The sequence below is a fragment of the Macaca nemestrina genome, chromosome 15 (assembly GCF_043159975.1).
Source record: "Macaca nemestrina isolate mMacNem1 chromosome 15, mMacNem.hap1, whole genome shotgun sequence".
Classification (NCBI taxonomy): domain Eukaryota; kingdom Metazoa; phylum Chordata; class Mammalia; order Primates; family Cercopithecidae; genus Macaca; species Macaca nemestrina.
In genome coordinates, this window is record NC_092139.1 from 82,575,366 (window position 1) to 82,647,454 (window position 72,089).

Below are 72,089 nucleotides of genomic sequence, written 5' to 3' on the forward strand. Positions count from 1 at the left end.
ATTTAGGAATAGTAAAGGCAAACTTTTTACAATCTTGAGGTTGTAATAGAATAGAGAAAAAACAATTTTTGAGATCTATGACCATTAATTTTTAACTTTGTGGGATAAGGGCAGGATTAGGAAGACCAGGCTGTAAACTTCCCCTAGGTTGAATGTAAACATTTATAGTTTTAAGATTAGTTAATAAACGCCATTTTTCACTTTTTTTTTTTTTAACATGACAAAGACAGGGGAATTCCATGCAGAAGTACTTGGCTTTATATGCCCCTCGGCCAATTGTTTTTTGACTTACTCTTTTAAAGCCCTAAGTTTTTCTTTAGATAATGGCCACTGTTTCACCTAAACAGGAGCGGTAGTTTTCCACTTTAATTATAAAACTTGAGGCTGGTGAACAGTGGCTATGAGTTTAAAGGATCGTAGCCCATTTTGAACATCATATTTTTGGCAGCTGAGGAAATATGAAGAATGTTTAAAAAAGCACCAAATTGTTGTGAAAGATCTTGTCCCCAAAGATTAATATTGATAGGAACAATATAAAAAAACACTTGACCTTGTTGACCTTTAGGACCGACACAGGTTAAAGGTTCTACGTTTTGATAAACCACAGAAGCAGCACCCAAGCCAGTGAGTATAACTGAAACTTGTCTTTTTTCCCATTGTATAGGCCACTAATTTAAACAAAAGATAGACACATCCACCCCCGTATCAATTAACCCTTCAAAACCTATTCCATTAATGTGCAATGAACATAAGGGCTTTTGATTAGAAACTAAAGTTTCCCAAAAAACAGTTTTTCCTGTGCTACCCAACCCTCCCTGTCGAGATACCTCTCTAGATAGGAAGGGGAAAAAAGGCAATAAAAGTAATTGTGCAATATGCTCCCCTGCCTCTAGGCATATAAATTGTGAGACTTGCACCATAATAAGAATTTTATTAGTAACATCAGGATCAACGATTCCTGGAATCACCATTAACCCCTGTATAGCACTGTTGTTTTGACCTAACAAAAGTCCTACATGTCCTTTTGGCAAAGGGCCACACACTCTAATAGCTAATTTATATACTCCTCTATTAGGAGACAAGGTATAAGGCTGAGTAATAGCTAAGTCAGCAGCGGCGCTCTGCTTAGTTGCCTCATAAAGCTGAGAAACTGGGGTAAGGTGTGGAATCCTTAAGGAGGACTTGAATTCATTCCTTGATGTTGTAGGCCATTGCTCACTGGGTATTGTAGTAGACTTGTATTGTAATTGTTGGGGCCCCAAGCCTGTGGGCCCCGGCTCCCGTTTCCTGGGAGAGGAGACAGTAAATTTCCACTTTTATCAGTTTTGGAACGACATTCATTTGTCCAATGTCGACCTTTACTACAACGTTTGTACACCTCTGAAGGTAGCTTTCTGCCTTGAGGGATAAAAGTGTTCAATTTTTTAAGACATTCTTTCTGGAAATGTCCAGGTTTACCACACTGAAAGCAAACACCTTGTTTGTTATTTCCTTTTAAGGCTTTAGACAAAGCTCCAGCAAATAACTGAGCATTATAAATAGCCCCTCCAACACCAGCACAAGTTTTAATATATTCATCTAAATTGGCCCCACTGGCCTTTAACGGTCTCAAAAATTTTTGACAGTCAGCATTAGCATTTTCAAAGACAATGTTTGTAACAAAATTTTTTAAGCAGGGCCAACACCCACAATTTTCAAGACAGCATCCTGAAAATGGGCTATGAAATCTGGATATGGTTCATTTGTGCCCTGTAAAATCTTCACAAAGGAAAGGGAAGATTTTCCTGTTATCTCTACCTTATTCCAGGCCCTTAAAAACAAAGTCTTGATTTGAGTAAGGGTGACTTCATCTAGGCCAGCCTGAGCATTAAGAGTAGCATATTGGCCTGTGCCTGTGAGTTGTTCCTCAGTGGGTCCTGGGGGATCACACGTAGCATTTTTTCTAGCCTGTACATGCACCTTGTCCATCCACCAGCTGTGCAATTGTAACCACTGAGAACGATCAAGAAAAGCCTTTCCCAAAGTCTCCCAGTCTATAGGAATCATCAAATTTTCTGATGAAAAAGCATCAAGAAGACCAAGGATAAAAAGAGATTGAGGTCCATAGTTAGAAATGGCAGCTTTCATTTCTTTCAAAAATTTAAATTGTAAGGCATTAAATTGGACATTATTGCCACCATTTGGAAACTGAGCGTTAGGAGCAAAACAAGCATGAATAATGGGAAACAGAGGCAGCTCCTTAAATTTTCTTTTTTTTTTTTTTGATTTCTAGGTTCTTTTTTTTATTTTTTTATTTTTATTTTTTATTATTATTATACTTTAAGTTCTAAGGTACATGTGCATAACGTGCAGGTTTGTTACATATGTATATTTGTGCCATGTTGGTGTGCTGCACCGATCAACTCATCAGCACCTATCAACTCGTCATTTACATCAGGTATAACTCCCAATGCAATCCCTCCCAACTCTGCCCTCCCCCCATGATAGGCCCCAGTGTGTGATGTTCCCCTTCCCAAGTCAAAGTGATCTCATTGTTCAGTTCCCACATATGAGTGAGAACATGCAGTGTTTGGTTTTCTGTTCTTGTGATAGTTTGCTAAGAATGATGGTTTCCAGCTGCATCCATGTCCCTACAAAGGACACAAACTCATCCTTTTTTATGGCTGCATAGTATTCCATGGTGTATATGTGCCACATTTTCTTAATCCAGTCTGTCACTGATGGACATTTGGGTTGATTCCAAGTCTTTGCTATTGTGAATAGTGCCACAATAAACATACGTGTGCATGTGTCTTTAGAGCAGCATGATTTATAATCCTTTGGGTATATACCCAGTAATGGGATGGCTGGGTCATATGGTATATCTAGTTCTAGATCCTTGAGGAATCGCCATACTGTTTTCCATAATGGTTGAACGAGTTTACAGTCCCACCAACAGTGTAAAAGTGTTCCTATTTCTCCACATCCTCTCCAGCACCTGTTGTTTCCTGACTTTTTAATGATCGCCATTCTAACTGGTGTGAGATGGTATCTCATTGTGGTTTTGACTTGCATTTCTCTGATGGCCAGTGACGATGAACATTTTTTCATGTGTCTGTTGGCTGTATGAATGTCTTCTTTTGAGAAATGTCTGTTCATATCCTTTGCTCACTTTTTGATGGGGTTGTTTGTTTTTCTTCTTGTAAATTTGTTTGAGTTCTTTGTAGGTTCTGGATATTAGCCCTTTGTCAGATGAGTGGATTGCAAAAATTTTCTCCCATTCTGTAGGTTGCCTGTTCACTCTGATGGTAGTTTCTTTTGCTGTGCAGAAGCTCTTTAGTTTAATTAGATCACATTTGTCAATTTTGGCTTTTGCTGCCGTTTCTTTTGGTGTTTTAGACATGAAGTCTTTGCCCATGCCTATGTCCTGAATGGTACTACCTAGATTTTCCTCTAGGGTTTTTATGGTATTAGGTCTAACATTTAAGTCTCTAATCCATCTTGAATTAATTTTTGTATAAGGAGTAAGGAAAAGATCCAGTTTCAGCTTTCTACTTATGGCTAGCCAATTTTCCCAGCACCATTTATTAAATAGGGAATCCTTTCCCCATTTCTTGTTTCTCTCAGGTTTGTCAAAGATCAGATGGCTGTAGATGTGTGGTATTATTTCTGAGGACTCTGTTCTGTTCCATTGGTCTATATCTCTGTTTTGGTACCAGTACCATGCTGTTTTGGTAACTGTAGCCTTGTAGTATAGTTTGAAGTCAGGTAGCGTGATGCCTCCAGCTTTGTTCTTTTGACATAGGATTGTCTTGGAGATGCAGGCTCTTTTTTGGTTCCATATGAACTTTAAAGCAGTTTTTTTCCAATTCTGTGAAGAAACTCATTGGTAGCTTGATGGGGATGGCATTGAATCTATAAATAACCTTGGGCAGTATGGCCATTTTCACGATATTGATTCTTCCTATCCATGAGCATGGTATGTTCTTCCATTTGTTTGTGTCCTCTTTTATTTCACTGAGCAGTGGTTTGTAGTTCTCCTTGAAGAGGTCCTTTACATCCCTTGTAAGTTGGATTCCTGGATATTTTATTCTCTTTGAAGCAATTGTGAATGGAAGTTCATTCATGATTTGGCTCTCTGTTTGTCTGTTACTGGTGTATAAGAATGCTTATGATTTTTGCACATTAATTTTGTATCCTGAGACTTTGCTGAAGTTGCTTATCAGCTTAAGCAGATTTTGGGCTGAGACAATGGGGTTTTCTAAATATACAATCATGTCATCTGCAAAGAGGGACAATTTGACTTCTTCTTTTCCTAACTGAATACCCTTGATTTCTTTCTCTTGCCTGATTGCCCTAGCCAGAACGTCCAACACTATGTTGAATAGGAGCAGTGAGAGAGGGCATCCCTGTCTTGTGCCAGTTTTCAAAGGGAATTTTTGCAGTTTTTGCCCATTCAGTATGATATTGGCTGTGGGTTTGTCATAAATAGCTCTTATTATTTTGAGGTACATTCCATCAATACCGAATTTATTGAGCGTTTTTAGCATGAAAGGCTGTTGAATTTTGTCAAAAGCCTTTTCTGCATCTATTGAGATAATCATGTGGTTCTTGTCTTTGGTTCTGTTTATATGCTGGATTATGTTTATTGATTTGCGAATGTTGAACCAGCCTTGCATCCCAGGGATGAAGCCCACTTGATCATGGTGGATAAGCTTTTTGATGTGCTGCTGAATCCGGTTTGCCAGTATTTTATTGAGGATTTTTGCATCGATGTTCATCAGGGATATTGGTCTAAAATTCTCTTTTTTTGTTGTGTCTCTGCCAGGCTTTGGTATCAGGATGATATTGGCCTCATAAAATGAGTTAGGGAGGATTCCCTCTTTTTCTATTGATTGGAATAATTTCAGAAGGAATGGTACCAGCTCCTCCTTGTACCTCTGGTAGAATTCAGCTGTGAATCCATCTGGTCCTGGACTTTTTTTGATTGGCAGGCTCTTAATTATTGCCTCAATTTCAGAGCCTGCTATTGGTCTATTCAGGGATTCAACTTCTTCCTGGTTTAGTCTTGGAAGAGTGTAAGTGTCCAGGAAATTATCCATTTCTTCTAGATTTTCTAGTTTATTTGCATAGAGGTGTTTATAGTATTCTCTGATGGTAGTTTGTATTTCTGTGGGGTCAGTGGTGATATCCCCTTTATCATTTTTTATTGTGTCTATTTGATTCTTCTCTCTTTTCTTCTTTATTAGTCTTGCTAGCAGTCTGTCAATTTTGTTGATCTTTTCAAAAAATCAACTCCTGGATTCATTGATTTTTTGGAGAGTTTTTTGTGTCTCTATCTTCTTCAGTTCTGCTCTGATCTTAGTTATTTCTTGCCTTCTGCTAGCTTTTGAATGTGTTTGCTCTTGCTTCTCTAGTTCTTTTAATTGTGATGTTAGAGTGTCAATTTTAGATCTTTCCTGCTTTCTCTTGTGGGCATTTAGTGCTATAAATTTCCCTCTACACACTGCTTTATGTGTCCCAGAGATTCTGGTATGTTGTATCTTTGTTCTCATTGGTTTCAAAGAACATCTTTATTTCTGCCTTCATTTCGTTATGTACCCAGTAGTCATTCAGGAGCAGGTTGTTCAGTTTCCATGTAGTTGAGCGGTTTTGATTGAGTTTCTTAGTCCTGAGTTCTAGTTTGATTGCACTGTGGTCTGAGAAACAGTTTGTTATAATTTCTGTTCTTGTACATTTGCTGAGGAGTGCTTTACTTCCAACTATGTGGTCAATTTTGGAATAAGTGCGATGTGGTGCTGAGAAGGATGTATATTCTGTTGATTTGTGGTGGAGAGTTCTATAGATGTCTATTAGGTCTGCTTGCTGCAGAGATGAGTTCAATTCCTGGATATCCTTGTTAACTTTCTTTCTCGTTGATCTGTCTAATGTTGACAGTGGAGTGTTGAAGTCTCCCATTATTATTGTATGGGAGTCTAAGTCTCTTTGTAAGTCTCTAAGGACTTGCTTTATGAATCTGGGTGCTCCTGTATTGGGTGCATATATATTTAGGATAGTTAGCTCTTCCTGTTGAATTTATCCTTTTACCATTATGTAATGGCCTTCTTTGTCTCTTTTGATCTTTCATGGTTTAAAGTCTGTTTTATCAGAGGCTAGTATTGCAACCCCTGCTTTTTTTTGTTCTCCATTTGCTTGGTAAATCTTCCTCCATCCCTTTATTTTGAGCCTATGTATGTCTCTGCATGTGAGATGGGTCTCCTGAATACAGCAGACTGATGGGTCTTGACTCTTTATCCAGTTTGCCAGTCTGTGTCTTTTAATTGGAGAATTTAGTCCATTTACATTTAAGGTTAATATTGTTATGTGTGAACTTGATCCTGCCTTTATGATATTAACTGGTTATTTTGCTCGTTAGTTGATGCAGTTTCTTCCTAGCCTCGATGGTCTTTACATTTTGGCATGTTTTTGCAATGGCTGGTACCTGTTGTTCCTTTCCATGTTTCAGTGCTTCCTTCAGGGTCTCTTGTAAGACAGGCCTAGTGGTGACAAAATCTCTAAGCATTTGCTTATCTGTAAAGGATTTTATTTCTCCTTCACTTATGAAACTTAGTTTGGCTGGATATGAAATTCTGGGTTTAAAATTCTTTTCTTTAAGAATGTTGAATATTGGCCCCCACTCTCTTCTGGCTTGTAGAGTTTCTGCCAAGAGATCTGCTGTTAGTCTGATGGGCTTCCCTTTGTGGGTAACCCAAACTTTCTCTCTGGCTGCCCTTAGGATTTTTTCCTTCATTTCAACTTTGGTGAATCTGGCAATTATGTGTCTTGGAGTTGCTCTTCTCGAGGAGTATCTTTGTGGCGTTCTCTGTATTTCCTGGATTTGAATGTTGGCCTGCCCTACTAGGTTGGGGAAGTTCTCCTGGATGATATCCTGAAGAGTGTTTTCCAACTTGGTTCCATCTTCCCCCTCACTTTCAGGCACCCCAATCAGACGTAGATTTGGTCTTTTTACATAATCCCATACTTCTTGCAGGCTTTGTTCATTTCTTTTTCTTCTTTTTTCTTTTGGTTTCTCTTCTCGCTTCATTTCATTCATTTGATCCTCAATCGCTGATACTCTTTCTTCCAGTTGATCGAGTCGGTTACTGAAGCTTGTGCATTTGTCACGTATTTCTCGTGTCATGGCTTTCATCTCTTTCATTTCGTTTATGACCTTCTCTGCATTAATTACTCTAGCTATCAATTTTTCCACTTTTTTTTCAAGATTTTTAGTTTCTTTGCACTGGGTACGTAATTCCTCCTTTAGCTCTGAGAAGTGTGATGGACTGAAGCCTTCTTCTCTCATCTCATCAAAGTCATTCTCCATCCAGCTTTCATCCATTGCCTGCGATGAGCTGCGCTCCTTTGCCAGGGGAGATGCGCTCTTATTTTTTGAATTTCCAGCTTTTCTGCCCTGCTTTTTCCCCATCTGTGTGGTTTTATCTTCCTCTGGTCTTTGATGATGGTGACGTACTGATGGGGTTTTGGTGTAGGTGTCCTTCCTGTTTGATAGTTTTCCTTCTAACAGTCAGGACCCTCAGCTGTAGGTCTGTTGGAGATTGCTTGAGGTCTACTCCAGACCCTGTTTGCCTGGATATCAGCAGCAGAGGCTGCAGAAGATAGAATATTGCTGAACAGCAAGTGTACCTGTCTGATTCTTGCTTTAGAAGCTTCCTCTCAGGGGTGTACTCCACCCTGTGGGGTGTGGGGTGTCAGACTGCCCCTAGTGTGGGATGTCTCCCAGTTAGGCTACTCAGGGGTCAGGGACCCACTTGAGCAGGCAGTCTGTCCCTTCTTAGTTCTCAACCTCTGTGTTAGGAGATCCATTGCTCTCTTCAAAGCTGTCAGACAGAGTCGTTTGCATCTGCAGAGGTTTCGGCTGCTTTTGTTGTTGTTTAGCTGTGCCCTGTCCCAGAGGTGGAGTCTATAGAGACAGGCAGGTTTCCTTGAGCTGCTGTGAGCTCCACCCTGTTCGAGCTTCCCAGCGGCTTTGTTTACCTACTTAAGCCTCAGCAATGGTGGGCACCACTCCCCCAGCCTCGCTGCTGCCTTGCGGTTAGATTGCGGACTGCTGTGCTAGCAATGAGGGTGGCTCCGTGGGCGTGGGACCCTCCCGGCCAGGTGTGGGATATAATCTCCTGGTTGCCCGTTTGCTTAAAGTGCAGTATTGGGGTGGGAGTTACCCAATTTTCCAGGTGTTGTGTGTCTCAGTTCCCCTGGCTAGGAATAGGGATTCCCTTCCCCCTTGCTCTTCCCAGGTGAGGCGATGCCTCACCCTGCTTCAGCTCTTGCTGGTCGGGCTGCAGCAGCTGACCAGCACTGATTGTCCAGCACTCCCTAGTGAGATGAACCCAGTACCACAGTTGAAAATGCAGAAATCACCAGTCTTCTGTGTTGCTTGCCCTGGGAGTTGGAGACTGGAGCTGTTCCTATTCGGCCATCTTGCTCCACCCCCTAAATTTTCTTATCTTTTCCTTTTCTCCCTCCCCCAATGGCGGGAAAGGCAATGAGAAAACTTTGCCAGACAAAGGTAAGGAAGCTGGGTGGGGGGGGGGGGGTGGAGGCACTGGAAAATACTCTTCTAACAGGGCAGAAGGAAAAGAAACAGGGAAAGCTCATAAAGGTGAATTAGAAGAATGTATCTGTAATATCTGTTGAAGCATTCCCATAATATGCTGCATGTCAGAATTCCCCTTAGAAGAGGGAAGAGCTGGCTCTTCCTCTTCTCCCCCTTTTGCTACCCCCCCATCCTCTGTTACCCTGGCAGAAATGGGCTCCATTTCAGATTTATTTTTTCCCAAATCCTCAGATGCCTTTCCTCCTGTTGCTACATCACCACACTCTGAATCAGTCTCAAGTAACTCTAATGCCTGAGTGATAGAGTTACACAAGGTCCACAAATTTAGAGGCATAGTATCCCCTAACTGGTGAGCTCTAAGCAAAGCTTTTACTACCTGTAACCATTCTCTCTGATTCAGCTGCACTTTAGTCCGATACTGAAACCAGTAACAATGTTGTTCAACATGGGCAAACAATTACTTCAAAGTCTTTTTCTTTCAATTCTACTCCTATAGACAGCAACAGTCCTTGAAACAGCCATAAATATTCTGAGGCCAGAGAGGTGGAATTCCTTATAATTTTCCCGTGGGTCCCCCTTTTTTTATTTTGCTTACAAACCCGGGGTGCTCCCTCTCCGGTTCCTTGCTCTCTTGGAGCCACGGACCCTGCTCGCTGCGCCAGTTGTTGGGGTCCGCGTGTTTCCTAAACAAAGGAATGAACACATAAGACAACACAGGACAAGACATACATGGCGGCCGCGCTGAACAGCACACACTGCTTTATTTTATCCAGCCGTTTGTGGAATGTTGCCAAGTCACGGGGCATGTGTTGCTTCTCTGACCTTTCCTTGACTCACAAGATCAGTAAAACAATGACCAGTTCCCAGAGGCCACTGCTTACAGCTGGCTCCTTTATCCTTCTTGTTTGCAGAGAAGGAATGTCCTGCTTTGTTTGCAAGAGCAGGGCTTATCGGGAACTTCTTGTTTGTGAGCACACAGTCCTCTACCCTCAGGATACAAAATCAATGTGCAAAAATCACAAGCATTCCTATACACAATAGTAGACAAACAGAGAGCCAAATCATGAGTGAACTCCCATTCACAATTGCTACCAAGAGAATAAAATACCGAGGAATCCAACTTACAAGAGATGTGAAGGACCTCTTAAAGGGGAACTACAAACCACTGCTCAAGGAAATAACGGAAGACACAAACAAATGGAAAAACATTCCATGCTCATGGATAGGAAGAATCAATATTGTGAAAATGACTATACTGTCCAAAATAATTTGTAGATTCAATGCTATCCCAATCAGGCTACCATTGACTTTCTTCATAGAATTAGAGGAAACTACTTTAAATTTTATATGGAACCAAAAAGAGCCCGCATAGCCAAGACAATCCTAAACAAAAAGAATGAAGATGGAGGCATCATGCTACCTGTCTTCAAAACTATACAAAAGGCTACAGTAACCAAAACAGGATGGTACTGCTACCAAAACAGATATATTGACCAATGGCACAGAACAGAGGCCTCAGAAATAACATCACACATCTACAACCATCTGATCTTTGACAAACCTGACAAAAACAAGAAATGGGGAAAGGATTTCCTATATAACAAATGCTGTTGGGAAAACTAGCTAGCCATATGCAGAAAACTGAAACTGGACGTCTTCCTTATATGTTATACAAAAACTAACTCAAGATGGATTAAAGACTTAAATGTAAGACCTAAAACCATAAAAACCCTAGAAGAAAGCCAAGGCAATACCATTCGGGACATAGGCATGGGCAAAGACTTCGCGACTAAAACACAAAAAGTAACGGCAACAAAAGCAAAAATTGAAAAATGGGATCTAATTAAACTAAAGAGCTTCAGCAAAGCAAAATAAACTATCATCAGAGTTAACAGGCAACCTACACAATGGGAGAAATTTTCTGCAATCTATCCATCTGACAAAGGGCTAATATGCAGAATCTACAAAGAACTTAAACAAATTTACAAGAAAAAAAAAACCCATCAAAACCGGGCAAAGGATATTAACAGACCCTTCTCAAAAGAAGACATTTATGCAGCCAGTAAACATATGAAAAAAAGCTCATCATCACTGGTCATTAGAGAAATGCAAATCAAAACCAAAATGAGATGCCATCTCACACCAGTTAGAATGGCGATCATTAAAACGTCAGGAAACAACAAATGCTGGAGATCATGTGGAGAAATAGGAAAACTTTTACACTGTTGGTGAGAGTGTAAATTAAAGATATTGTCATATCTTTACCAGGAGGTAAAATATCTGTACAAGAAAAAACTACCAAACACTGCTGAAAAGAATCATAGATGACACAAACACATGGAAAAACATTCCATGCCCATGGATCGAAAGAACCAATATGTTAAAATGATCATACTGCTCAAAACAATGTACCCATTGAATGCTATTTCTATCAAACTACCAATGTTGTTCTTCAAATAATTAGAACAAATTATCCTAAAGTTCATATGGAGCTACAGAAACAGCCCTAATTGCCAAAGCAATTGGATAAGCAAACAGAAAGAAGCTGGGGGCTTTACATTACCTGACTTCAAAATATCAGGTACAGTAATCAAAAACAGCATGGAATTTGTAGAAAAATGGATAAATAAACCAATGGAATAAAATAGAGAATGCAGAAAAGAAGCTACCCATCTACAACCATCTGAATTTTGACAAAGTCAGTAAAATAAGTTATAGGGGATTGATTCCATAGTCAATAAGTGGTTCTGGAATAACTGGCTAGAAATATAAATAAAAATAAAGCAGACCCTTGCTTTTCACCACATTAAAAAGAATTAACTTGAGACGAATTAAAGACTTCAATGTGAGACCTCAAATTATATAAACCCTAGGGAAAAAAGACCTAGAAAACACCATTTGGACATTGGCCTTGGTAAACAATTTATGGCTATATCTTCAAAAGCAGTTGCAACAAAAACAAAAATTGACCTGCGTGACCTGGTTAAACTAAAGAGTTTCTACAGAGCAACAGAAGCTATCCAAGAGTTTAAACAACCCACAGAATGGGATAAAATATTCATAAACTAAGTGCATTTGAAAAAGGTCTAATATTCAGAATCTATAAGGAACTTATATAATTCAAACAGGATAAAACAATCCCATCAAAAAGTTGGCAAAGGACAAGAGCAGGTATTTTTCAAAAGAAGACAATGCAAGAATGGTGTAACATACAAAATTGTATAACATATACAAATTTGATGAATCAGGGTGATTAGTACTTAGTAACCCCTACAATGTTTCAGAAACTATTCTAAGTCATTTACACACACTATACTTAATAGCTAAGAGTCTAAAACATAGAATACAGAAATTTGTGAAAAATGACAAATTGAAATATTTACAATCATATTAAATAACATTAAGATCACCATAAATTAAATGTTTAACATACGGTAGCTAAATGAACACAAGGAATGATAACTTTATTAGAAAGTTTGTCTACCAGTGAGAGAGAAAAATTGGTAGAATTTTTCAGCTGTAAACAGAAGATACACACTGTATTCCAATAACAGAGGGGTAAATATAAATGGCAAAGTTTTAGGTCTGACAATATCGTTAATTTTATAAAAGCAAAAATTCAAGAGGTCATATATTTTAGGACACTAAAATGACAGTAGAAATTATAAATTTTAATCAACAAGTAATATTTACTCATATACAAATTGTATTTTAATTAATTTATAAAATAAATAAAAAATCCCACAAATTACTTTTATGAGGTAAGGGAAATACTAAAGGAAGCATAGTGACTCGAGTCAAAAGACTTGAATAAGATAAATCATTCTATCAACTTAATGTTATACAAAAACAGTGATTCTGTTTCTATCTAGGTCAGTTCTGTTCACTACAGTTAAGTATATGTGTTCAAAAATGCACATAAAACAAAATCCTAAGTATCAAAAGAACTACCGTTTACAAATGACGCTTACTACACATTTGAGACAGATGTTTTTTGTTGTTGTTGTTTTTTGTTTTTGTTTTTTTGTTGTTGTTGTTGGCAGAGCTAGCTGAGGTTTTATTTTGGATCGAAAAAAGAAGCAATTGAATTGTTTTATAGCTGGAGGCATGGGCAAGGGGGGTCCCCACGTAGTAAACTCCCCTGTGGGTGGGCTGAAGGCCCTCAGTTGGGTCTCCTGTTCCCAGTGGTACCCTACATAGCGGTCTCCCTCCCAGGCTCTGGGGCAGCACAGGAGGGGTAGGCTGGGAGGGGGTGCCGCAGCTGTTCATTTGGGCAGGACGTCAGAGGACTCGGACACCAGCTTCCCATCGCGTGTCTCGATCTTCTTCACAACCATGGCCCTGGAGGAGCTGGTGCGGCTGAAGGAGCTGGAGACCGCACCAGAGCCAAAGCTGCAGCCTAGGCCGTAGCTGAGGCCCGGGCTTGTGAAGCCCCCATAGGCCAAGCTCAGACCACATCCAGAGCCGCTGGTGGTCTTCGTATGAATACTCATGTTCTGCATCCCGGACTCCAGCCGGCTCTCCTCGCCCTCCAGCAGCTTCCTGTAGGTGGCGATCTCAATGTCTAGGGCCAGCTTGACGTTCATCAGCTCCTGGTACTCACGCAGCTGCCGCGCCATGTCTTGCTTGGCCCGCTGCAGGGCGGCCTCCAGCTCGGACAACTTGGCATTGGCATCCTTAATGTCCAGCTCTCCACGCTGCTCGGCATCTGCAATGGCGGCCTCCAGGGAAGCCCTCTGGCCTTTGAGGCCCTCAATCTCAGCCTGAAGCCGGCTGATGTTTCGGTTCATCTCGGAGATCTCAGTCTTGGTGCGCCGCAGGTCATCCCCGTGCTTCCCAGCCAGGCTCTGCAGCTCCTCATACTTGATCTGGTACATGCTCTCAGCCTCAGCCCGGCTGCGGTTGGCGATCTCCTCATACTGTGCCTTGACCTCAGAGATGATGCTGTCCATGTCCAGGGAGTGGCTGTTGTCCATGGACAGCACCACAGATGTGTCCGAGATCTGGGACTGCAACTCCCAGATCTCCTCTTCATACAGCTGCCTGAGGAAGTTGATCTCATCAGTCAGCCCTTCCAGGGAGACTCCAGCTCTACCTTGTTCATGTAAGCTTCATCCACATCCTTCTTGATGAGGACAAATTCATTCTCCATCTCTGTACGTTTATTGATCTCATCCTCATACTTGTTCTTGAAGTCCTCCACCAAGCCCCTGCATGTTGCCAAGCTCTGCCTCCAGCTTCAGCTTCTCCTGGCCCAGAGTCTCCAGCTGCCGCCTAAGGTTGTTGATGTAACTCTCGAACATGTTGTCCATGTTGCTCCGAGCCGTCTTCTGCTGCTGCAGGAGGCTCCACTTGGTCTCCAGCATCTTGTTCTACTGCTCCAGGAACCGTACCTTGTCTATGAAGGAGGCAAACTTGTTGTTGAGGGTCTTGATCTGCTCCTTCTCCTGGGTGCGCAAGGCCTGGATGTTGGGGTCCACCTCCAGGTTAAGGGCGCTCAGCAGGCTCTGGTTGACTGTGACTGTGGTGATGTCTTCCATGCCGCTGGCTCCACCATAGCCGCCGCCCAGGCCACCCCGAAAGCTGTTGCTTCCCACTCAGAAGAAGCTTGAGGAGCTGATGCCGGCACCGGGCCCACTCGTGTAGGAGCGGCTGCTGAAGGTCCGGGGGCCAGAGGTGGACACCTTGTAGGACTTCTGGGTCACCCTGATGGACATGGTGGAGGCAGGAGTGGAGGCAGGCGGGCCTAACCAGGAGGAGATCCTAGAAGGAGGGGAGATGAGAGAGATGTTTTGAATGAAAAAATAGAATATCTCATAGGATGATGTTGTATGCTGCTCAATGTCTATGAAATATTCTACTTGTGTACACTGTGGATATTTGTGCTTTCAAGAAAAAATGGCTACATATTTTTAAATATTTTAATGTAGACAACTAAAAACCCTCAAGGAGTTACAAGAACACTAAAAACATTGAATAGAGTTTAAAAATATATAAGGACTTGATGAGAGCAAAAGCAAATCAAGAGAATGAGCCAGAGAAGTAATCAAACTGGAAAAAAAGTGATCCCTTCAGATACTGATTGATAACAAGGATGTCAAATCTGCCTGTTGTCCGCCTTCCTCCAAGGAAAAATGGAATAAGCACAGAACACGACTACAGACATCTCAAATGTGATATTTCCCAAATATTGGAACCAAGTTAAAAACTGAAGAACACAAGCAATTAAAACCAAATCTCTGAAGAAAAACTATGCCACCACTTTCCATATTAAAATTATGTTTAAAATGTTAAAATACAACAAAAAATAGAAGAATATATTATTTTGGTGAAAAAAACAAGAGACTATAAAGTTTAAAAGCACATTTGAATAACAGCCCAGTAGAATGTAAATAATAATAAAATTAAGACAATGTATAGGTTAACCACTAAATTAAACAGAGATAAAAAGATTAGTAAACCTGAATATCGAGTAAAATGAATATAGCCAAATATAGTAAAGACAGGCAACATTTTATAAGATATAATTTTAACTAGATAGAGGTTGGAGAGAAGCTAACCATTTCTAATTATTTATTAGAACAAAAAGTATGAATGAGGCAGAGCAAATAAGGCCAGCCAGATCCAAGATTTGGGAAAAGAAAATCTTTCCCTCCAGGAAAGCAGCCTCAAGGGCACATTGCAGAGAGCCCGGATCAGACAGGAATGATAAATGGTTGTCATTCTTGCAATCAGTGTTATTATTTTTCTTGCAGCTCAGGTTTATATAACTGTTCTAAGTCATGTAAATTGTCTAAAGCTGCACAGCTACTAAGAGATTAGGATGGCAGTCCAGACCAACTCTGTTAAATGTTCATAATCTCCATAGACTACACTAACTTATGCAACTTCCCTGGATCTTAGAGGCTCTGGAGAGTGACAGTTCTGCAAGTAGAGGCAGAATGTATTTGAGATTTTTATCCATCTCTTATTACCCTTTACCATTAGGAATAATCTCCTCTGAAAAATGCTTCTGAACCATCTTGGAAGGTCTTTTAATAATTTAAGAAAATGGCTGAGGGCTGAGAAATCCAAGGTACCACATTATACTATTTATTTTACATCATAGGAAAAATTTGAAAACACATAGAATGCACTCCACATATAAATATGTATATTTGGTATTTGCAGGCTATTTATGTTTTCAACATAGATTAAATCAAATTACTGTGCCAGAGACAGTCTCTTCTCTAAAAGCAAGTAACATAAAAACAGATCCTCAAAGAGACATTTTCTCCTGCTGCAACTTAACTAAACAGCTGAGTATGTCTTCAAGTCGTACTTTGAGTTTAATAGAATAAATTCGTTTTCCAAGACCCCTAATCTGGCAGTACCAATGGGTCAAATCCCTGCAACAGACATGAAAATCACAAACAGCTAATGCATTCCTCATCCTGAACCGGTGCTTCTGAACCCTGGCAGCATATTAGAATCACCTGGGAAGGGGCTTTAAGCATTCTTCAAACCCAAGTTGCAGCACAGCAATAAAATCAAAATCTCTGGAATGAAACCCAGACAGCAATAGTGTTTAAAGTTCTTTGTTTGATTACAGTGTGTGGCCAAGCCCAAAAACCACTTCTTTAAACCAGGACCTTTTGGTGAACTAGTTACAAATTATCTTTCAAATGCATATAAAATATTTTCTACTGAGACGCTGAGTTAAAATTTCTGAGCAAATATAAAATATTTAATTGTTTATTGATGTGCAACATACATACAGAAATGCACACAGAAACATTCATGTAAGACTTGATGGATTATAACAGAGCATTAACTTTAACAACTGAGAAATTAAACTAGCTTTACTCATACCAAGAAGATAACTTACTCCCTCTCTCCCTTTTCAAAGGTAATCAAGTTAACATTACAGACAAATTTTGTCTATTTATGCAAGTTTTAACAAAAAAACTATTTTTAACATATAAAAATAAAATAGTATAGTAGATCTGTTATCCAGCTTCAACAACTACTAATCAGGTGTGGTGGCTCAACCTGTAATCCCAACACTTTGGGAGGCTAGGGCAAGTGAATCACAAAGTCAGGAGATCAAGACCATCCTGGCCAACATGGTGAAACCATGTCTCTACTAAAAATACACACACACAAAATTAGTTGGGGTTGGGGGTGGTGGCATGCACCTGTAGTTCCAGATACTCAGGAGGCTGAGGCAGGAGAATCTCTGGAACCCAGGAGGCAAGAGTTTCAGTGAACTGAGATCACACCACTGAGCTCCAGCCTGGCGACAGAGTGAGACTCCACCTCAAATAAATAAATAAACTCAAAATGAACTAATTTTTGGTTGTTATTAAAATGGAATTTTAAATTTTATTTTTCAGATAGTTTGCTATTAGCATACAGAAAGCTACTACTTTGTTGATTTTCTACAACTTTACTGAATTCGTTTAGTAGTTCTAATAGTTTTTGCTGTAGTGTTTAGAGTTTTTCACATATAAGATTATTTTGTCCAAAATCACAGACCATTTGACTTCCTCCTTTCCAATTAGTATAGCTTTTATTTCTTCCTCTTGCCTATTTTCCTTTGCTAGGACTTCCTACATTGAGTAAGAAGGATGAAAGTGGGGATGCTTTGTCTTGTTCCAGGTCTCAGAGAGAAAGCTTTCAGCTTTTCCTTACTCAGTATAATGTTAGCATTGCTTTGTCATAAATGGCCTTTATTGTGTTGAGGCACATACCTTCTATTCCTAACTTGTTGAGAGTTTTCATCATAATGTTGATTTTCATCCAATGCTTCTTCTGCATATACAAAAGCTACAAAAATTAAAATACCTAATGTAGTGGTTAATACTGGGTGTCAACTTGATTGGATTGGAGGATAGAAAGCATTGATCCTGGGTGTGTCTGTGTGGGTGTTGCCAAAGGAGATTAACATTTGAGTCAGTGGGCTGAGAAAGGGAGACTCACTCTTAATTGGGTGGGCACCGTCTAATGAGCTGCTAGTGAATAGAAAGCAGGCAGAAAAACATGAAAAGGAGAGACTGGCCTAGGCTCCCAGGCTACATCTTTCTCCCGTTCTGGACGCTTCCTGCCCTCAAACATCAGACTCCAAGTTTTTCAGCTTTGGGATGTGGACTGGCTCTCCTTTCTCCTCAAATTTGCAGACAGCCTATTGTGGCATCTTGTGATCTGTAAATTAAAACTTAATAAACTCCCATTTACATATGTGTGTATATATATATTCTCCTATTAGTTCTGTTACTCTAGGGAACCCTAATACACCTAGCAACAAACTTAACTAAAAAGGTAAAAGATCTCTACACTGAAAACTACAAAATGTGGATAAAAAGTATAAAATACAAATGAATAAATAAAAAAATATTTTGTTTATACACTGGAAGAATACTGTGAATACAGCTACACAGAGTGATCTACGGACTTAACATGATTTTTATCAAAATACCAATGACAATTTTTCACAGAAATAGAAAAAATATTCTATACTTATGTGGATCCACAAAAAACTGACTAGACAAAGGAACTTTCAGCAAAATAAGCAAAGTTGAAGGCATCACTTTATCAAACTTAAAAACTTGCTGTAAAGCTATAGTAACCAAAACAGCACTGTACTGGTATAAAAACAAACACGTAGACTAATGTGCCCAATAAGCCCAGAGTTGATTTATGCACCTAAAGCCAATTGATTTTCAACAAAAGTACCAAGAATACACTTTAAGGAAAAGCTAATCTCTTCAATAAATGTTACAGGGCCATTTAAATATTTATATGCAGAAAAATAATACTAGACCCTTGTGTCTTGCCATATATGAAGATCAACTAAAACTAAAGACTTAAATGTAATACCACAAATTATGAAACTCTTAGAGAAAAATGTAGAAAAAATGCTTGATAACATTGGACTGGGAAAGGATTATTAAAATGAGGCTTCAAAACATAGGCAACAAAATCAAGAATAAGCAAACAACATTATGTCAAACTTAAATACTTTTTCATATTAAAAAAACAACTAAAAGATTGAAGAGACAACTTAGGTGATGAAAGGAAATGTTTTCAGGCTATACATCTGACAAAAGGCTAATATTCAGAATATATAAGAAACTTTAAAATCTCAAAATAAAACACACATAATCTAATTAAAAATATGCAAAAAATCTTAATGATGTTTGTCAAAAAGAGACGCAAAAATGGCTAACTGCAACATAAAAAGAGGCTCTACGTTACTAATAATCAAGGAAATGTTAATCCACACCACAATGGGGTACCACCTCACTCCCATTAGAATGGGTGTAATAAAAACAAATAAATAAATAAATAAAACAAGTAGTAGTGAGGATATAAAAAAAGAGTGGACATATACATTGTTGGTGGAATTGTAAGTTAGTATGGCCATTATAGAAAACAATATGGAAGTTTCTGAAATAAATTAAAGATATATCTATTATATGATCCAGTAATTTTACTCTTGGGTGTATATCCAAAAGAAAGGATATCACTGTGTCAAAAAGGTATTTGCATTCCCATGTTTATTACAGAACTATTTATAGTAGCTGACATATGGAATCAATTGAAATGTGCAGCAACAGATAAATGGATAAAGAAAATGTGCTATATATATATACAGTGAATATTCAGCCATAAGAAAGGATAAAATTCTGTCAGTTAAAACAGCATGGATGAACCTTGAGGATATCATGTTAAGTAAAATAAGCCACATAGAGAAACACAAATACTTTATGATCTTATTATCTCACTCATTTGAGGAGTCTGAAAAAAAGGGTTGATATAAGCAAAGAATACAACAGGGGTTACTAGAGACTGAAGCAGAAGGATGGGGAAAGGCTGTTTAACAGGTATTGGGTTACAATTACATAGGAGAAATAAGTTTTTGTTTTCTATTACACAGTAGAGTAATAATAATTAATGAAAAGTGTTGCATATTACAAAATAGCTAAAAGGGACCAATTATGGTGGCACATTCCTGCAATTCATACCTTTTGGGAGACTGAGGTAGGAGAATCACTTGAAGGCAGAGGTTCAAGACCAGCCTGGACAACAAAGTGCAACCCCATCTCTATGAAAAATAAAAACATTACCCAGGCATGGTGGCAGGTTCCTGTAGTCTCAGTTAATTAGGGAGCTAAGGTTCAAAGATGGTTTGAGGTTACAGTGAGCTATGATTGCACCACTGCACTCCAGTCTGGGTATTAGAGCAAGATCCTGTTTCTAAAAAAAATTAACAAACAAAGATAAAATAAAATAGCAAGAGAAGAAGCTTTTGAATGTTCTCACCACAAAAATAACAAATGCATGAGGCAATAAATATACTAAGCACTCTGATTTTTATCATTATACAACATATATATATATAATTGTTTCCCCAAAATATGTACAATTGCATGTGTCAATTTTAGAAAATCAATGAAGACTATAATGTAAAACCTGTAGCTGTAAAATTCCTAGCACAATACAGAAGGGTGAAGCTTCATGACAATTGGTCTTGACAATAATTTGGGGGAGGTAATATCAATGGATCAGACAACAAAAGCAAGGGAATACACATGGTACTAAATCAGTGTGTCAAAAATATCCCAAACAGGCAAAGCAGAACATGGAATAGATATTTGCACATTTATGTACATTGTAGTATTACTCACAAACATACTACCTGGAAGCAAATGTGCCTTTAAGGATGAGTAGATTCAAAAAACAGTGCACTTATCTGCACTGGGATAGCATTCAGTCTTAAAAATAAGGAAATCTTGAAAAGTACTACACTAAGGACAAATCTTGAAAACATTCTTAACGTAAAATAAGACACTCAAAAAGGAAGACTGCATAATTACACTTATGTAAAATATTTAGTCAAACTCATAGAAACCACGTGTTGTAGTCTCAGCAGTGCACCAAGATGTCACAGTCTCTCATCTGAGATAATACCCAGAGTCCTTTGTTCTACCTCTAAGGAGATTAGGGAGCGTGAATACGAAGGTGAGGTTAGAGTGAAAGTTTAATAAGCAAGAAAAGAAAGTTCTTTGACAGCAGAGATAGATGTCTGAACGGGGTACCCTCTATAAGGCTGGGGTCCAGGGTTTTTAGGGACTGGGAAGGGAAGGGAAGGGAAAGTGCCTAGTTCACAGGCTGTCTTGAAAAACAAGTGGCTCAGCTTGGCCCAGGACTTTGGCCTGGGATCAATCAGGAGCTGAAGGGATGATTCATAGATTCTGCTTAGCTTGACCCAGGACTTATCAGAAGCTAAGGTGAAAACTTGGCCCAGGAGCTTGGCCCGGGAGCAATCAGGGGCTGAAGTTAATATTCACAGAGGTCAGACTTACAGTCCAAATAAAGGAGAGTGTTGACCGGAATGCTTCAGAGCCCACTGTGGCCATGCCCACAAAAGGAGAAGAAACTATTGCCTGGGAGCCCACTGACTGTACAAAGGACAAAGGCATTTCTTTTTTTCTTTTCTTTTCTTTTTTTTTTTTTGGGGGGGGGAAGTAGTTTTGTTCCTGTTGCCCAGGCTGGAGTGTAATGGTGTGATCTCAGCTCACAGAAACCTCCGCCTCATGGGTTCAAGCGATTCTCCTTCCTCAGCCTTCCAAGTAGCTGGGATTACAGGCATGCAGCATCATACCTGGCTAATTTTGTATTTTTGGTAGAGACAGGGTTTCCCCATGTTGGTCATGCTGGTCTCATACTCCTGACCTCAGGTGATCCACCCACCTCTGCCTCCAAAATTGCAGGGATTACAGGCATGAGCTGCTGTGCCTGCTCAAAGGCATTTCTATGCCAGGTTGATCTTGTTCCTTTATCTGAGTGAGCTGGAGGTTTGTGCAAGTTTTTAACCAAATGGGCCAGAGGTTTTTCTATCTGTGCAGCCGTGGGCATGACTTCAAGCACAACACCATGTGCTAGTTCCCTTGTTAGTGCCTGCAGCTTGATTTTTTCCAGGCTTTTTTTTTTTTTTTTAATGTTATGCAGGGATGAGGCACTGACCCAAGGGCCAGGGACTTTCCATGGACCCTTCTCTTGCTATGTATCTAAGGCAAGTTAACTAAGTTCCTTCAAAAGTAATGAGTATTCACTTTTACTTTAGTGAGACAAAAATTATCTGAAACCTATTGCAAAACAATAGAACTATACTTACCACTTCTAAACCATATACTTAAAATGTTAGACATGACAATGACATGTTTTTAACTACAATTAGAAATTTAAGACTACCTAAAATGCACAGTTACAAAATCTTTCAAACATCACCTTTAAATAACAAAAAGTTCTTCTCACATAATTATATAGATTTAAACTATAAGTAGATTGTGAATTTAAGATTATTTCCTGGACTACTCACTTAGACAGAATAACCACTAGAAACCAAGAAAAGAGGGAAATTTATAGCACTAATATCCACATCAAAAAGCTAGAAAGGGCTGGGCATGGTGGCTCATGGCTGTAATTATAGCACTTTGGGAGACTGGGGCAGGCAAATCACTCAAGGCCAGGTGTTCAAGACCAGCCTGGCCAACATAGCAAAACCCCATCTCTACAGGAAATACAACAATTAATTGGGTGTGGTGATGTACATCTGTAATCCCAGCTACTCGGGAGGCTGAGACAGCAGAAATCACTTAAAACCAAGAGGTGGAGGTTGCAGTGAGTTGAGATCATGCCATTGTACTCCAGCCTTGGTGACAGAGTGAGACTCTGACGAAAGGAAAAAAAAAAAAACTAGAAAGATCTAAAGTTAACAGCCTAACATCTCAATTAAAAGAACTAGAAAACGAAGAGAAAATGAACCTGAAAGCGAGCAGAAAACAAGAAATAACCAAGATCAGAGTTGAGTTGAAGGAGAGAGAGGGACTGAAAACTCTTCCAAAAAAAAAAAAAAAAGTCAACCAATCCAGTAGGTGGTTTTTTGAAAAATAAAATAAAATAAAATAGATGGAAAACTATCTAGGCAAACAAATAAGAAAAGAGAGAAGAATCAAACTCAATTAGAAATAATAAGGGAGATATCACTGATCCCACAGAAATATGAACAACCATCAGAGAATACTATAAACACCTCTATGCACATAAACTAGAAAATCTAGAAGACATAGACAGTTTCCTTGCAAAATAAATCCTCCCCAAGACTGAACCCTGAATAGATCATTAATGTGTTCTGAAATTGAGGCAGTAATAAATAGCCTACAACCAAAAAAAAAAAGCCCATGACTAGATGGATTTGCAGCTGAATTTGACCAGAGTTACAAAGAGGAGATGGTATCCTTTCTCCTAAAACTATCTAAAAAATATTGAAGACAAAGAAGTTCTCTCTAACTCATTCTATCAGGCCAGCGTCATCCTGATACCAAAACCTAGCACAGATACAACAACAACAATAGCAACAAAGCATCGTGCCTATATTCTTGATGAATACTGTGCAAAAATCCTCAATATAATACTGGCAAATCAACTATAGCAGCACATTAAAAAGTGCATCCACCACAATCGAGTTGGCTTTGTGCCCAGGATGCAAGGTAGGTGCAACACACGAAAATCAATAAATGTGATTTATCACATAAAGAGAACTAAATACAAAAACCACAAGATTATCTCAATAGATGCAGAAAAAGCATTCAATAAAATTCAACATTCCTTCAGGTTTAAAATTCTCAATAAACTAGGAACTGAAGAAACATACCTCAAAATAATAAGAGCCATATACAACAAACCCACAGCCAATATCATACTGAATATGCAAAAGCTGGAAGCGTTCCCCCTGAAAACTGGCAAAAGAAAAGGATGCCCTTTCTCACCACTCCTGTTCAAAATAGTATCAGATGCCTTGGCCAGGAAAATTAGGAAAAAGAAATAAAGAGTATTCAAATAGAAAGAGAGGAAGTCAAGTTATCTTTGTTTGCAGGTGACCTGATCCTATATTTAGAAAATTTCATTGTCTCAGCCCACAAGCTTCTTAAGCTGATAAGCAACATCAGCAAAGTCTCAGGATATAAAATCAATGTGTAAAAGTAGCTAGCATTCCTATACACAAACAACAGGCAAGCAGGGAGCCAAATCATGAATGAACTTTCATTCACAATTACTGCAGAGAGAATAAAATACCTAGGAACACAGCTAAGAAGGAAAGTGAAGGACCTCTTCAAGGAGAACTACAAACAATTGCTCAGAGAAATCAGAGTGGGCACAAAACTAATGGAGAAACATTCCATGCTCACGGACAGGAAGAATCAGTATCATGAAAACGACCATATTGCCCAAAGTAATTTATAGATTCAGTGCTATTCCCATTAAATTACTATTGACATTCTTTACAGAATTAGGGAAAAAAAACTTTTAAAATTCATATGGAACCAAAACAGAGCCCAAATAGCCAAGCCAACCCTAAGGAAAAAAAAAAAAAAAAAAAAGCTGGAATCATCACTCTACCTAACTTCAAACTATACTAGAAGAGTACAGTAACCAAAACAGCATGGTACTGGTATAGAAACAGACAGATAGACAAATGAAACAAAATAGAGCCACAAACCTGCAACAATCTGATCTTTGACAAAGTCAACAAAAACAAAGAATTAGGGAAAGGGCTCCCTATTCAATAAATAGTGCTAGGAGAACTGGCTATCCATATGCAGAGAATTAAAACTGGAACCCTTCCTAACACTATATATAAAAATTAAGTCGAGATGGATTAAAGACTTAAATGTAAAACTCAAAACTACAAAAACCCTAGAAGAGAAAATCTAGATGATACCATTCAGGATATAGACATGGGTAAAGATTTTATAACAAAAATGCCAAACGAAGTAGTAACAAAAGGAAAAACAGACAAATCAGGTCTAATTAAACTAAAGAGCTTCTGAAGAGCCAAATAAACTATCATCAAAGCTAACAACATAGAGAATGGGAGAAAAATTTTGCAACCTATCCATCTGACAAATGTCTAATATCCAAAATCTACAAGGGACTTAAACAAAATTTACAAGAGAAAAACAACCCCATTAAAAAGGATATGAAAAGACATATCTCAAAAGAAGACATACATGTGCCCGACAAACATGAAAAGCTCAACATCACTGATAATTGGATAAATACAAATCAAAACCACAATGAGATGCCATCTCACACCAATTACAATGGCTATTAATAAAAAGTCCAAAACAACAGATGCTGGTGAGGTTGTGGAGAAAAGGTAACACTTTTACACTGTTGGTGGGAGAGTAAATTATTTCAAGCATTGTGGAAGAGAGTGTGGAGATTCCTCAAAGACCTAGAAGCAGAAATACAATTTGACCCAGCAGTACTATTACTGGGTATACACCCAAAGGAATATAAATCATTCTATTTTAAAAAATACATGTACACACATATTCACTGCAGCACTATTTACAATAGCAATGTCAGGTAATCAATCTACATGCCCATCAATGATAGACTGGAAAAAGAAAATGTGGTACATATACACCACGGAACACTATGAACTCATAAAATATAATGAGATGATGTCTCCTTCAGGGACATGGTTGGAGTTTGAATCCATTACTCTCAGAAAAGTAATGCAGGAACAGAAAAACAAACAAACAAACAAAAAAACCACTTATTATTCTCACTTATTAGTGGAAGGAGGTCAGTGAGAACACAGGGACACATCAGGAAGAACAACACACACTGGGCACCTGTTTCATGGCATGGGGGAGGGGAGGGTGAGCATCAGGAAGAATAGCTGTGGATGCTGGGCTTGGTACCAGGGTGATGAGATGATCTGTGCAGTAAACCACAATAGCACACGTTTATCTATGTAAGAAACCTGCATATCCTGCACATGGACCCCTAAACTTCAAATAAAAGTTGAAAAAAAATGCCTATCTGGTGTATTCTCTATGTTAGACCCAAACTGAGGATCCAGAAGCTGCCACTGGGGGAATCAGGGCTGGGGGCACCCTGGGAAGCCACTCCCTACAGGCCGCCTCCCTTCCTGGCCAGTGATGGAAATGAGAGGGGGAATGTGAACAGCGGTGGAAGTCAGACTCTTGGGAACTAAAGCAGGCCCTGGCCCATGTCCCCCAGCCCAGCCCAGACAGTGTGCCCACCAGTCTTCCCCACCCAGTCAGCCCAGCCATCAGGATTGTTAGATGGAACATGGCTCCATCATCACCTAGGCATGTAGGGAAGATGCCCTGGTCCTTACCAAGCAAGGCCTGGTTTCCAAAGTCCTCTCCTAAGAGCCTTCATGTTTGTCACATCTTACAAGGCCCCTTTCTGCCATTCTTGCACCCAGCATGTTGGCCAGTCAAGTTCCCTGACTGAGCTCTCCACACATAAGGAGGAAGCCAACACCACTGCTAAATCAGATCATCTCCAGGGTCTCCAGTATCAGTTATATCAGATCCCAGGAACTTACCTGCTCCCAAGGTGACAGACGAAGATCAAGGAAGGATCTGTATGGTCACTGACCTGGATGAAACCCTTGTGCATAGCTCCTTTAAGCCAATCAGCAATGCTGACTCCCTAGTGCCTGTAGAGATTGAGGGGACCACTCACCATATCCACGTGCTGAAGAGGCCTTATGTGGGTAAGTTCCTTAGATGGGTAAGTTCCTGAGATGAATGGAGGAACTCTTTAAATGTGTTCTCTTCATTCCAACCTGGATAAGAATGCAGATCCTGTGACAGGTCCGCTGGACTGGTGTGGGGTGTTCTGGGGCTGCCTATCCCATGAGTCGTGTTTGTTCCACCAGGGCTGCTATGTCAAGGACCTCAGCCAACTGGGGAGGGACCTGAAGAAAACTCTCATCCTGGACAACTCGCCTGCTTCTTACATCTTCCACCCAGAGAATGCAGTGCCTGTGCAGTCCTGGTTTGATAACACGACTGATATCAACTGCTGAACCTGTCATCAATCTTTGAGGAGGTGAGTGGAGCAGAGAGCATCTACATTAGCCTTGTACAGCAGTGGGCCCTAAGCCTTCCCTGCTTCCCAGCAGTGACCATCACAATGGGGGACTTTCACACCCTATGCCTTTATGATCAGCCTGACAGAGTGGAAGATGGAGCACCTAGCCTCATGGGCATGGAAAGAATGAGAAGTGATTGAAAAGAGCTTTAGGACAGCTTAGATGCTGAGTGGGTGAATGTCAGACCAAGGATGCCCAGAGCTACCTGCCAACAAATAGTTGGGTTCCCGAGATGTGTGTGTGAGAGAAAGAAAGAAAGCATGCGTGTTTTGCCATGAACTGTGGCCCCACATGTAGAGTGTTTCAGTGGGGGAGAAACGGCAAGACCAAGACTTTTCTCAAGTTAGCTTGTCTCCTCTCCTGTCACCCTACGAGCCACTGAGTTCCAAAGGGATGAAGACTATTGAACACTCCATTGCAAATCTGGTCTTTCCTCAGTGTTGCAAGGCCTATGCCAAGGAGAAAGGAAGGGTATGCCTTTTGGTGTTCCAGGCACACGTCTTTCTGAAATATTTCTCCAGCCAGTTGTTGCAGACAAAAGTTGACATTTCAGGGAAGATGGAGACTTATGTCCAGGCCAGTACTCAAGTCATCAAGTCTTGTGGCCCAAAGGCTATGCTTACTTACCTCCAGCCAAGTGCCAGAGATGGATCATTTCTGCATCTCCCCAAGGCTCAGGTTGTCTCCCTGCCCTACAAGAGAACAGATAAATGATTTCTGTTCTTTTGACTCTGTTTCAAAATTATCTTTCAACTACAAAAAGACTATCCAAAACTGAAAAAAAAAAAGGAAAAAAAGATGTCATACTTACATAGTTGAAAAACACATAGATATGTCTATAAGCAACAGACATGGTTAATTCACATATAAATTAAACATCACATTGTTGTAAAGTGTACCGAGTTAAAAATTATCATTCAACTCATAATATCAAGCTTTAAAAGCAAAAATACAATTCACCAATCTGAGAAAACATACCCCCTCCAGAAAAGAAACAAAATAACACAGAATTGAAAATAAGAGGAGACTTTAATGCATAAAATCCTGAATACAGCATAGATATACAATGAAAAGTAATTCTTTAGATATCTACAGCTATTAACTGTGTGTACTCATGAAAAGCAGACATTTCAAGTCATTGGCATTTAATAAATTGCAGTACAATTATACAGAAAATATATTACAATCATTAACAACAGGTTCTAATGAGAAGATTTTAATAAATAAGCACTAAAAAGACAGGTGAATTTTATTATGTTCTCAATATGTTGCTACTATTCTTACCACAAAATGTAATAAAACCATATGACTATAATATAGCTTTCAGGAGCTAAAAAGTTTTATATTTTCAATTAAAAGAACAACATAAATTTTGCAAAAAACGAGCATTACTGAGGTATAAAGTAAATATTTGGAATTAAAATATAACATCATTTAGATACAGACTAAAAAAAGAATATAAATTTTAATGATTCCTTTCTGCCTACAGTGGGCTTAAAATTACAACGAAAAATTTTAATAAATATGTAGCACCTACAAGAAATTTTATTTACAACTTACATAATGTTTAAATTTGAACAATTTATTTTACAACTTTTGAATCTAAAAATCACAAGCTTGACATGCATTTCAGAAAGTGAAACATAAAGGAGAGTAACATAAGCAAGAGGACAGAATGGGAGGTCCTGCATGCACATCCCACACAACATAATGCGACAGCCACAGCAAACATAAGTGCATTTATGAAAACCTTGGGATCCAGTTCAGAGTTTGTGACACCCAGATGGAGGCAAAGACCAAGGAAGACATCTTCAGAGGGTAAGCACTTGACTGTAGCAGGACTAGCCGCAGACAAAACTCCTCAGACACCGGATTAAAGAAGGAAGAGGTTTTTTATTCAGCCGGGAGCCTCGGCAGACTCGCGTCTTAAGAGCTGAGCTCTCCGAGAAAGAAATATTTGGCCTTTTTAAAGGCTTACAACTTTAAGGGGTCCACGTGAAAGGGTCGTGATAAATCAAGCAAGTGTGGGAAACGTGACTGGGGGGTTACATGCGTCAGCTAACAGAACAGAAAGTTTTACAATGCTTTTTTCATACAGTGTCTGGAATTTACAGATAACACAAGTAGTTTAGGCCAGGGGTTGATGTTATTCTTATTACTTTGCTTAACTCCTAGGACTGGGTGGTGGTGCCAAGGTTGTCTGGCTATTTATCTTACTTTTGTTTCTCTCTCTCTTTTCTCCTGTCTTGTGAACTAGGCAAGGTGGGGGGAGGAGGGCAGCAGGAGTAGTAGTGGTCTCCTTCCTTATCCCCCACTTTGAGAATTTTCACTAATTGGTGGCAGTTCTCACTTTTATTTTTACTTTCTGAGTCTCTTTGCAAGACAGAACAATAGTGGTTTCTGTAATATACTTATGCTGAAGTTTTCTGATGAACCATGGTAGCTATAAAACCTTTTATCATTTGAAGGAACAAGTGTAATACACAGGGGAACAGCAAGTAACTTTCTATTACCAGTAACATACGTATAATGAGGGTGTTAAATTTTTATAGCTGGAAACTGTTTTCTAAATGAAGACCTAGGATCAAACCTGTGTTAAACCTGTACAGGCACATGTATCAACTTTGTCATGTCCTAAGGAGGTTAGTTTTGTCACTGGGTCTTAAAAGCTTTTTAGCGAGTAACACAGTATATTTTAATAACAGAAGTTTTTTAGAGCCAGATGCTTGAACTTGAGGCATCTGTTTGGGGAAAGAGTTAAAGTAAAGTTATCTTGAGGCATTCACTCTTTTGCTTCTCAAGGCCGTTGGTCTCTTATGTTAGCCTTTTAATAAGCTTAACATGAAGAAACGTCTAGGCTGCCAGCAATGTTTTCAGCCAACTGAGAAAATAGGCTTTTTTTCTGCTTTTACTAAAGAAAGAGGTTCTACTAAGGAACCTCTAAAGGAAGAGATTCTGGTACCTTCTGGTTTATATGTTTAAAGAATGACTGTAAGACCCGGAATTGTTGCTGGGCTGGCCGAGTTTGGGTTTCCTAAGTAGTATGTGTACAGTGGGGACACCTCATATAGGTGTTTCTTCTAGCATGGTTATGGAGGGGTAACAACAACAAAACAATTTACAGCAAGGACAAAAGAGGTCCTTACCTAGGAAAAAGGTTGAATACAGTGACAGAACAATAGGAAAACAGTATTACAGGAAAACTATTAGTCTTAAGATTTTTAACTACATTTACTTGCTTGATGAGTCCTCAAGCTTCGGCCGTGTGTAGACTAGTCAGCCTCCTGAGTGACCAGAGCAGGGCTGTCGTCATCAGCAGTAGCTTGGTCTCATCTCAGGATCAGCTGGGTTGGATAATCTGTGTCCTGCTAGCTTGTCCACTTCTCCTGAGCTGCCAGTGTTAGTTGACTGTGGTGGATCCAAGACACAACACCTGCAACTTTAACAGCAGTGGCAGTGGACAAGGTTACAGTATAGGGCCCATCCTATATGGGTCATAGAAAAATTAGATTTTACTTTAAACAGAGTCACTAGATTTAAAGGGGTGTCAGACTTATAGGCATTTTCATTTATTTTATTATGAACACTTTGTATGGCTATTTTTAAAGCCTGCATTTGCTTTCTTAAGGTTAATTTCTTTAGTTTCTGGCAGTCACCTTTAATTTGACCTACGATTTGGGGGTGGCCAACCAAACAAAATTTTATAGGGCAAATACCTAGTTTGTTTGGTGGGGGTGCACCTGACTCAGAGGAGGACCATAGGCAAAAACTTAATTTTATCTTAAATGAGCAAACAAGTACTAGCATGTACAATAGTCTCCAGCATGGGGCAGTTCTGTAAATTCTATAAGCAAGTTTTCACAAGGTATGGCTTTTCTTACTGTTTAAGTTACTTAGAGGGGGTTTTCCTCCCCATTCCCCCTTTGTAACTCTATTTAGTGGCTTAGCCTTCAGTGAGTTACTGGAATCCAGATACGGCAGAATCTTGCTGCTTTTAACTTTTAATGTGACCATGGGCTCCTGGGAGCCTAATGAAAAGGTGCTTAGTCCGCCCTAGTCTTTATATTCTTCAGCTCCTGTCAGTCTGATCAGATTAGTATTTGGTTCCTACAAGGTGCGGCAGCCCTTGGCTGATGGCCTCTTTGAACATTTACCTTTTTAGTGTCCTTTCCTTTTGCATCTCGCACATTAATCTCTCTCTAGCCTTGTCCGGCTCTTGAATCCTTGCCTAACTTGACTGCTTTTACATTTACATCCACATCCACGTCTTCTCACATGACTAATTTCTCTTTTTTTTTTACACTTAATGGTAGTCTTTTTCTTTTTGCTCTTTTCCAGTTTACTGATGTCCAAGCCTGGTCCCAGAGGTCAGGCCTGCTAGAGTAAACTGAGTCCAACCGTTCTACACAATCATGCTTGACAGGGCTCTCTGATACTGGGAGCAAGGTGGTGGGTTCAGGGTGTTACAAACTTCAATAGTTATATGGGGATTTTCACAGAGCAAACTTTGGTACTTGGTGAGTCTAGCATTAGTTAACCAATGATGTCCTTTAGTATTCAACTACAGCATGGGGGGTCTTCATGTTCAAGTTTTGCCCAAGAGTCAGCTTATCTGCTTCTTGTACTAGTAGGGCAGTTGCTGCCAAGGCCCTCAAACGTGGGGGCCATCCTTTAGAAACCCCATCTAGTTGTTTACAGAGGTAGGCCACCGGCCTCAGCCACGGACCCACAGTTTGGGTTAAAACTCCAACTGCCATCTTTTCTCTCTCTGACACATACAATGTAAAAGGTTTTGTCAGATCGGGTAGCACCAAGGCTGGGGCTGACACAAGTTTTTCCTTTAACTCATGAAAAGCTTGCTGTTGTTGGGATCCCCATTCAAAAGGTTCCCGGTCCCCCCCTTTGTGACCTCATACAAAGGCTTGGCTAATATTGCAAAGTTTGGGATCCACAGTCTGCAAAATCACACAGCTCCTAAGAATTTTCTCACTTGCCTTCTGCTCTTAGGCTACGGTAGATTGCCAATGACCTGCTGTCCTTCTGATCCCAGGCTGCGCTCCCCCTGTTGGATAGTAAATCCCAGGTAATGTACCTGCTGTCAGCAGATCTGAACTTTTTTCTTGGACACTTTATACCCACAGTCCTCCAGGTGCCAGAGTAGGGCATCTGTTCCCTTGGCACACCCGACCGCCATGGGGTGTCCCAGCAGAAGGTCATCAACGTACTGGAGCAACACGCAGCCTAGGTCTCTGGTGCGAAACTTCCGGAGATCTCGAGACAATGCCTCCCCGAAGATGATGGGGGAGTTCTTGAACCCTTGGGTCCAAGCAGGTGAACCAGGTGTCCTCAGGTGGCAGCAACCCAAACAATGTGTACGGGTTAGGTACTGTTGGATGTAAAGTCACTGTAGCTTGATTAACCAAGTGCAAATCCTGTACTGGCCTGTAGTCCTTGGTCCCTGGCTTGGGAACTGGCAGGAGGGGAGTATTCCATGGAGACTGACAAGAAACTGTAATTCCAAAGGTTCTTAGGTGCTTGAGATGGACCTGGATACCTTCAAGAGCTTCTCTGGGGACTGAGTACTGTTTTTGCCTAACTAGCTGTGCCCAGGCTTAACTTCTATAAGTACGGGGGCTTGGTTGACTGCCAACCCTGGGGGGTTGTCTTCCACCCACACTTTTGGCCACCACTTAGCCAGAGCTGGTCTTATCTCCTGGCTCAGCTCAGTTAAGAAAAGTCTCCATTCATCCTCTCAGGGTACCGTAAGGGTCATAATGACTCCCGTTACAGGTCAGTTTAGCAGCAAAGAGCCATGCTCTGTAAAAGAGATAGTGGCTTTCAGCTTGCTAAGCAAGTCCCTTCCCAACAAGGGAAAGGGACAGTCAGGCATGTACAAAAACTGGTGAATCACTTTATGTCCTCCTACAGTGTAAGTCTGAGGCAAGCAGAAAGCTTGCTTTGCTGAAACCTCCGTGGCTCCAATTATGTCAATAGTCTTTTTGGATAAGGGGGCGACTGGGGTGGTTACTACAGAATGTTCAGCACCAGTATCTACAAGGAAATCAATGTCTTTATCTCCGACTGTCATCCTGACCATACGCTATTTGGGGGCACTTGAGCCAGGTCCCCCTCAGTCCAATAACCCTTCTGCCAGGTTGAGCAGGGCCTCTTCCTCCTTGTCTAGGGCCTCCTGCTCTGAGTCTCCTTGTTTTCCTTTTAGCTGAGGGCATTTGTTCTTCCAATGTCCCATTTCTTTACAATAAGCACACTGGTTACTCTTAGGGGCATTTGTACCTCAGTTTTGTGTCATAAACCAGCTGCCAAGGGAGGGTTTTCTCCGGAGACTTTACCTCCTTTCTTGTCTACTCTGAGTGGCCTAGGGACATGTTTGTCTTGTGGAGGCGCAAGCACTGTGGGCTCAAGAGTGGGGAGCCTCTCTCCCTGGTAAGGGGAGGGCACCACTGGGATCAATGGTGCCATCTCCTGCAATGGATCTTCTGATGTTGGGTCAAACAGAACTTCAGGAGTTGATTTCCCACAGTGAGTGGAGCGAGATCCTTCCTTGGCTGTCTGTCCCTTTGCTACTAGCACTGCTGCTGCTCGCCCTCTTAGCCACTGTGGGGGGTCTAGCACCAGTTGTAACCAAGTGTCTATCTATGGGAACTGGTCTGAGTGTCCTGACTTACCAGTTACCTTGTGCCATACCTTAGAACAAGGAACCTGACCAGGCTTCCTACTGATGGCCAACCCACTTCTAATGTTGGCCAATCTATTTTACACAAAGTTCTAAGTTTTTCTGGTGTCATAGTAACCCCATAGTCTCCATTAAATCTCTTCTTAGAATTTTTCAACATAGTTCCTAGTGGAGTGGGCTTACTTTGTGTCTGACCCATGTTTCCTCAAGACAAAGCACCACGCTCACACCATACACACACCACAAAACAAAGAATGGGTAAAAAGGGTGCACACACACATTTTCAGTTTATACCAAACCAGAATCAAACCAAAATCAGAGTATCCAGAAATCAGAGCCAGGTCAAAACCAAAACCAAAGTATCAAACAATTCAAGTCAAGTCAAAAACTAAAACCAAAGTATCAAGCAATCAATTCAAGTCAAAAACAAAAACCAAAGTGCTGGTACAGGCATGCCATGGGTGATCAGGCCACGCTTCCACTCAAATGGAGTGGGCAAGTTCTAAAGACTAGTCTTACCAAGTTTCAGATGTCCCGACTTAAAGTGCCAGTTCCTTCCCGGTGTTCAGCCACTATGTTGATCCTCCATGGGGGCCTGCTGTACACTGCTCTGAGGAGACCTTCCACCAGGGCAAATGCCTACCCAGGAGTGCTCTCAGGATCTGCATCACTCAAGCTGGCCAGAGTCCCCCACAGGGACATTCTACAGGGCAGGCATAAGCTGCCTAAGGGGCTGCCTTGACCATCTGTTAATCACCTCACTTCCTGGTCAGGGAACCAAGAAATGTAGCAGGACAAGCCACAGACAAAACTCCTCAGACACTGAATTAAAGAAGGAAGAGGTTTTTTATTCAACCGGGAGTGTCAGCAGACTCACATCTTAAGAGCTGTGCTCCCCATGAAAGAAATATTTGGCCTTTTTAAAGGCTTACAACTTTAAGGGGTCCACGTGAAAGGGTCGTGATAAATTGAACAAGTGTGGGAAACGTGACTGGGGGGTACATGCATCAGCTAACAGAACAGAAAGTTTTACAATGCTTTTTTCATACAGTGTCTGGAATTTACAGATAACACAAGTAGTTTAGGCCAGGGGTTGATGTTATTCTTATTACTTTGCTTAACTCCTAGGACTGGGTGGTGGTGCCAAGGTTGTCTGGCTATTTATCTTACTTTTGTTTCTCTCTCTCTTTTCTCCTGTCTTGTGAACTAGGCAAGGTGGGGGGAGGAGGGCAGCAGGAGTAGTAGTGGTCTCCTTCCTTATGACCAAGTGGCAGACTTGCCAATCATGGTCCCAGCTTCAAAACAGAACACTGCCACATCTTACTTTAGACTTGGCTATAACTTATTTGGCTTTGGTCCGGCCACTGCAACAATCTGCCAAAAACCCAAGAGAATTCATACTCACATGAGATTTCAGTGACAGGCTTGCAGAACTTTGTTGTTTCTGTGTCCCTGAATCAGGCAAAACACACATTCTTTATTTCTCTAGCCATGGTCTGCAAGAAATCTTCACATTGATATGATGAAATGCTAACTAACTATATGAAAAATAATAAAATATACATATCACTAAAAATGGTAAATACATACTGAAATTCAGAATACTTTAAATTGTTATCATCTTAAACTGGACTGTTAAAATACAAGATGTTTTATGTAAGTCTCATGATAACCACTAGAAAAAAAAATGTAGTAAAGAAAAAGAGAAAGGAATTAAAACATATAAAAACAAAACATTGGATATGGTGGCTCCTGCTTATAATTCCAACACTTTGGGAGACCAAGGTGGAACAATCATAAGCTCCAGAGTTTGAGACCAACCTGAGTAAAATGAGGAAACCTTTTTTCTACAAAAAAAGTTAGCTGGGTGTTGTGGTACCCATCAGTAGTCCAAGCCACTTGGGTGGCTAAGGTGGGAGGATTGCTCCAGCAGAGGAGGTTGAGGCTACAGTGAGCTGTGATGTGCCACTGCACTTCAGTCTGAGCAAGAAAGCATAAGTTTGCCTCAACAAAAATCAACAATACCACAGGAAAGACAGAACAAGAAAATAAGAAGCAAATGTAAAATGGACAGAAAACTACATACAATAGTAACCGCTTACCTATCACTACTTTACATATAAAAAGATTAATTTATCTACTAAACAGATACTGTTATAGACTGAATGTCATCTCCAAAATTTAGGAGAAAATTTAATAGCCAATGTGATAGAATTAAGAGATGGAACCCTTAAGAATTAATTAAAATATAAGCACTTTGCCCTCATGAATGGATTAATGGTCTTGTAATGGGAATGGGCTAATTATAACGAAAATGGGTCTGTTATAAAAAAAAAAAAAAAAAAAAAACACAAAACAAAACAAAACTCTCTCTCCCTGACATCTTTAGCCAAGTTATTAACCAGCAACAAGACTTTCGATACATAGTAGTGTCATTTTCTTTTGCCTTCCCAGCCTCCAGAATCATGACTCAAATAAATTTCTATTGTTTATTAATTACCAGTCTGTGATATTCTGCTATTGCAGCAGAAAAGAGACTAAAACAGACAGGGTGGATGAATGAATCTTTTAAACCCTATAATATGCTGCATACAGGAGATTCACTTCTGAATTAAGAGCATTGGCTAAAAGTGGAAGGATAGAAAACGATATTCCATGCAAATAATAACCAAGGGAGTGCATTGGTAGTTAAGCTTAAATTAGACAAAATAGACTTTCTAACAACATCTGTCACAAGTATGAAAAGAGTTTACCATATAATAATAACAGAGGTTAATTTGTCAAGAGAATATTACTATATATATTTATACATCCAAAAGTGAGGCTTCTAAATATAAAAAGCAAATATTGACAGAACTGTAGGGAGAAGTAGAAAGAAATCCAATAATAGAAAACCTTAATGAAATATACAATAAAGGACAAATAGTTGATAGCATTGTAAATTGGCAAGGGGAAGTTGGCCTCATTTGTTGCATTTGAGAATGTGACAAAGTAAGTGGGAACTTATACAGCAAGCCTGAGTTAAGCTGGAAATCAGGGTGGTCGATTAGAGGTCCCGCTTACCATATATTAGAAAAACACAGGGGAAAGCCATTCCTCCTCTGGAGTGTTAAAATAATTAAAGAGCAGAAAATTAGACTAAAGTGGCTGTAATGCCCTGTGTTCATAGGTTTAAAAAAAAAAAAATCTAAAACCTAACTCAAATACCTTTCTTAAAAATCACTATTCAGGCTGAAACAAAATGCAGTCTTAACCAATTATACACCTGCAATTAACCTCTGATTATATCACCAGGAAATTTCCATCTGGATAGTTCAAATAGGGCGACTACATAACTGTAACCAGTTTTTGAACTTGGGTTGCTTTCTTACGCACCTTATAAAAGCCTTTCCTTCATGCCCCTTGGGTGGACCACAAATCATGGCTGGGTGCTTTCCATTTCACCAATCGCTGTTTGCTCAAATAAACTGGTTAACGTTTTAACACGGACTCCCATTAAGTTTTAACAAGAGAGACTGGGGACCTCACGGGCTGCAGCTCCTGCCAGGCACACACCCAGCGGCGGCCCTGATGACCCACCTGGCATCCCTGAACACTCTGGGAAATTCTCAGGGCTGTGGGCGCAGAGCAGGGCGCTGCCGAAAGACTGGACCGGACGAGAGGGGCGGGTCGCGGGGGTCCCCACTGCTGGCCCAGAGGCCATCTTGCAGCCACAGCGGACTGAGGGCTAAGCTGCCGGAGACCCGGATCTGACTGTGGGGAGGCCAGTAACGCCGGTTTCACAGATCACTTTCCCCTCTCGGGATGCCTAGCTCTGCATACTCACCATTTCCCAGCTTCCGGGACGTCCGGGCAACTTAACTATGCGTCCCCAAGGATCCACAGCACACAGGGCAACAGGGACTGTGAGGGAGTTTCCCGGGGCTCCCAAGGTGCAGGAGGCTCAAGAGTGGAGACGGAACCCAAGCTCCTGCGCCAGCACCAGAGAGAGACAAAGGCCCTGCCAAACTCCAGAAGCGACGCCCTCCTCTCCTCTCCAACTGCGCACCTGATTGGGCGGTTCCCACACCAGCACCGCTGATTGAATAAAACACCAGGACCCACTCACCCCTGCCCCACCCCTGCCTCTACCCCCGCTCACCCTCAACGATAGTGTATTTTTGTTTCTTTGTTTTACTTTAAGTTCTGGGATACCTGTGCAAAACTTGCAGGTTTGTTACATAGCTTTACATGTGCCATGGTGGTTTGTTGCACCTATCAACCTGCGGTCTAGGATTTAAGCCCCGCATGCATTAGGTATTTGTCCTAATGCTCTCTCTCCCCTTGACCCCAAATCCCTAACAGGACCCAGTGTGTGATGTTTTCTTCCCTGTGTCCATGTGTTCTCATTGTTCAACTCCCACATATGAGTGAGAACATAAGGTGTTTGGTTTCCTGTTCCTGTGTTAGTTTGCTGAGGATAATGGTTTCCAGCTTCAATCACCTCCCTGCAAAGGTCATAAACTCATTCTTTTTTATGGCTGCATAGAATTCCATGGTGTATATGTGCCACATTTTCTTTTTCCAGTCTATCTTTGATGGGCATTAGGGTTGGTTCCAAGTCTTTGCTACTGTAAACGGTGCTGCAATAAACATACATGTGCATGTGTCATTACAGTAGAATAATTTATATTCCTTTGAGTGTATACCCCAGTGATGGAATTGCTGGGTCAAATGGTATTTCTGGTTCTAGATCCTTGAGGAATCACCACACTGTCTTCCACAATGGTTGAACTAATTTACACTCCCTCCAGCAGTGTAAAAACATTTCTATTTCTCCACAGCCTCACCAGCATCTGTTGTTTTCTGACCTTTTAATAATTGCCATTCCAATTGTCTTGAGATGGTACGTCATTGTGGTTTTGACTTCCATTTCTGTTTCTTGGCCACATAAATTTCTTCTTCCTCCTCCTCCTCCTCCTCTCCTCCTCCTCCTCCTCCTCCTCATCCTCCTCCTCCTTCTTCTTCTTCTTCTGCTTCTGCTTCTTCTTGTTTTTCTTCTCCTTTCCTCTTCCTATTCTTCTTCTTCTTCTTTTTGAGACAAAGTCTTGCTCTGTCACCTAGGCTGGAGTGCAGTGGCAGGATCTTAGCTCACTGCAACATCTGCTTCCCAGGTTCACGTGATTCTCCTCCCTCAGCCTCCCGAGAAGCTGTGATTACAGGCACCTGCCAACACACCCGGCTAATTTTTTGTTTTTGGTAGAGACGGGCTTTCACCATGTTGGCCAGGCTGGTCTGGAACTCCTGAACTCGTGATCCACCTGCCTCCACGTCCCAAAGTGCTGGGATTACAGGTGTGAGCCACCATGCCCAGCCACAGTGTCTTCTTTTGAGAAGAGTCTGTTCATATCCTTTACCCACTTTTGATGTGTTTTTTTTTTCCTTGGGAATTTGTTTACGTTCCTTGTAGATTCTGGATATTAGACCTTTGTCCAATGAATAGGTTGCAAAAATTTTCTCTCATTCTGTAGGTTGCCTGTTCACTCTGATGATAGCTTCTTTTGCTGTGCAGAAGCTCTTTAACTGGATCTCATTTGTCAATTTTGGCTTTTGTTGCAATTGCTTTTGATATTTCAGTCATGAAGTCTTTGCTCATGCCTATATCCTGAATGGTATTGCCTAGGTTTTCTTCTAGCGTTTTTATAGTTTGGAGTTTTACATTTCAGACTTCAATTCATCTTGAGATAATGTTTGTATAAGGTGTAAGGAAGGGATCCAGTTTCTGTTTTCTGCATATGGCCAAGGAGTTTTTTCAGCACCATTTGTTAAATATGCAATCCTTTCCCCATTGCTTCTTTTTGTTAGGTCTGTCGAAGATCAGATGGTTGTAGATGTGTGGTGTTATTTCTGAGGTCTCTGTTCTGTTCCATTGGTCTATATATCTGCTTTGGTACCAGTGCCATGCTATTTTGGTTACTGTAGCCTTGTCATATACTTTGAAGTCTGGTAGCATATTTTGTGCTGTTTTGGTTACTGTAACCTTGTAGTGTAGTTTGAAGTTTGGTAGCATGATGCATCAAGCTTTGTTTTGTTGCTTAGGATTGTCTTGGGTGGACAGGAAAACAGGCTCAAATAGTTGGGGTCACATGCCCAGAGTATCACAGCTAATTAAGAATTGAGCTGAGACTTGAAATGCACATGTTCTTTCCCGTACCTGGCTCTGTTGTGTAATGCATCTTAGCAGCTATTTAAGGATAGGAAGTAGAATATTTGGACATCTTTTAAACGACTTTTAAGCGTTTTGATAATGCAGGAAAGACCCTCATCCCATCCCTGAGCCCCTTTCTCACCATGCTGCACCCCACTGCTGACCACATCATGGGGTGGCCATTAGGAATCAGGTGGGCAGCGGGGGCTGGGAATAAATAAGCAAGAATTACGTTGCCCAAATTTACTCATCTTAGAAATGTTCTACAACCATACTCTGTGAAGTGATTAATCCAGGGTAATTGTGCCCTGACTGTGCTGCATCTCAGTCTGACTTGTCTTTTTGAAAATCACTGGATTACTGTCATCAATGGGGGTATTTCTCTATTTGAAAACAGCCACTGTCCTCTCAGGTGTCCTGATTTGATTTGCTAGTTTAGACCCAGAAGGTAGCAGTGAGAAAATGTTTGGGCCACATCAGAATACCTATTTCCAGCTGGAGAACATATAGAAATTTCTTAATAATATCTAACCGTATTCTCAATAACCATTATATTTAACAGTGACAGCTTGGAAGGCAGGGCGGGACACTGATGAAACAATCTTCAAAGTTTAATTTGGTTATAAGGTTTTTTTTTTTCTTGTTTTCTTTTGTTTTGTTTTTGGATACAAGGTCTTGCTCTGGTGACCAGGCTGGAGGGCAGTGGTGCAATCATAACTCATAATTTCATTGTAACAGTTCTTTAAAAACTATTTTTGGCTGAGTTTGGTAACTCACAACTGTAATCTAAACACTTTGGGAGGCCAAGATGGGATGATCCCTTGATCCCAGGAGTTCAAGAAGAGTCTGGGCAACATAAGTAAGCTCAGTCCCTAGAAGAAATTTCAAAAATTGACTGGGTGTAGTGTTGAATGCCTGTAGTCCCAGCTACTTGAGAGGCTGATATGAAAGGATCTCTCAAGCCTAAGAGAGGCTGCTTTGAGGCTGCAGTGACCCATGATTCAGCTACTGCACTGACAGAGTGAGAGGTGTGTGTGTGTGTGTGTGTGTGTGTGTGTGTGTGTATAAACAATATGAATGTGAAAAAAACTCAAGTGTGGGAGAAAAGTAGAAGCCCATGGTGGGGGATGTGGAGAAAGGTGAGTGTGGTTCTAGCAACTCAGTGAGACTTGGTTTTCCATCTTGAAGAACTGCCCATCCGCACTGGAATCATAGCCTAGCACACACCAGTTCTCACACTACACCTGCTGGGATACCACTATGTACCATTTTTTTAAAAATAAAATCTTTCACCTAAGATGAGGAGAAGAGAAAATGAGGGTTTCACATCTAAAGCCTTCATTTTCTTTATGAAACCACAGCCACTTGTCATTTCAGTTTTCCAAAGGCGACTGATGGCACTAATAATCTTAATGAATCAACCAGGAAAAATGGGCCTCTCAAGTGAGGAGGAGGCACAATGGTAACTAACCCCAATCCATTCTCAGTTTTACGTGGTGCCTGTATCTCAAGAACTGGAGTTAGCCATGTGAACCATGTTCACTAAACAAGTCCAGAAGAAAGAATATTTAGTACAACACAACCATGAGGCTGCAAATCAAACTGGTAGTGGAATCATGCATGAGGATTCAGTGCCAAGACACTGGTGGCTACCCTTGGGTGTCACTTAAAACTTCGAGGTGAAGGACATTTTTTTTTCCAGTTGGCTCAGGGAAACTAATAAACATTAGAATTGAAATTTGTTTTCCTTTTCTAAATTTCTAAGACATAGAGGACTCTCTAAACACTCCAAAAGTCATTCAGATATACATGCAGGAGAGGGCCTGCCTGCTCTGCAGAGGGATGACTGAGCAGCAGCCACCAGCTGTAATAGCTTTAAACTCCTCCTCTCATAGGGACAGGTCACCCCCCACACACACACCCTTAATTCATGGGCTCTGGCTGTCAGGTGCACCTGGGGGACCGCCTTCCTCCCATCTCATGAGCTCTTCAACAGAGTCCAGCTCACTCTAAAACCTACCCTAGGATGGTACGTCGTAGACTCTCCTCCATTCTCCCAGTGCAGTGTGACTTCAAGAGAGTGCCCCCCCCATCCTCTTACCTCAACTGATGTGAAAAGGCATGGTGCCCAGGCAGTTAGATGTTCAGTGACACTCTCATGAGCCTGGTAAGTGGCAGCTGGGTAAACCCCAGCTGAGTGCCTGTGACTCTACCCTCTTACCTCCCACTCAAGTGACATTATAAGCATAATTTTACATTTGATCCAATTTACACATATTCTTCTTTTCATAACATTCCTAACAACAGCCCTCACAACCAAATGAGTCTAGGTTACAGAACACATGGGCGAGCTGGGGTAACAGGTTTCACTTATTTTATTCCAATGTGAAATGAAGAAGTGATGGTTTAAAACCAAGACAAAGCTGTTTATCAGCTGTGGGGTTGCTACACTCGCTAGCTCATGCTCACTTCCTTTCAAACAAGGTATCTGGACAGACCATATTCATAAGTAGCTGTTTGCAAAACCCCAGGCAGAAGGCCCAGTCAGACACAGCTCCGTCAGGCTTACATGGTGGCTACTTCCTCCTCCATGTTTAGGCTCTGACAGCAGGTTAAGGGAAGGAGCACAGGCAGCGGGGGACTGGGAGCCACCAGGGACCATATGGATTCCCAAACTCTCCGGAGCTATTCTCTGTAGAAGGGGTTGTGTGGCAAGGACCAGGTATGGAGCTGGGTTCCACAGAGAGGTGACAACCACTTCTGTATCTCTAAATTTCCCCCAGGATCCATGATCCAGCCCTGCTTTACCCCAGGCCCTTCACCCGTGCTACCCCCACTGTGTGTTAGGCAGCTCTGGTTAAAATGGGAGAAAAATACATTCAGACTGTGGCCTCCAAGTATTCCCATCTGGGGTGCAGAGAGTAGGGAAGGAAGTCGGGGCCTGTGGCAGTGTGTTTTGCTGTGCCTGAGGGTAGGCAGGCCAGGGCTGGGCATGTGGATGTCTCCAGGACCACCACTGCTCACTCCCTCCCCCTCACCTGGAACTACAACCTGGACAGGCTATCATGATTAATACAACCACGTCAAGCTCTCATCCTGTCAGAAAACGAATGTGCACCTAATCCTAGTCCTATGCAGATCCCTGGTTCCTATCCCAGGACACAGAAAAGCCTCTTATCTTTTTTACTTAAAACTTGGAACTTAAGCCAGATGGGGCCTGGGTATAGTGGCAGCAAAAGGAGCAGCCAGATATATACACTCCAGATGTATACACTCATGGGCACGGGCACATTCCACACTTGCTGGAGGATGAGAGGCCTGACAGACACCTGTTTCCCAGCTGCTAACTGATGTCCACACACCCCATTCACGTGTCTTCATTTAGGTCTCTGCACACTATATTCGTTCAGCCAGTGCAAACACGTCTTCTGTGGGGGCATCATTAATGGCAGCACCAGCCCCACTTGTTCTGGAAGGGGATCAGGAGGAATCTGGACAGCTCCTAATCCCCCAGGACAAAGGTGATGCCCCCTTTAGAGCACTCACATCCAACAGCACCATTTCTGGATACTTTTTTCAGACATAAGCAGCATGAGGTAGCAAACATGGTGTTACAGACTCAAGGCCATGGAGAGCCAGCTGCTGGAGAAGCAACAGAGGGCAGACACATCTGTGGGTGCCATCATGACAAGCCAAGGCAGCCACAACCCCTACTCCCAACAGCCCCAGCCCAGATGGCATTCAAATCTTCCTGGAGAGGATTGGGGTACCCGATGCCAATCACTCACATGCTCATTAGCACTGCCTTGTGTTGGTTACTCAGGGACTAAGGAGAGGGAGTGGGAGATGTAGATCCAGGGTGGGCACCACCTCGCAGCCAGAGTCCACCTGACTGCTGGCCAACAAGCAAGCCCAAGCAGCTCAGCTCTAGCTGGGTGTGGTGGCTGGCGCCTGTAGTCCCAGCTACTAGGGAGGCTGAGGCAGGAGAATGGCGTGAACCCAGGAGGCAGAGCTGGCAGTGAGCCGAGATCATGCCACTGCCACATCCCAGGAGCCTGCGAGGGACTGGCAGAGACTTACTGGTTCCAGTAAAAGCCCCAGGTGGATGCAGTAATGCTGCGTGCTGGTCCTTGACTGTAATTACAAAGAGACACATGAGGTCCCCATGCATCTTGCAGCTCTCAGGGAGTGGGTTCCAGCTGCTTATGGTAAGCGCTTTTAGTCACTGGACATGCCTGAGGAATGGCCAAGCTTCATTAAGCCAGGCATCTTGCTATGAGGTCCTCCACCCAACTGAGGACCCGCTTTCTTGCTCTCCCTGGCAGTTTCACCTTCCAGTTCTGGTTCTGGAGACACGATGGCCCCTCCTGGACCCCTGGCAGAATGTGCTCAGGTGACACACAGTCGACGGGCCCATTTCCAAGCCATTCTTCCATTTCAGACTGAGGGACCCGAAGCTGCTGGTGAGCACAGGGCCAACCAGGGCCAGCTGTCTGCACCTAAATGTGATGCTGGTCTAGGTGTCTCAGGGCCAGAACACTCCAGGTGAGGTGGCCTGGTCCTCAGCCCCAGCCTCCATGCTCCCTTTTCCTCCGTTCAATCCTGGCCCCAATGCCTCCTGCAACTCTCAGGTCACGATTGCAGAAGATGCTCAGGAAGCAAAAGCAGCTGCAGTCAACCCTGCTGAGGGTGGCAGATGGGTCCAGACTCTTGAGCTGGTCTTCGACGTGGTACATGTGGTACATGTGGGGCAGGCTTTGAGCAGTGAGTGTAGCTCTTTCAGGAAGGAAGGGAAAATGGTGTTACCAGGGCCCTACACCCTGGAATGAACCATCTAGCACAGAAAATAGTTTGCAGGGTGCTATCATACATGATATTAATTTTCAACTTTAGGCTTCCATTTTCAAATTCCACAATAAACACATAAGGTGGGGTTCTTGTTTCAAAACACACACACACACACACACACACACACACACACACATTCTCTCTGTCTCTCTCTCTCTCTTTCTCTCTTACTCTCTCCTTCCTGCTATGGGCAAGGATTATTGTTCACAAAAAAACCTTCTGCCAAATGGGTCTGAAGCACAGGCAGGTCTTGGGGAGCCACAAGGCCACTTCCTCTTTGTGCGCTAGTGTCTTGGGTAGGCTTCAGAACTTTGAGGCCTCTACAACCTTGCCCCGCTGTCCTGGGCCGGATCTCATGCAGGGGTGTCCTAAGAACTTTTCAGGGCCCCCAACGTCAGCACTGTCTTCCAATGTGTGTTTCATGATATTTTAGTCGTGGTTCTTTTGGGAAAAAGGAAAGGTTCTGTGATCAACTATGGGACAAGCAGGTAGGTCCTGGGAACGTGAGTAGCTTCCTCACAGGTAACTTGACTGCATGAGAGCTTTTGCATTACAACCATGCCAATCTCACCACAGTATTTGTCAGTGCTGCACCAGGCAGACTTCCCTACTCAAAGGCTGTGAAGCTTTTCTTCCTTTTTTCTTTCTTTTTGTTCAATACATCATTTTTCTTTATAGAATTTGATTGGGCTGATATCAAGCCTGGCTTAGTACTGCCTGATTTTTTTTTTCTTAGAATCAGAACTCTGTTCTTTAACTCATGGGCTATGAAGTTAGAAGGTGCTGATGTGACAGCCAAGAAGAAGACCTACTCTCCAATCCCACCCTCATGCCCTCATACGTGACGCAGACCCCTCAGAGGAGTGGGAAAGTGCTGCCTTGCCCTGCTTCTGGGGGCCCTCCCCAAGGCAGTCCACCCAACTTCCAAATCAGCCTTCACTCACGCCCAGCCCTGAGCCCTCCTGCAACTCCTCAATGTTGCACATCTCCGAGAAGTGGGCCAGCATATTGCTGTCCAGGTGCAGTGAGAAGCAGGTGCAGTGACACATGTCTTCATGGACCATGGGTAAATCTGCACCATCCTCTTGGAGGACACCTTCAGGGAGAAAGCCCAAGCAACTCTGGACAAGCCACATGGCAGAAAATGAGAACTTACCCCTTTTTTTTCCTTAGTTTATTCTAGTAGTTAACAACCTTAGCTTTTTTATTTTAATCTTTGAAAGTCTTTAATTTTTTATAATTTTTGAAGTACAATATTTCCCAGGTCAATTATTCCTGGTTGGTAGTATTTTTTATTTCATCACTGACATGTGGAAAGTTCTCAGCATCCCCGCTTTTTCTCCTAAATAATGTTTAAACAATTTTCTCCCTATATTGTTTTAAAAGACTTCTTCTCTGAATGTATTGGTCTACTTGATGGTGTTCAGTAAGTCTTATATTTCACCTGTATTTTTCCCATTCTTTAAAATATTAGTTTCCAGAACTCAATATTTGTGAATAATATATGTTCACTTTTCTTTTTTCTGCTCCATTGTTTGCTGTTGCGTCTCTGTAGTGAATTTATAAAACTCAATTATTGTATTCTTCAACTCTATGATTTCTGTTGTGTTTCTAAAAATAGTTTTTATCTCTTTGTTGATATCATATTTTGCTCATTCATTATTTTTAAATTTCACTCAGTTGTCTATTTTTGTTATACTTTTGTTCATTGAGAATGCTTAAGATGATTGTTTTAATTTCTCTATCAGAGAGGCAAAAAATCTTTATTTCTTAAGATTCAATTTCTGGATATTTCTGTTTTTCTTCCAATGGGGAATATTTTCTACCTTCTCTCTGTGACTTGTGATTTTTTTTTTATGAGATCTGGGATTCTATCAGCAGTCATCAAATCTAGCATTTAAAGACTGGCTTAGTGAAGCCAGTCTTGACTAAGGGTCTATGGGTACTGACACCCTTAGGCCAGGCTACAGATTCTAGGTGCTTCACAAACACACTCTCAAATATGTTTTCTCTGGACTTGTGTGTGTTTCTAAGTTAAAGAGAATTTTTTTCTCGATGCTTTTTAGATTCTAATCTCTATTTTCTTCCCCAATTGGCTGTCTGTGGTATTGCAGTTTCTCTAGTGCTGTAACAAGCATTCATCTTTCTTCTCAGCAGACACAAACTGTCATCCATATGACTCCATCATGTCCTTGAGCATTCCACAGCAGGAGAGACAGAATCTATCCTTAGACAATCTCTCAAAAATCAAACGTTTCAACACATATTCTACTGTTTTAATTCTCTCCTAAGGGAGATACTGGTAGTTGGGAATTTTCTGATGAGCCCAATTACTGTTCTGGGAAAGAAAAGAAACTGCAGTGGACAGCCTGTAAGCTGGACTTGACCAACTTTCTGCAGCAATGAAAAAATTCCTGGAGTGTAAAAAGAGATGAGACAACAGCTATATACAATGCATGGTGAAAATAAATGAGCAGGTAACACACAGGAGAGGTCCAAAGGTCACGGAAAAGGCCAGAGTTTGAATATGGTTTGGTCATCTCTGCTTCAATGGAAATTGTTTTGGAAAAGTCTACTTTTATTTTTCTTGCTATTACGGAGGAATATTTCCTGTCTTATGCTTATTCTACTCTGTAATCCTCTAAGGGTTTTTCTTTCCCTCCCAGAATCTTCCAGTGCATTCACACTGAAAGCCAAAGTCCTCCCACAATCTTGGAGAACCTAAATGATCTGGTTACTTTGTCATTGCTTTTAGGGATCTGGGAAAATCTGTGCACACTTCTGGAGACTTCTGTTATGCCATTTTTTAGAAATCTGTGGTTCCTCGAGTCAGAAGTGTGTGAAGGGAGTTGTGGAGGCGTTGGGATTTGGTTTAGAAATTCCAGAACACCAGAGAGAGAAGTCACCTGTTTTCTGCTTTACAACGTCAAGTCCTATGAGGGGTAAAACATAATTCTACAAAAAACTAGACTGAAAAACTTGATAGGCAGAATAGAGTAGAATCATAGAGAACCTATTTTATTGTGACTAATTTTACTTAGCATCATGTTCTCAAGATTTATCTTTATTGTGGATGCTACAAGACTTTCTGCTTTTAAAAGCTGAGTAATATTCCATTACTTTTATATTACATATTGTATTTATTTATTCATTCTGTGAGGAAAGTTTGTGTTCCTTTCACCTCTGTAAATAATGCTGCAATGAATATAGGTGTGCAAATAACTATTTGCTCACATGTGCGAGGTTTACATTTGTGTTATCTTCTGTTTTATTGGAAAATTTTTCTGTCTTTATGCCAGAAACAAACTGTTTTCATTATTGTGGCTTTTCAATGTGCTTTGAAATCAGAAAAGGTGAGGTCACTAACATTGTTGTTTTATTAAACATTTTTGTGCTCTTTGCTGTCGCTTGAGATTCCATATAATTTGTTGGTTGCTTTTTCTATTTCTAAAAAATATTGTTAATTTAAAAGGGATTGCATTGAATCTGCAACTTGCCTTAGGTATCATGAACAAACTTCACAATATTAAGTCTCACAACCCTTAAACATGAGCATGCTCAAAAGTGAGTTGTTTAATTTCCATATATACATTGACATTTTCATTTTCTTCTGTTATTGATTCCTCATTTTATTCCATTTGGATCAGAAAAAATCGACACTGAAAGGCTAAACCATTCTGGGAAGTGACCTCCATTATGGAACATTTCAAAGACAGGTGAGGGCACCGCTTCTGCCCTGATGGGCTACAGGGATGTGTTCTCTGAGAGGACACATTGCAGAAAAATGCAGGGAACAATGTAACCCCTTTTTCATGTAAACTCTTCCCTATTTTTGTAACGTAGTAGTGATAGTGGTGGCTGTTAAGTCCTGCAGGAGGTCTGGCAGTACAGTGAAACTGCCTCCTACAGATGATACCAGGTGTGAATAATTAAAACAATACAAACTGTAGTAATATGAATAAATACAGCCTAGTGCAAAGCAAAAACAACACAAAGGCCTTCTCTGATAATTCTACAAGTATGTAAAAATGGACTTTACATCTAACCAAGTTGCAATTGGGACTAATGAAGGCCAGATTTTGGGGGGACAGAACTTTGGGTCACTCATGGAAAAGCCCTAAGGGAGAGCCTAGAGAAATTCCATATTGGGGTCTGGGTCCTGGGCCCATCCTGGTTTTGTCAGGCCCCTGTCTGTAGAGACTCCCATGTGCCTGCTCTCACCATAGCTCACTGTATGCCATGTTTGGGGGTGTGGTGAACCTGTCCTTTGTCCAAGGAGATGAGGGAGTTGAACCCATCAAGCAGCTGTTCACTGATTTTAACGCAGCTCTATAAAGAGAGTTCCCAGCAGACAAGACAGGAAAATAAATAAATAAATAAATAAATAAATAAAAGAAGTTAATGATCTGCTTTGTTTTTACCAGCAGGTGACATCCCCATTTGAAATTCTGCTTCCTGGATCAGGAACATAGGAGCATCCACATAGACTTCTAGCAAATGAGGAAACCAGAGGACAGCTTACAGCCTTGGGATTCTCATCTGAGTAGACCCACTTGGTCCACAAAGCTCAACTTTTTATTCCACCAGTCATGACCTGGGTGTGAACATGACACTCCCACCAGAGTTCCAATGCCTGACAATCTGCCCCTGTTAGAAAGAGATTCCTCCTTTCCTGCTTCCCCCAAAATGCATGGTAATCATAGGCCAAGTGGGGTTGCCCAGATGAGATGACAAGGTAGGCTTGACATGGATGGACCTGCCCTGGGCTACACTGTGTTACCTGTGGGTTCTTCCTGCCGAATGGCCAGAGGTATCAAGGATGCAAGCAGAGCCAATGTGTGTGTTATCAGAAAAGGCTCTCACTTTGAGCCTTTCTCAGGCAACTGCTTAGGAATGTAACATATACTGAAAACATAGTGCTCTCTTAAGCATCTCCCATGAAATGAGCTCGATACAGGGGTGTCTCTAGCATGTGGGTGTCTGGTTCCCAAAGATCTAAATTCTGTTGGGTTCTGTCACAAGGGAAGTCTGTTAGCTTCTTCAAGGTGTTATCCCCTGAGCCCTTTTCTTCCATAAACTGATGCAAAGGCCCTGCTGGGCTGCTGATTGCTCACCCTCCTCTCCCATGTCAACTCTTTACTTGTACACAGATAGGAATCTGGCTCAAATCTCTTTCCCTGTGCTAACTTTAAGGTAGTAATATTCTTAGAAAAGGTTTAGGAGGTGGGTTCTGGATTCCTAGGGAATTGCTGAAAGGAAAAATGTATGGAAAGTCACTGGGCATGAACAGTCCTCTTTTCTTGCTTACACATAGGTCACATGTGCACATTTGGGGAGAGTTAGTATAAAATATGTGATGGAAATTTGGGCTCTGACATCAGTGTGCTTATTTCACAGAGATTCCAGTTGACTATAGGGATTCTGACCAATTTTAGCCGGTTTTTAAAAGTCACCTAAGTGGAGGAAATTTCAGTCTTTTAATAAGTTGTATCTTTTCTTATCTGTCATTCTGAAAACTAGAGAATTTCTGCTAGTCAATGGTTTAACTCTTTGAGGACATGGTCCTAGCTTCTGTCAAAGAGAATACAAAAAATATGATAGCTTATCACTTTGGTCTTAGTTCAGACATCTATACCAAAAAACATAGTCTACACAACTTATAAACAAAAGACTTTAGTTCTAGAGGCTAGATATCTGAGACTGGGGTTCCAGCATGGTTAGGGTCTGGTAAGGACTCTCTTCTGAGTTTCAATATCCAGACTTGAGGTTGTATTCTCATTTAGCAGAAAGAAGGAGACACGGCCTTCTGTGATTTCTTTTACAAAGTCAGTAATCTCTATCATGAGGGCCTCATTCTTAGAACTCAATTACCTTTCACATCCTAAGGCCATTACACTCAGAATTAAGGTTCTGGAATGTGAATATGGGGGGGGGGGAGAATCATATAGTCTATTGCAACTTCCAAGGTTATATATTTTTAAAAGCTATTATTTTCCTCCTACTTGCTCTGTCCTATGCTTCCTCTCTCAATCTCTCTATGTCCATTTCTCTTTTTCTCAGCATATGTCTAGCTCTTTTATTCTCCATCCTCTATTTTATTCCTCAAGCTGAGGAAGGGATCTCCAGTGTTCTAAGATGCTCTAGGTACAGACCCACATGGTTGAGAACAGAGGAGATGCCCAGGACAATCGAGAGGAAGGACCTCTGGCTCTCAGCTCACACTGAACCATACCAATTTCCATGAGGCAGTGGAGGCTGATCTTTCCCAAATCCAGCTTCGGTTGAAATCACAGAACCAGCCTCGTAAGAGACCTTGAGGCAGAGGCACCCAACTAAGCTATGTCCAGCTTCTGGATCACAAAAATGATGAGATAGTATTTGTTGTAGAAAGGTGCTAAAATTCAAGGCAATGTTGTCAGAGAGGAGCAAATGGCTAACCTCCTCTTTCAGGCCCCAGGATCCTCCCACCCCTCTGTTCCTTTCTTTCTCAGGCTGCCTGCAGCCACACTGGTCCCTTTCTCACCTCCTCTGCTGAATTCACCTGTGCCTGTGAGTCTCTTCACAAAGAGTGGCTTCTCCCTGACACTCTCCACACCTGTGCAGGAGTGGCTCTCTGTTGTCATTCTGGTCACAACATAATGTCACCTCAGTGAGGCATTCATGTCCCTCCATGAAACGTCTTCCCAGCCCTCCCTCCCAACATTCTACTTTACTTACACAATAAAATGCTCTTTTCTTTCACGTGTACTTGCTTTAGTGTTTTTGTCCAGCAGTCCTCAGACTGTGGGCTCCCCGTGGGAAGGCAGGGATAACATAATTATTTTCGGTACCACATTGTGAACCTACCAAGGTAGCTGCCACAGGGTAAGTGCTAGGGGAAGAGTCGCTGAGTGAAATAAAATGGAAAATCACAAAGCCCTTCTTCCTGCTTTTGGCCATCCAATAATGTGGAGATCATGAATGATAACAGGAGGTTCAGGACCTCAGCGTGACTCTCCCTCTGGCTCCAGCTGCTCCAGTAAAGCCCTGTGGGTACCTAGAGGCCACCTAGAGGCCATTACTAGCACTGCAGTCCCAGGCAGAAGCACCACAGAACAGGTACCTGTATTAGGGGATTCTCAATGCAGTGGCTCTACATGGACCCCTGGGGAAAAGGAGCAGTATCTGAAGGCTCCAAGGGCCACAAAAGTGACCTCGGGAGCCTCCCTTGATTCGTATTTGCCTCAGCATCTTGGGTTGTGCTGTGCACTCATGAAACATTTTCACAGCGTTCAGAGACAATATTTTCTTCCACTTCCAAATGAGGACTTAAAGGACCCCTCAAAATTTAGTATTTTTGGGGGGCCCCACACTCCAGAGCCAAGTGCATTGTCACAATCTGCTTTATTCCAAGTCCTCATCTGCCCAAGTCTTTAGGCCATTCCCTTCTCTGAAGGATCTCTTGAAACTGAAAGCCTCTTCCCAGAGTCTCAAAGCACAGTGAGTTCTCAATGAGGAGCCAAGGGCAGTAGACACTTATGAGTATCTGGAATCCTTGATACTATTCCCTTCAAGTACCCCTATTTATGAGGGAGAAAATGGAGGCTTTCTTTCCCATAGCCTCTCTTTATATCACACAGGATGGTGGGAGGAGGGCATAGCTCATTTTAGTTCCAGGTGCCCACTGAGATGGGAGTCACAATCCCAGTCCTGTCCTCTTCAAACAGCTGGGGAGGTCCCCAGGCCTGGAAGAACCCAGGGAACCTGGAGGATCCTTCAGCCCATGCTGTCAGCTCCTGCTCATGTAGCTGGGGGAGTGGATGCCTCTGCCTCATGGCAAATTTGCCTCTACTATTCCTTCCCCTTTTGTCACTTCTCTGGTTTCCTCCTCCCTAATCTCACCTCCATGATCTCCATCCTAGAAGCGTGTGTGTGTGTGTGTGTGTGTGTGTTTGTACATGCATGCACACCTAGTGAGAATATGGAATAGTAGAAAGCTCAGGTAGAAAGTAGAGCACAGGGTTTTCCAGGACTTAGGAACTCTCATTTCCAAAGCAAACCTGATAGGTGGGGTGCATGCAAGGCCTAGGAAGCTGGCTCCCTCCCTAATACTCTGTGCTCTGCCCAATTTCTGCGATCTGGACCAGAATTTGGCTTTTTGGGGGCTTCAGTCTTCCTGTTGTAAAACGAGGAGTTGGACACAAAACTGTATAAGCACATGTTCAGTGAGGACATGGTGTCATGTTCAATACCAGATAGAATATTGGAATGTGGTGAGTTTGGGCAGACTTAGGTGTCCATGGGTGCTTAGGCCCTCAAGTCTCCAGACATGGCCAATGCAGATGAAAACAGAGCACAGCTCAGCCATGTTTTCTTTCCAGAGCTGTTCTTGAGGCTGGTTCCACAAGATTTGCCCACCTTCAGCCACCAACTGTTTGATGAATTTCATGTCCTGTGAAGCCCATGTCCACCCCCATTACAGTGAGGGATACAGGGCACTGGATCTGTATGATAAGGTCTTTTGTCTTTTAAAAATTTTAACTGACTGGATGTTTCTTTTTTCTCTTTTTCTGGTTTTTTTTTATGGGGATATTTAATCTAATATTTAAAAGATCTTTACAGGTCTAGCGCAGTGGCTCATGGCTTTAACTTCAGCACATTGAGAGGATGAGGCAGGTAGATAATTTGAGGTCAGGAGCTGAAGACCAGCCTGGCCATCATGGTGAAACCCCGTCTGTACTAAAAATATAAAAGAATTTAGCTAGGTGTAGTGGCACATGCGTGAGGTCCCAGCTACTCAAGAGGCTGAGGCAGAAGAATTGCTGAAACTCAGGAGGCAGATGTTACAGTGAGCCGAGATCACACCACTGCACTCCAGGCTGGGCAACAGAGTGAGACTCTGTATCAAAAAACAAACAAGCAAACAAAAACAAAAACTCTATGTAGTGGAAATGTGAGCCCCTTTGTAATTTCATGAATTGCAATATTTATTCCAATTTTGGAACTTCTTTTCTTATTGTGGTGCTCTGTTTAAGATTGACTTGCAGGTTATTGTTGTATTGCTTTGCTTTGTTTCTATGTAACTTCTCCCCAAACTGATTTACAGATTTCTATTTTCACAATACAATATTTTGGCAGAAATCTTGTAAGAAATCTCTAAATCAATTTGAACATTTAAACACCTATAAAAGCCAAGAACAGTAAAAACTATCCTGAAGAATAACAAAGTTTGTGAGTTAAAATGCCAGGTATTCAGACTCTGGTTAGTGCTATAATAATAAAAGTGATGTATGGTAGTAACGCAAAAATAGGCACAAAGAAAACTAGAAAAACTCGAGAGTCCAACTCAGACCCACACATTTGGACATTTTGTATATTACAAAAGAGGCACAGAAGAGCAGTGGAGAGAACACAGTCATCTCGGCAAATAGCCTTGGGTCAACTGGTTATTTATGTGAGAAAGAAATACTCGTATCTTACATTCTTAAGAAATTTCACTGACAGGTGGATTTAAAATTTTAAGGTGAAAGTTGAAAACAATAATTCTAGTAGATAACATAGATAAACACGTTCATAACCTTGGCACAGGCCAAGATTTCTTAGGACACAAAGTGAATTAACCATCAAACAAAAATATGACAAATTGGGTCTTATTAGAATTAAAACCTTCTCTTAAAAAAAAAAAACCTTCAGGAGAGTAGAAAGCCAAGAGCAAAGTGGAAATAAACATTTGCCATATATTTGTGTGGCAAAAGCCTTATATCTAGATTATTTAACTAAATCCCATCAATTAATAAACAAAGATGCAGTACATTGAACAAAATTGGCAAACATGTCACTAGAAGGAGTTCCACATACAGAACCAAAGGGCCAACAAGAAGATAAACATATCCACATATTTATGTATCAGAAAAATGCATACTAAAACTACAATTTAATACCACTATGCAATAATTAACATTTTTGAAAACTGACAATATTTAGTACTAGTGATGATGTCAAGCAACTGGAACTTTCTTATACCCTTCTGTGTGTAAACTGTTATAACCATATTCACAACGTCTTGAGTAGTATCTCCTTACATACAAGACATACGTAAGCACACTCTAAAACCCAACAACTCCACTATTAGGTATATACACCCAATAGAAATGACAGCATATCTTGCAATGCAGAAAAGTTCTCAAAGCAGCATTATTTGATACTTTTCAAAACTGAAAACAACTCAAATGTGCATCGATAATAAAATAAATAAATAAAACTGCTACATATTCTTATATAAGGGGACATTATACAGATATAAAATTAATTACAGACATATTAAAATATATGAAAATCTCACAAAAACAATTTAATTAGATTTAAAAGACCTAGACAGAGCAATCAGAAAATAGAAAAAATAAAAAGGCATCCAAATAGTAAAAAGAATTAAATTATCTCTCAACTTGCAATATGAGTCTCTATGTAGAAAATCCTAAATCCTCTCCAAAACTCCTTTTGGAGAAAACTTGAAAAGCCTCCTGAAGTGGATAAACAAGTAAAGTTTTAGGACACAAAATCAATGTACAAAAATCAGTAGCGTTTCTATGAACCAATAACATTGAATTCCTGAACATTTTCTATTTTTATTGCATTTTCAATTTCTTCCCTCAGTTACCTATATATCTTTTGATTTTTAGCTAAATTAATTATGTACAGTTCAGCTGGTTAATAGGGACAGGGCCTAGGTTTTCTTCTAGTATTTTTATGGTATTAGCTCTAACATTTAAGTCTCTAATCCATCTTGAATTAATTTTTGTATAAGGAGTAAGGAAAGGATCCAGTTTCAGCTTTCTACTTATGGCTAGCCAATTTTCCCAGCACCATTTATTAAATAGGGAATCCTTTCCCCATTTCTTGTTTCTCTCAGGTTTGTCAAAGATCAGATGGCTGTAGATGTGTGGTATTATTTCTGAGGACTCTGTTCTGTTCCATTGGTCTATATCTCTGTTTTGGTACCAGTACCATGCTATTTTGCTTACTGTAGCCTTGTAGTATAGTTTGAAGTCAGGTAGCGTGATGCCTCCAGCTTTGTTCTTTTGACTTAGGATTGTCTTGGAGATGTGGGCTCTTTTTTGGTTCCATATGAACTTTAAAGCAGTTTTTTCCAATTCTGTGAAGAAACTCATTGGTAGCTTGATGGGGATGGCATTGAATCTATAAATAACCTTGGGCAGTATGGCCATTTTCACGATATTGATTCTTCCTATCCATGAGCATGGTATGTTCTCCCATTTGTTTGTGTCCTCTTTTGTTTCACTGAGCAGTGGTTTGTAGTTCTCCTTGAAGAGGTCCTTTACATCCCTTGTAAGTTGGATTCCTAGGTGTTTTATTCTCTTTGAAGCAATTGTGAATGGAAGTTCATTCATGATTTGGCTCTCTGTTTGTCTGTTACTGGTGTATAAGAATGCTTGTGATTTTTGCACATTAATTTTGTATCCTGAGACTTTGCTGAAGAAACCTAGGTAGTACCATTCAGGACATATGCATGGGCAAAGACTTCATGTCTAAAACACCAAAAGCAATGGCAGCAAAAGCCAAAATTGACAAATGGGAGCTCATTAAACTAAAGAGCTTCTGCACAGCAAAAGAAACTATCATCAGAGTGAACAGGCAACCTACAGAATGGGAGAAAATTTTTGCAATCTACTCATCTGACAAGGGGCTAATATCCAGAACCTACAAAGAACTCAAACAAATTTACAAGAAAAAAACAAACAACCCCATCAAAAAGTGGGCAAAGGATATAAACAGACATTTCTCAAAAAAAGACATTCATACAGCCAACAGACACATGAAAAAATGCTCATCATCACTGGCCATCAGAGAAATGCAAATCAAAACCACACTGAGATACCATCTCACACCAGTTAGAATGGCGATCATTAAAAAGTCAGGAAACAACAGGTGCTGGAGAGGATGTGGAGAAATAGGAACACTTTTACACTGTTGGTGGGATTGTAAACTAGTTCAACCATTATGGAAAACAGTATGGCAATTCCTCAAAGATCTAGAACTGGATGTACCATATGACCTAGCCATCCCATTACTGGGTATATACCCAAAGGATTATAAATCATGCTGCTATAAAGACACATGCACACGTATGTTTATTGCAGCACTATTCACAATAGCAAAGACTTGGAATCAACCCAAATGTTCATCAGTGACAGACTGGATTAAGAAAATGTGGCACATATACACCATGGAATACTATGCAGCCATAAAAAAGGATGAGTTTGTGTCCTTTGTAGGGACATGGATGCAGCTGGAAATCATCATTCTTAGCAAACTATCACAAGAACAGAAAACCAAACACCACATGTTCTCACTCATAGGTGGGAACTGAACAATGAGATCACTTGGACTTGGGAAGGGGAACATCACACTCCAGGGCCTATCATGGGGAGGGGGGAGGGATTGCATTGGGAGTTATACCTGATGTAAATGACGAGTTGATAGGTGCTGACGAGTTGATGGGTGCAACACAGCAACATGGCACAAGTATACATATGTAACAAACCTGCACGTTATGCACATGTACCCTAGAACTTAAAGTATAATAATAATTAAAAAAAGAAAGAAAAAAAAAAGGACAGGGCCAAAAAGTGAGAATAAAGTACTTGTCTGCGTCCTATTTCTTCATTTTGAAAACTAGTCTAGATGAAACCTGTACTTGTTCTAGGAAGTTGGCATATGTGGATGGCAAGTCACCCAGGTGCCGAGTCAAGAGATCCAGGGCACGAGCTGTTCCAGTGTAATAAAATACATCAAATAAGAATAGTTTACAAGATATAGATAATAGATATGATTATATATGAATATCATTAATCATTAGTTTGTAGCAATTACTCTTTATTCCAATATTATAATAATCCTTGCTCTATAATTATAATTTAGGAAAAACCAGGCCTTACAGAGATAGGAGCTGAGGGGACATAGTGAGAATTGATCAGAAGACAAGAGTGTGAGCCTTCTGTTATGCCCAGACAGGGCCACCAGACGGCTCCTTGGTCTAGCGGTAATACCAGCGTCCGGAAAGATGCCCATTACCAAGTGGATCATGGTCTAGCGGTAGTCTCCCTTTCCCCAGAGGAGTTCAGAGAAGATTATATTCCTCCACCTCTTGTGGAGGGCCTGACATCAGTCAGGCTCATCTGCAGTTATCCAGAGGCCTAACCATCTCTCTGTGATGCTGTGCTTCAGTGGTCATGCTCCTAGTCCGCCTTCATGTTCCATTCTGTACACTTGGCTCTGCCTTTTAGATAACAGTAGCAAATTAGTAAAAGTACTAAAAACCCCGGATATGAAGAAATAATGGCATAGACTGTGTCCTCTCTCTCTCTCTCTGTATCTCTGCCTTGGCTGCCAGACAGGGAAGGGCCCCCTGTCCAGTGGACACATGACTAATGTGACCTTATCAATCATTGGAGATGACTCACACTCCTTCCCCTTTCCCTTTTGCCTTGTATCCAAAAAATAACAGCACAGTCACGCATTCGGGGCCACTACCGGTCTCTATGTCTTGGTGGCAGTGGTCCCCTGGGCCCAGCTGTCTTCTCTTTTATCTCTTTGTCTTGTGTCTTTATTCCTATAATCTATTGTCTGCACACGGGGAGAAAAACTCACCGACCCTGTGGGGCTGGACCCTACGCCTGGCGCTCCGACATGGGGCTCTCCCACACTTTGTGAAGTTGCACCCTGAGTGCAGATTCAGTGGAGGATTTTGATGAGAGATTCCTGAGGATTGCAGTCAATAAGCTTAGTGGTAAGCTTGAGCACCCAGAGTTTTCCGGGGACACCATGGGACAGGACATTACTAAGTACTCGGCTTATTTAAACTTTATAAAAACTCTCCTGTATTATCTCAACCCTGTCCCTGTTCAGCCCTGCTGTAGGGCTCTCAACCCTCTGCCTGTTCGGCCCAGTAATGAGGCACTCAACCCTATCCCTCCAGAGCCTAATTTTTTCATGCCTGCTTCTTTCCCCCTGGATAGACTCGGCTAGATTCAAAGCCTCCCTTGAAGCCTGGTTCCTTTCTTACCACTCAGACTCGGCTAGAGTCACAGGCCCCCTTGAGGCCTGGTTCTTTTCCTTCTGCTCAGACTATTCAGACTTGGTTAGAGTCACAGGCTCCCTTGAGGCCTGGTTCCTTTTCTGCTACTCAGACTCCGTTAGAGTCACAGGCTCCCTTGAAGCCTGGTCCGCAGTTGCCATGGCAGCCTGGCTATCAGGCCCATGAAAGATCTGCTCAGCAGGTAATCTCATCTACCCTTGCTGCTCACAAGCAACAAGTTACATCCATTCCTCAAAATGACACTCTGTTTACGAGGGCTATAGCACAGGCAAGAGAATATGGGGATCCCAAAGCCTGGCAATTTCCTGTAATTTTATGATCTCCAATACCTGCCGTCCCTGTGGCACAAAATCAGCCACAGGCCACTGATCTTACTCAGCAGGCGGCTGATCTCGTGGCAGCTTCATGCTCTGTAGTAATATCTTGTTTTTCTGCATTACAACAAGCACTTGCAGCAGCTGGCTTGGTTATTGCCCCAGAAAAAATTCAGACTTCTTTCCCTCATCACTATTTAGGAATGCAGCTGGAAGACAAGGTCATTAAGCCTCAAAAAGTTCAAATCAGATGAGAGTCCTTAAAAACTCCAAATGATTTCCAGAAATTACTTGGAGACATAAATTGGATTAATCCCTCCTTAGGTATTCCTACATATGCTATGTCTAATCTTTTTGCAACGTTACGGGGCAATACTGATTTACACAGGAAAAGGTCCTTGACTCCTGAGGCAGGTTCCGAGCTAGAGCTCACAGAAAAATGCATTCAACAGTCTCAGGTTACCAGAGTGAATCCACATTTACCTTTTGAAATACTAATCTTTCCTATTGAACATTCACCAATAGGACTCATTATTCAAGGACATAATTTAATTGAATGGTGTTTTCTTCCACACAACTCTTTACGGACACTAACTATTTACCTAGATCAAATTTCGGTCTTCATTTGCCAGGCACGTTCTCGTCTCCTTTGTCTTATGCGTACAGAGCCCCAAAACATTATTGTTCCCCTCACCAGATGACAAGTTCAACAGGCTTTTTGCTACTTGCATCGCTTGGCAAGTACATTTCGCAGCTTTCCTGGATATAACTGATAATCACTATCCTAATGTGAAATTATTTCAGTTCCTTAAACTCACTTCTTGGATTTTACCTAACATTACTAGAAATACCTCTTTAGCTGAAGCTGTCACTGTTTTTACTGAGGCTTCCTCTAATGGCTGAGCAGCATATACAGGGCCAAGAGTACGTGTTCTCCACACAGGAGCTATTTCAGCACAACGAGCTGAGCTGCTTGCTGTTATGGCCATCCTTGAAGATTTCCCTAAACCAGTTAACATTGTCTCTGACTCAGCATATGTAGTACATGTAGCTCGCAACATTGAAACTGCCTCAACCAAATTTTACCTGATGATAACTTATTTTTTCTTTTCAAAAGTTTCAATCAGTGCTCAGAGCAAGGTCTTCTCCTTTCTACACTACTCACATTTGGGTCACACACCCCTCCCTGGACCCTTATAACTTGGGGTAGGGATTTTGCTTGTGTTTCCCCAGGAAAAGGACTACAGCCTGTGTGGGTCCCCTCCCGACAATTAAAATTGCACCTAACTCCAAAGATGAAACGCTTTCAGAAACAAAAGGCAACGATCCCTCGGAAACCAAAGAGCAACTTTCACCACCTGACACATAAACTTCTTGACCCCAACAGTGAGACAAAATCTCGCCATGTGACCTACAACACACTCACTCAATTCCACCAACGTGGGGTCTTATAAAGGTTTTATCTCACCCAACATAAAATTTATTAAAAGAAAAAATAATCGCAAAAATGACTGGTAATATAATTCTCACTGCTTTTATGGTAGTCAGTGCAGCGGTAAGTGTACCACCATTTGGGGCAACTCAAAATTCTACTTACTGGGCATATGTTCCTTTTCCACCTTTAATTTGGTCTGTCTCCTGGGTGGAATCCCCAGTAGAAGTTTACACTAGTAATAGTGCTTTCATGCCAGTAGCTAATGATGATAGGTTTCCAGCTCAATTGGAAGAATATGGTGTGCACTTTAATCTGTCAATTGACTATAAATATCCAACACTATGCATTGGAACGTCACCTGGCTGTTTAGCTTATTCTTATCAGAATTGGATGTGAACTGTACCATCCTTTACAAACGATTCTTATCAGGTACATAATGTGTTCAGTACCGATTCTTTTCAACTTCTCACTGTCAAACTTAATCCCCATGAGGAATGGAGAGTTCCTGTCACTACTAAAAGTAATAAAACAAAAGGACTGCCAGACTGCCCAAAGAAACCTACAAAGGGACCTTTTCTAGTGACTTCAATTTTATGGAATGATAGGAATGCTCCCAAGGCCGTTGTGCTCCAAAGTTCAGCTGTGCGTACTGTTATTGATTGGGCTCCAGAAGGGTATTATTGGAAAGATTGCTCCAGAAAAAATACTTCATTCTTGGAGTTTAATTATTTGTTAGATTATATAGAGGATGGATGGCAGTTATACAGGTTGAGACAATGGGGGTCTCCTTACCCCTTTAAATGGATGGACACAGGCATTGTTCCTCCTAGACCAAAAATGATTCATCGTTTTATTACCCCAGAACATCCTAAATTATGGAAATTAGCTGCATCCTTGGCAGGAATAAGGATATGGGACACTACGTATTAATTCCTTCACACTAATACCAAAACACCCATATCCAATATCACCTTGATATCTGAACTGGTTATACCCATCAGAGCTGTGTCAAACCCCCTTACATGCTGTTGGTTGGAAATAGAATTGTTAGGCATGAATGTAGACCTAACATGGTGGCGTTACCTGGCTTTGCAGGCCTTTGGTTAAAGACTCCCTTCACCCTTGTACACACCCGCAGACTTACATGCATCAGAGTTCTGGCTGGGCAACCACACTCCCCCATGACTTGAAGCTCACCTGCATTCCACAAGTTCATAAAAAGCAGTTTCGGTTAAGTTTCCAAAGACCCCTTTCTCATGACCCTTACTCAACTCCTACCCTAGTAGTTTCAAGACCCCCCAGGCCCTGTTTGCACAACCAGCTTCCCTACCTCTCTGGCTATAAAAAGCCTCTACCCTCCTCCCTCAGCGTGACTTCCTTGGCCTGCACCTTTGGACTGAGGAACCTCACCCGAGAGTCCTAATAAAGGCTATTCTCACTGCCATTTGCCTTGTGTCTTCGTTCCCAGTTCGGCTCCAGCCTCAGTTTACCTTTACATTTGGTGCCGAAACCCGGGAGGAGACCCCCTCCCCGGACCCCTGCTGGGTTGGGTGGGTTCTCCTCTCCCTGAGCTGGGATCCCCTCCTCAAGCCTGGAACAGTCTCATCACATTTGACTCAATTTGATCACTGCTGGGAAGTTTCCCCCCATCCTGAAGGCTCCCTCTGGGAGTCCCTGTCCAAAACGCATGGCCATGTCAGGGGCTCTCTCCGGTCAGCTATGACCTCGGTACCAGGGACTAGGAGATGTCCAACCTCCCCGGAAGCCACCATACCCCGCACTCCATGTGGCAGTAAGAGGACACTCCCATTGCCTGCGGACTGCCCACCTTGAGACCATGTGAACTACCCAGTCCAAACCAAACTGAAAATCTCCTCTGAGGTGTCTCTTGGCAAATCTCCAGACTTTAAGTCTCAACCAAGACATAAAATGAAAGTGGCTCATTTTCTTCTGCACAATAGCATGGCCGCAATACAAATTGGAGAATCAGTCTCAGTGGCCTGCAGAAGGCACTCTAGACTTTAACATTCTCACAGTTCTGACCAACTTTTGCAAGAGACTAGGCAAATGGTCCAAGATACCCTATATTCAGGCCTTTTGGGACTTGCGTTCTTGCCCAGATCTCTGCGCCCAATGCTCGTTAGCACAGGGTCTGCTCGCAAAGTCTCTTCCCTCGAGCAAGGAGAGGGATGATTCCTCCTCTTCTTCTGAGCCTCTTGACACCCTATCCCAGCCACCCCTCTGGTCTCCCGCCCAACCTCCTCCTTACCCTGACCCACCGTTATCCCCGTCCTCGTCAATGCCTCCCCACCCTTCCCCTCCTCATGTACCCTTACCAAACCCGACAGATTCGGTCTTCCCTACCTCCACTTCCTCCCCTTCCTCACCTGTCTCAGCCCATACTCGGTCCAGGACCAACCTCCTGTGTCCCTTACGAGAGGTGGCAGGTGCTGAAGGAGTAGTCCGGGTCCATGTGCCGTTTTCATTGGCAGACTTGTCTAAGGTTGAGGAGTGTGCAGGTTCCTTTTTGGCCAATCCTACTCGTTATATCAAAGAGTTCAGGTATCTATGCGAGGCATATGATCTCACCTGGCACGACCTCCATGTCATTATGACCTCAACCCTGTCTTCTGAGGAGCAGAAATGCATCCTAGTGGCAGCCAAGCAGCATGCTAACCAGGTTCATTTAACTGACCCTGCTGTGCCAGTCGGCACCAAGGCAGTGCCCTCGGCTGAGCCCGACTGGGACTACCAGGTGGGGCAGACAGGCCACCGCTGCTGAGACATGATGGTTCAGTGCCTTCTTGCCAGCATGTAGGCAGCCTCTAACAAATCAGTCAACTTTAACAAACTAAAGGAGGTAGTCCAAGGCGCAGATGAAAATCCGGCCATTTTTCTTAACCGGCTGACTGAGGCACTTATTCAGTACACCCGCCTTGACCCTGCCTCCCCCGCAGGAGGAACCATCTTGGCCTCGCATTTCATTTCTCAGTCAGCCCCTGATATCCAAAAAAAATTTAAAAAGGCAGAGGAAGACCCTCAAACTCCCATCCAGGATTTAGTCAAACTGGCCTTCAAGGTCTATAACTCCAGGGAGGAAGCAGCTGAGGCCCAATGACAGGCCAGGCTAAAACAGAAGGTACAACTCCAAACCCAGGCCTTGGTAGCAGCCCTGAGACTGGCTGGCTCCAGGACCTCCCAGAAAGGAGGTACTACCCGAGCGCCACCTGGTGCCTGCTTCAAGTTCAGCAACGACAGCCACTGGGCCAAGCAGTGCCCCAACCCAAAGGAGAAAACCCACCCCTGTACGAACTGTCAGCAGATGGGCCACTGAAAGTCAGACTGCCCCAACCTGAGGACGGTCGCTGCGCCTCCACGTGACGACCCTCCTCCAGGTATTGGAGGCACCTTCCAGCTCCTCCACATGTACAAAGATTGAAGAAGCCCAGACTCGGGAACCCCTCTTACTCTTGTCAAGCCCAGGGTTATGCTCCAGGTAGCAGGTAAGTCCATATCTTTCCTCATGGACATGGAGGCTACCTACTCCTTTTTTGTTTTGCCTTCCTTTAGTGGCCCCAGCCACCCCTCCACTGTCATGGTCATGGGAATTGATGGCACTCCCTCCACCTACGGCCAGACTCCTCCTCTGTCTTGCCGGTTGGATGGCTCCCTCCTCTCACACTCGTTTCTTATCATTCCTTCGTGCCCAGTCCCCTTGTTAGGATGAGATCTCCTCTCCAAGCTGGGGGCCGCAGTTCATTTCCGGCCCAACCCCTCCCCACACCTCGCATTCCTCTTCCCCCTCCTCTCACCTGATGAACCCCGCCAGGCTGACTCCCACTCCTGTTTCCAGTCCCCATTAACACTGAGGTGTGGGACACCTCCACCCTGATCATTGCCCAGCACCACACTACGGTCCACATCCAGCTAAAAGACCCTTCTAACTTTCCCTCTAGGCCCCAGTTCCCTATCTCCCTTGAACACCGACAGGGACTAAAACCCATCATTACATGCCTGCTCCGGCAGCACATTGTAGTTCCCACCAACTCACCATGCAATACTCCTATCTTGCCTGTACAGAAAAGCTCTGTAGCCTATCGTCTTGTGCAGGACCTACGCCTCATCAATGAGGCAGTAGTCCCTACCTTTCCAGTTGTTCCTAATTCATATACACTTCTCTCACGTGTTGCCCGTGACACCACCCATTTCACTGTCCTTGACCTGAAGGATGCCTTCTTTACCATCCCTCTACACCCAGACTGCCACTTTCTGTTTGCTTTTACATTGGAAGATCCAGACACTCATATTTCTTCCCAGCTGACTTGGACTGTTTTGCCTCAAAGGTTCCATGATAGCCCCCATTTTTTTTGGACAGGCACTGGCACAGGATGCTGTCTTCTGTCCCCTGACCCACAGCACACTATTGCAGTATGTCGATGACTTATTACTATGTAGTCCTTCCTAGGAGTGCTCCCTTGCAGATACTGCTACACTTTTAAATTTTCTAGGTGACCGAGGTTATCAGGTTACCCCAGCTAAGGCTCAACTTTGCAGCCCTTCTGTCACCTACCTAGGCATACTCCTCACACCCACTACAAAAAGCCTCACAGCAGATAGAATAAGCCTCATTGAAGCTCTCCAGCCTCCTCAGGATGCGGAAGAGATCTTGTCCTTCCTAGGACTGTTGGGCACAGTGAGTCTTATCCCGTGGCCCAACTCAGGATCTTTGAGGCCTACATCAAGGTTGTAAGCAGCCTCGTCAGCCTGGCCTCTGACATCAGACAACAGGAGGAAGCCATCTCAGCTCTAGCCCAGGCAGCAAGCCCCAGGACAGCAGCAACCATTTTTCCTGACTAACCTTAGTCAAGGAAGGGGCTCAAGTGGTACACATGGCTGAGGTACACAACATCTCTCGTTGTTTCTTGTGTGCAGCCTTGAATAAGCCCACACTGGTTGCGGTACCCTTACCCAGCCCTTTTAACTCCTCTAACCTAACTCCCTCCTTTCCCCTTCCCAGCCGAACACTACATCAATGAGTCAGGACTAGTAGAAACCAATCTCCTCACTCTAGAAAAGATTTGGGAAAGACTCCACCAGAAAAACCTCTGATCAAGGCCCTCACTTAGGAGGTGGCAATCATCTGTGGCCGGTTAAGTCCTACCCTTTCTAAGCCCCTTACTAATCATTGGCTTCTTGCTACTCATAGCTCCCTGTGTCCTCCACTTCATCCAGGACCACATGAAAGAAGTCTCCCAGGTCACTTTCAATCAGATGCTGCTCCACCCCTATACTCGAGTTCCGACCTCCAAAGAACCCCACGATGACCCATAGCAGCAGGAAGCAGCCAGATGAACACATCGCCCCATTTTCTTATTAGAAAGAGGTCGGAATGTTAGGCAGGAATCTAGACCCAACATGGCAGCATTACCCAGCATAGCAGACCTTTTGTTGAAGACTCCCTTCACCCTTGTACACACCCACAGACTTACATGTGTTAGAGTTCTGGCTGGGCAACCACACTCCCCCATGACCTGCAGCTCACCTGCATTCCACAAGTTCGTAAACAGCAGTTTCGGTTAACAGTTTCCAAAGACCCCTTCCTCATGACCCTTACTCAACTCCTGGCCTAGTAGTTTCAAGACCCCCCAGGCCCTGTTTGCACAACCAGCTTCCCTACCTCTCTGGCTATAAAAAGCCCCTACCCTCCTCCCTCAACACGACTTCCTCAGCCTGCACCTTTGGACTGAGGAACCTCACCCATGAGTCCTAATAAAGGCTATTCTCACTGCCATTTGCCTTGTGTCTTTGTTCCTGGTTCGGCTCCAGCCTCAGTTTACCTTTACAAGAATCATCACTCCCAACACACAAACTATAGAATATGATAACTGTGAATTATTTACATGCATTGACGCTACTTTTAATCCCACAACAAGTATTCTCTTGGTAAGGGCTAGGGAGGGGGTATGGATACCTGTTGCTTTACACCATCCATGGGTGTCTTCCCCCTCTATTCACATAGTCAGTAAAGTTCTTAAAGGTATCCTCAAAAGAACAAAGAGATTTATTTTTACTCTTATTGCAGTCATTGCAGGTCTGATGGCAATTACTGCAACCGCAGCAACTGCTGGAGTTGCCATCCACAACTCTGTTCAAACCACTCAATATGTTGAAGCATGGCAGAAAAACTCCTCCAGACTTTGGAATTCTCAGGCTCAAATTGATCAAAAATTAATCATTAATCAAATTAATTATCTCCACCAAAGTGTAATCTGGCTGGGAGATAGAGTTATGAATTTGGAACATTGTATGCAATGCAGTGTGATTGGAATACTTCTGATTATTGCATAACGCCTTATGCTTATAACAAAGATCAGCATTGCTGGGAAAAGATCTCAAGACATTTAAAAGTCTGGGATGATAACTTAACCTTGGATATTTCAAAACGTAAAGAACAAATTTTCCAGGCTTCACAAGCTCATTTATCTACTGTTCCTGGCTCAGACGTTTGTGAAGGAATAACTAAAGAATTATCTGATCTTAATCCCTTTAAATGGATCAAACCCCTCAGAAGATCATTGTTGTCACTGGCATTATTGATATTGGTATGCTTACGTTGTCTCCTTTTAGTCTGCAGATGACTCCAAGGAGTCTGAAAACAAGTCTGAAGTCAATGACAAGCAATGATGGTGATGGCAATCCTAGGTAATACAAAGGGGGGAGATGTGGGTGGCAATCCACCTAGCTGCCGCGTCCAGAGATCAAGGGCACGAGCTGTTCCAGTGTAATAAAATACATCAAATAAGAATAGTTACACTAGATATAGATAATAGATATGATTATATAATAGATATTATTATATATGAATATCATTAATTATTAGTTTGTAGCAATTACTCTTTATTGCAATATTATAATAATCTTTGCTGTAGAATTATAACTTAGGAAAAACCAGGCCATACAGAGATAGGAGCTGAGGGGACATAGTGAGAATTGTCCAGAAGACAAGAGTGGGAGCCTTCTGTTATGTCTGGGCAGGATCACCAGAGGGCTCTTTGGTCTAACGGTAATGCCAGTATCTGGGAAGACGCCTGTTGCCAAGCGGACCATGGTCTAGTGGTAGCGTCAGTGTCAAGGAAAAACACCCTCTACTTAGCAGACCAGGAAAGGGAGTCTCTCTTTCCCCAGAGGAGTTCAGAGAAGACTCTACTCCTCCACCTCTGATGTCAGGCCCACCTGCAGTTATCCAGAGGCCTAACTGTCTCCCTGTGATGCTGTGCTTCAGTGGTCATGCTCCTAGTCCGCCTCATGTTCCATCCTGTACATCTGGCTCTGCCTTTTAGATAACAGTAACAAATTAGTGAAAGTACCAAAAACCTCTGATATGAAGAAAAAATGGCATAGGCTGTGTCCTCTCTCTCTCTCTCTCTGTCTCTCCGCCTCCACTGCCAAACAGGGAAGGACTCCCTGTCCAATGGACATGTGACTCATGTGACCTTATCAGTCATTGGAGATGACTCACACTCCTTACCCTGTTCCTTTTGCCTTTTATCTAATAAATAACAGTGCAGCCAGGTATTCAGGGCCACTACCGGTCTCTATGTCTTGGTGGTAGTGGTCCCCTGGGCCCAGCTGTCTTTTCTTTTATCTCTTTGTCTTGTGTCTTTATTCCTACAATCTCTCATCTTCGTACATGGGGAGAAAAACCCACCGACCCTGTGGGGCTGGACCCTACAGGTATAGATAGCATTTATTTCCATTCTCGGCAAGGATGTCTGCCAGAAAGAGGGAGTACCTGAGAAGGAGCCAGTTGTCCCATACACATGAGGAATTCTGAGCCATGTTACGTGACAACCACGAGCATTTTCACTCTGGTTAGACAGGACTCTGGATGGGTGTATAGGAAAATTCTAAGGGAGTCAAATAGGACATTACAAAGATTTATTCATTTGCCCAGGGAGCATTTATTGTGTTAAATTATGTGGAGAACACTACACAAAGAGCAATTAAAGTGAAAATTATTAAGGCATTACCTTTACTTCGGGAAACTCACCCTAGTCAGATTCTCTGAGTCCCAGAACTTAATAACAACCTAGTAAAAGCTTGTTCAGAGTGGAGAGTGGGTGGGGGAAGGAAGACAAGGTTAAAAATTAGGCTGGGTGGATGAGATAATTACCCCTGATAATGCACTGGAAGTAGGGATAAGTTTGGGATGGGTGAAAACAAAAGAGTCTCAGCAGAGGGTGCAGAAAAAAAGGGCAGAAACCCAGGAGGCTTATGCACAAAGAGGAATGAGTTTGCTGGACTGGGGAGAGGGACAGTAAAAAGTAGAGAATAAAACGCCTCTGTGGTCATCTGGGGACTGTGGGGTGGGTTAACTGGGGGTTACAGAATCAGTGAAGAGTAGAGTGGGTAAATAAGAGCTATATTGTGGAAAAATTCTGTAGCAGTGGTGCTTAGGAGGAATAGAAACTCAAAGTATTACATAAATATGCTTTCTTTTTATTATCCCACACAAGCCATTAGCCTTTCCTCTTAAACTGAGAAAGGAGTGGTTTTCTAAGATGTTTTTAAATTCTTACAGGCAAGCACTACTCTTTGCTGCCTTTTAGTAAAGGTTTGTTTTAACCAAATCAGAGAAGATTGAATGGATTTTCTTGCTCACAAGGGTTCATTGGAACAACTCATATCTTTTACTAGTTTTCAGAACATTAATGTGAAACTCCTGATATTCCAAAAGTATTCCCTTGGGCTGAAAGAAACCAGCATTGATGGAAATAATTGACTGAGTGTCAATACTCCATGGAGGGGTGCTCCACTTGCTAAGGCTCCCTCCTCTGTGCTAGGCCTTGTACACCATGGGTATCCTGTTGAGGCTGGAGCTGGAGCTTGGAAGGAGCTCAGTGGGTCTTCCCAGCACACAATAGTCACCCAATTAGCATGGCTGGAATCAAGCTGCTCCCTCTTACCATTTCTTTCTCCATTTGTCCCTTGTTGGGAATGGAGAGTTTTGCAATTGAGTTCAGCACAGGGTTGAAGTTCAAATCTCAGCTGATACCTGATGCATGTTTCCTTTTCTGAGAGGAACTTGGGAGAATAAAGCATTGCAAAGGTCATGGTCAGGCACGGTGTCTCATGCTTGTATTCCTGGCATATTGGTAGCCTGAGGAGATAGAATTGCTTGAGGTCAGGAATTTAATACCAGCCTTGTCAACATATTGAGACTCTATTTATACAAAAACACTTTAAGCATTAAAAAAATTTAGCCAGGTGTGATGGTTTCCAACCGTAGTCTCAGCTACGTGGGAGATTGAGGCAGAGGATCACTTGAGCCCAGGAGTTCTAGGCTGCAGTGAGCTATGATCATGCTACTGCACTCCAACCTGGGCAACCATGCAAGATGTTTCAAAAATAAAATCTTTTATTATTCTTCACCCCTATAATCTGTTCAGAATTTGTGCACTATGTGGCAGAAAGAAAGGAACCCCCAAGGGTTTGGTTCTTGCCTAAGATTTGGCTTATTGCTGCTTGGCTGCCCCCTCACGTCCTCATTTTGGATAAAGTTAGAATCCCTAGGTGAAGCAGAGTTTCTCTCCAGCAGAGGGTCTCACCAAGTCCCCAGGACTGGCACTTTAAGTGGAGGCTTGCCTTTCAACGTCTGGGTAATGATTGACACTAAAATTGAGAAAAGTTTTCCAGACACCAGCTTCCTGAAAGGAGCATCTTGTCAGAAGACATTGTGGTCAGTGGTGAAGGTAACCCAGGCTGACTGGGGAAGTCCACCAGCACATCTGAAGACTGAGCTAGGGGAGGGTTTCCCTGATGTTCACTCCTTCTGCTCTCCATACATTCATCTACTTTTCCCAAACTTCCCTCTGACGTCCTCCAAACTTTCCAACCTCCCAGGGCTTTTTTTTTTTGCCAGGGAGTCTAATGAAGTAAAAGCTTTAAAATTGCTTTGATTTTAAAAATAATTTTATTGATTATTAAAATGTCCTAACATAAAATTAGAATATCCGCTTTTGAAATGTTTAAAAAGTAAATTAAGTATAAGTTTACATTTAATTAACTTATTTGATTCCTAATTAAAATTAAAAAAAAAGTTTGAAACAAGGTCTTGCTTTGTCACCAAGGCTGGAGTGCAGTAGTGAGATCTTGGGTTATTGCAACCTCCACCTCCTAGATTCAAATGATTCTCACGCCTCAGCCTCCCAAGTAGCTGGGGCTACAAGTACACACCACCAACTGGCTAATTTTTGTGTTTTTAGTAGATACGATGTTTTGCCATTGTGCCCACACTTGTCTCAAACTCCTGGTCTCAAGTGATTCACCCAGCTTGGCCTCTCAAAGTGCTGGGATTACAGGTGTGAGTCACTGCACCTGACCTAAAAAGTTTTTAAAATTATAGGTAAATTTAAATTACTCAGAAATAGCCAGAATTAACCATTGAATACCCTGAATCATTTTCTCATGCATAAGCCTTTCTAATCTTTCTATTTAAATTTAGGACTTGACTCAGTTCTAGTGTTTTAAAACCTGCTTTTTTCCTTTGAAGAAATGCAGACCATCTCACAGGCCAATGGACATCATGGACTTTCTGATGTTTAGTGCCTGCCTGGTTGTTTATCTATGACCTCCCATAACGTATTTAAGTAACACCCTCTTGATTATGGGGTTAAGTAGTTGAAATTACATTGTCCTTTCTGAAGCACTGCATGGACAAAATTAGATCTTGAAAGAAACACACAGACCGGTACCACACCCTTCCTTTGAAATTCTCTACTGCTTATTTAAAAAGCTGTTTATCCCTGACTAAGGTCCCACATTACACCCTCTGTAAAATTTTTGGAAACTATAAAAGTACAAGAGAACCAATAAAGCAATTTAATTTATCACAGAATCCTGCTTCCTATAAGCAACACCTCAATTCTTGTAATTTGGCATATTTCCTCTCAGTCATTTTTCTACACATTTTAAATTTTGAGCTGTAATGTATAAGTTTGGTTATACTTTTTAATGTATGCATTTAATTAATATGTTTAATGGTATATCATCTCATAAGCACTTCCCCATGTCATAAAAAAATTCTTTGTATAACCTATTTTTAATATATGTCTGTAGCTCCAAAGAACAGGCACACCTTCTTTACTCTTCTAATCCTCTATTATTGGAAAATTTTGTTTTTCCAATTCTTTGAGATAATAAATTGGTTAGGGTTAGTATTTTGGTCCTCATTTAAATTTTCTAAGAGTTTCCTTTCTATAAGAGGCTAAATGACTGTTAGAAGGAGAAGAGCCCTCTTGCAGGGGTGTGTCCTAGGGTTGAGGCCTTCCTGAAAAGTGCCGTCCTTGTGGCAGGTCCCCATGTGTCTTTCTAAAATCAGCACAGTCAGACTGAGGTGCTTGGGATTCTGCAGCTGTGACCCCTCTGGAATCTTCCTTGAATTCAGGTGCAACTAATCTCCTCCATGGTGGACACCAGGAAGTAGGCTGTAGAGCATTCTGTGACCCTGAAGAATTACACGATGTCCTTGATAAAGAAGGTGAAAATTCCTGAAGGAGAAATAATGTTTTCTTAACAGCAGAAGTAGATGAAGAAGCACATTTGCTCCTCTGCTAGAATCAGAGAAATAACTTAGCCCACTGATAGTGTCTCAAAGTTATGTAAGTCATTCTATCAGAAGCCTGTTTCTAAGAGTACTTGGCACAGCTATTTCTGTGGGTCTCCGAGACAATCTTATTTTATTGAAGACAAATCCCCGTGGGGGAGCTTATTTTTGAGCACTTTTAGAAAAGCAATAGAGTACAACCAAAACTATATACTAATGAAAAAGTAAGCTATGCCTACAGAGATGTGGTTAGTTAATTTCACTAAAATGTTGTTTTATATAATGCAAATGGCACTAACACTTTGACAAATAGATCTGTATTATGAACAGTGAGGGCACTCACAAATTTTTTT

At 41.9% G+C, this 72,089-nt stretch overlaps 2 pseudogenes; one reads left to right on the forward strand and one right to left on the reverse strand.

Annotated features, from left to right (window-relative positions):
* Positions 1-9,323: 9,323 nt before the first annotated feature.
* On the reverse strand, positions 9,324-31,874 carry LOC105466287 (keratin, type II cytoskeletal 8 pseudogene; annotated as a pseudogene).
* LOC105466288 (carboxy-terminal domain RNA polymerase II polypeptide A small phosphatase 2 pseudogene) lies at positions 25,738-26,698 on the forward strand (annotated as a pseudogene).
* Positions 31,875-72,089: the final 40,215 nt, after the last annotated feature.